At 37.6% G+C, this 60823-nt stretch overlaps 1 protein-coding gene across 1 annotated transcript; it reads right to left on the bottom strand.

The window, feature by feature from the left end:
* Positions 1 to 11881: 11881 nt before the first annotated feature.
* On the bottom strand, positions 11882 to 33529 carry HS2ST1 (heparan sulfate 2-O-sulfotransferase 1). Its single transcript, XM_010582749.1, has 7 exons — positions 33496 to 33529; positions 31308 to 31546; positions 24704 to 24789; positions 20455 to 20593; positions 16809 to 16906; positions 15443 to 15600; positions 11882 to 14387 (listed from the first exon to the last, which is right to left on the bottom strand). The coding sequence occupies exons 1-7, from the start codon at positions 33527 to 33529 to the stop codon at positions 14161 to 14163; spliced, it is 981 nt and encodes a 326-aa protein (XP_010581051.1). The 3' UTR covers positions 11882 to 14160.
* Between the last annotated feature and the right edge of the window lie 27294 nt (positions 33530 to 60823).

The following is a 60823-nucleotide window of genomic DNA, read 5'->3' as shown; positions in this document are numbered from 1 at the left end:
GGGCGGGGGTCCCGTCACCGCCCCTGGGCGTGGGCAGCCGCCCGCGGGTTGGTCCCGGTCCCAGAGCGGGGCCTCGGCGAAGAGCGGGTGAGGACGGGGCCTGGCCCCGCGCAGGCACCACGCGCCCCGGGCTCGCCGGCAGCGCGGGACTTCTGTTACTTGTCGGCCAGATCCTCCATGGGTTAGTGCCAACAAAAAATCTCCTGTGTGCCCCTGGGGAAGCCACCGGGTACTGCCATGCCTCAACTTTCCCCTTCATAAAACAGAGCCAAGTACTTTTTTTAACCGTATAATAGCACCGTAAAAATCCAATGCTGTTTCCAGTATCCTCATCTCTGAATATCCCTCCTTTTCTAACACGTTAATCTGATTTCTGTCCCCCGATGGGCTCGACTGCTGCTCCGTCACCCTTCAAATATTGCTTACAGAAAAAACCCAAAATGTCTGTGATTAAACAAACAAAGACACTGTTTACAAACCTTGCCCTGGAACATTCTCCACTGCGTCCTAAACAGCAGGGAGCACTGGTGTCTGAGGTACAGCACCCAAGTGGGGACAAACAGAAACCATCCGCACAGCCCTGGGACAGACAGCGCTCTCGCGGCCGCCGGCCCGCGACACCGTCGCTATTCGCATACATTCAACTTCACAAGAAGGAAAAGGATTAGCAGCACTTCTGGTCAAAGCAAAGGAGATAGCGTGAGTTTAAAACAGCTTTCCCGTGGCCACACAGGAAATCTGCAGCAAGACAGAGGGTACGACCGGAGACTTGTGACCGTGGTTCACGCTGGGAGCGGCAAGGGGCCACCCCTTCAGCAGTGGTGGAAGGGCACATGCACACACTTCTGAGATACGAATACGGAGCGAGATTAATGCCTTTCCTTGGCAAAACCTATCAGCAACACGGTTGCAATTGGCCTAAAAGGTGAATTAAAAGTGAACTCCCTCTCAGCATTTGCATTGGATTGCTTTGCTTTTGACTTTGTTTCTCATAAGCAGAGCATTACGTAGATCCAGGAAACTGAACTTTAAAAAAACCAAACAAACAACACCCCCCCACACACACCCAATTCTTGTATCTATTTATTAAAAAAACCCACAAAACGGGTCTTTTGCCTTCCATAGGAGTCACCTGCAACACGCAGCCACGGAGTGTCTGTCCCCTGCACATGCCGAGCGCTGGCAGCAGCCCACAGCAGTTCCAGGCAGGAACTGATTTCACTGATTTTCCAAAGGTAAGTGCATCAGCACAGATCCCTGCCTGAGTCGGAGCAAACACAGGAGACATGCAACATCTCTGCCAAGGAGGCCAAAGGAAGTGGCAGAGCCGTGGGGTGCTGCTGCGCCAGGAGGGAGGGAATTGATTGCTCAGAAGCAGGGGCAATGGCAGCATGCTCCTGATGAGCACCACAGATGTCACATGCCCTGGACAGAAAGATCCTTGTATCCCCATAAAAATGCAAAAGCTTCTTTTGAAGGGGGGGGCAAAGACATGTAGAAACACCCAAGTTCAAACAAAGTTTTATGAGGAGAGTTGGAGTGCACTCAGCCTGTAAAACAGCCGAACAGTAACGGTAGTGGCAGGCCATCGTCTGATGCGCTGCCTGGGCAAAGGTATCCAATGGTGGTGTATTGTCAGGATATGCTGCAAGTTTTATGAGAGGGATACCACTGTCAACAGGTGATTGAATAGCTTTTCACATAAGGAGCAAATGACGGACCTTGCCAGGGATCATCAAGGGGAAAGACAGAGATGGCCATTTACCTTGACATCTTTCTTCCACACGAGCCAAACTAATTGCACACGTCAAAAGGAAAAGGCAACACATGGCTTTTGTCCGCTCCCGATAACGATCAGATAGGCTCTTCCTGTCTTCTCCAGCAGCCCTTCCTCCAACATAGCATGCAGAGGAGGAAGAAAATACAGCTTTGAAGGTCAGGTAATGGCCTAATTAAAGCGGAATTCCAACTCCAACGCTTCGGCCCTGCCCTTTTAAAGAACAGTGCTGGGTCAGGCTGTCAGTTGAGGTTTAGTGCACTGGTGCTGTTAGCACACCCCTAGTAATATGCTCTTTGGCTTAACGTGGGTCATTTGACATGCAGGTTTCTAAATAATTGCAGCAAGTGCAAAGAGACACGTGTCAATTTTAAAGCTGTTATTGCCCTGTGTAGCGCACCTACCCCCAGCTCCTCTGGAGATGGGGAGAGCTTGCAGAGGTCATGAGAGCAGGTCTCACCTTCAAAAACCAAACCACGGAATGGATGATCAGGGACGGGGAGGACAGTACAATGGCCTTTGCAGCAAGTGGTTGGGCAGACTTTAAATCTCTTGCTTACCCAGAGCCCCCAAAAGACTGCAGCGATCCTGTGGGCATGGAAAGCCCTGGGGGCATCGCTCTCAAAAGCAGATGTGATGCTACAGCGCTCAACTTGCACAGGTGCACATTTATGGCACAACAGCATTTCTTTAGCGTGTAGTGGAAGGTAATAGTCCTTTTGACAGCGTTACTGCATGGCAAGGACACAGGTGTTCTTGGGCATGTTTTTAGTTGAATGTAAGCCTGAATATATAGCAAAAAATTAAAAGGTTTTTGGCATGATCTCGTGCGTTCATTCTGTATGACTAGTCCTTGCTGGGGCGGGCAAAGACGCTTTCTTTTTCAAAATGAAGCAAAAATAACCTGTCTTTACCCTGTTAAACATTAGTAGAGTTTGGATAAGAGGGATGTTGGTCTGGGAACACAAGTGGGCAGGTTCTATATAACATGATGTTTTCTACATCTCCCCAGTTCTTCCCACCAGCTGCATACTTCACCATAAGGCTATCTGAAGCATTTACTAGCCAGGACTCTGAAACAACACTGTTCTCAATGGCTACAGATGCCTAAAAGGATCAGATCACCTTCTCTGATCTTTTTCTCCTTGGTTTTTGAAGTGGTTAATGTAGCGGACAAACGAAGAAGGTAATCATGGCATTTCTCTTCTCCGATCACACAAAACCTCAGAAGCAAGAATCAGACTTAGGGAGAGAAAAGCAGGCGCAATTGCCGCACTCTAATCCCCTAACGCTGCCAGCACAGACAGCTGTTCCTGTTCTGACCCTTTTCCAAATGAGTCAAAGGAGTTAGTTCCAACTTTCTGAAAGTTGTTGTATGTTGCTTTATTTCCCACTTCAGGGGCTAGGATTCATTTTGGAGTCTCAGAGAGCAACATCTTGTACCCTGATACAGCTTCAGCCAACAACAGCAAGTTCAAGGGATTCATAACTCATGACTGGCGCTGCAAATACAGTGCTCCCCAGACACCCACACCTGTTCTTTGACCCTTCCCGGTGCCTGAAACATGATAGGCAAGTACATAATTTATTATTTTATTACATTAAAATGCTAGAGGTTAGTACACTTTAATTGGGAGCATTAGTCATGCCAAGGTGGAAAGTTACATGGGAAGAAGCTTTGCGAAGAGACAGAGGAGCCCTTGCAGGGCTCAGGAGTTGTCAGCCGAAGTCCTGGCTCGTCCACAACGTTCTTGCATAGCTGTAGGCAATTCACCTACACCAACATCCCTGCTATATTTGCAGGCAACACACTCCTGGCTTAGGAGTGCAACGAAAAGCCCAGTCTTGCTGTTTTCTCAGCAAGAATCAATATCTAAACACCTCAGCAGGCATACCCACAGGGCAAGGCCCCGTTCCTCAAAATTGTTCCTGTTTTCTGTACCCGACGGCTGGCAGCAGCGTTCTCGCTGCCAGCAGAAATAGGAATCCAGCTGGGCCATTCCCTCCCCTGCACGGGCCATCCCTGCCGAAGCAGCAGCGGCCCCACGCTGTAGCTGGGCGAGGGGCGAGCCTTCACACAGGCAGCAGGAAGGATCAGAAGATGCAGTTTCTCAGGACAGATAAATCCCACTTGTGTTTCAGTGCCTTACCTCTGATACAGGATGACAGTACCAGATTTTCTAACAAAAACATTGCAAAGGATAGGAGGGCTCTATTCAATACTATCTGGTAATAATCAGATATTATGGCAGCCACATGCCAATACTACTTACCAACACAGGCTTCCTTTTGATCTACAGCACTATTGGTTTATGTGCCAATAAAAATATTTATGTGCAATAACACTAACACAGCTCTTACACCAAGTTATCTACAAAGAACAAGCACCTATACTGCTCCCAAGTAGGAGAAGAAAGCTCGTACCTGATGGAGAGACTTTTCCCTACTGGATAGATGATGACAACGACAGATGCCTAGAGATGAGTAGAAAGACGAGTAGTGCAAGATGCAGGAATTCACCTCCTCCATCTACATTAGTCTACTTGCTTCACACGTGCAGGGTGAAACATCTGTCTCTGATGAGTAACTGTGGGGAAGTTGCTTAAACTTCTCAGTTATGCTCTATGTCATCTGATAGACTGGAAAATCATCATTCCTAAAACCAGACACCAATATTCCACAACCAGCCTCCTCCTGCTTTGCCCAGCAGCCAGTTTTGCCCATCACCTGCATATTCTTCACAGAAATTTGAGACATGAACAAATGTTGCTAATAAGATAAATCTTATTATCTGATGCATTTATAGACAGCTGATGTATCAGCAGCTGAAGCCTACAAACTGATCTGCAGAACCCGAAGAAACGCTCCTAATCTGAAGGGACGTTCGGAGAGCAGAATCCTATCTGTTTTTGAAGTGATGTGGGTGGGGTTTTGCCCCAGTTTTGGGCAGGTGGAGAACTTGGCTTTGTTTTTCATTTATGTTGCTTAAAGATTGTTTCTCAAAAATCTTTTAAGATTTTGTTGCTGGCCTGTTTTTTATGGCAGCAACAGCATATGAAAAACAGCTATTTGTTCCTTGAGGGTTCCCCCTGCCCCCACCTGATTTGGGAAGAACAACAGTATGGGGGTTTTTTGATTTATATGGAAAGAGGAAACCACCCTGGGCAAAAAGTCCACAGTCAGCAGAAGCAGCACTTTGTCTTCAAAGACTTAGACACAAGGGTTCCAAATGATTAATGTTCTTAACTCACATTTTTCTTGCAGATGTGATTACAGAAGAGAATATGAAGAGGAAATGATTTTTTAAAAAATTGTTAGAAATGTATTTTCCTAACAAGGAACAACAGAAAACAATTTTCTGGGTAGTTTTAAAAGAATAAAGTCAACAACTACAAATTCAGATGCCAAACTGTTGACGGATGATAATACCTTGGCACCAAAACTAGATATTCTCCTTTCCTAGAAAGTTATTGACACTTGCTCAACCTGACAAAAACAACCCATGAACAATTTATTAGACAACTACTTATTAACATAAATATCTAAATTCAGGCTCTACGTTTGAAAAACTGACAAATCCTGTTATCACAACACTTAGGTTACATCGCTTTTAGCTATGGATTATCACAGACTCCAAGAAATTTTGAATATCCTGTATGGTTGCAATACCCAGGTCCCCATTTCCTAGTCTTTTGCAATATTTTTGGAACTAGACAGTAAGATTTCCAGTTATCAATCATAATTGGAATTTGGATAAACAAAATGAGACTGGCATGGGGGAGAGTCTACCAACACTGCTATAGAGAAATGCACGTTCTTTTGGATTTTCAACACACCTTTTTCATGCATATGAGAAAACACAAGAAAAAGAATGATTTTATATTAGCACACATAAGCAGAACATAAAACGATGAAATAAATTTGAACAACCATCTCAATGTCTATGATAAACCAGGACATCAGGGTTTCTCCCTCCTCTCTCGGTCACAAGGTACACGACTGTCTTGGAAAACACTGTTGTTGAAGGAGCAATAAGCCTTAATATCAAGATCTTTCACTGTGGAAAGCTCTTTTAAATTTGTTTCCTAGGTACTCGAACCCACTAAACCCCAAACTGGACTGCTCAACAGACACTGAGAGGCCATTTGAGATACACAAAGCAGCTGGGTTTTGAATGTGCATTCGAGCGTCTGCCTGGGCATGCTTCGCTCCCTCTGACTACTGACAAGGTTTTCAAACTTGGCTTCCAAAGCTGTCTTTGAATCTTTTTAGCTTTGTAATTCACTCTCCATTTATCTTAGTACGATCAAGTGATGAGAACCATGACTATGTATGTGTAGACACACACGTGCACATATATATGTAAGAGGACATTCCTGGACGGGTGAGTTGAGGAGGAGGAGGTATGGAACCACAGTTACACATGAGCTGGCTGCAAAGCTTTAGTTAATAAAACCTGTTCATTGCAGCCTGATTCTCGGCTTGTAAGGCACTTGTCCTGCACAAAAGACTTAAAAAAAATATACACAAGTTAAATATCCTTGCTAGATGAAGTGACTGCCAGATATATCGGGTAAATGTATCCAAACTGTTGTATACACATTCACCGGCGTGCACAAGCCAATTCAGCACAATACACAAGCACTACCTCCAACATGCAGGACAGGGACCTCTATTGCCACCAGACTCTCAAAGGTGATCCTGAGTAAACACCAAGTTTGATAAACTCCATATTGGAGCATGATCTCATGTGTCCTACAACAATACCTGCAAGATAAGACTTGTCCTTTGGAAGGCTTGTGAAGGAATGAAACCTATTACGCTATCTCACAGAGCCAGCTGAGAAAAGGGAGAGGCTGAACACAGATGTCATACGCTCTCACACATTTTTCCATGCACTTGGGGGGAAAAAAAAAAAAGGCACTGACAAAGAATGTTTGCTGGGGTAGTGGGGGCACTGATGTTTTCCTGTTTTTCTCTGTTTTTAAGGGAAAAATTCCCCATTTGTCTTATGAAAAAAAAAACCAAAAAAACCCAAAAACCAAGAACCCAAAACCTTTGTTGAAAAGTTTTGTGGAAAAAGAATGTTTACGGCAATTTTTGCTAAAAGTAAACCTCAGGTTTCCGACCGTCTCTCTGAAGTAGCCTTTAGTATTAACAGATGTCTGGTTGGAATCTGCCCGAGCCAGTGAACTCATTCTGAATGGACACCAAAAAAAGCACACAATTTTTGCTCCACATAAGATGCTTTCTCCCAGACTTCATGGATGTGACTTCTATTGTGCAGTTACTGACTATTTTATCTTCAAGAAGCAAGGGCCTCAAATGCAGTGCAGACAAGCCTCCCAGTCAACGTAATCTGCTTTTCCAGATCTATAGCTTAGCTATAAGTAGTACTAGAGCAAAGTGCTGGAAGTAGGTATTTGGTCTGGGTGATAAATAGGAGACATTTCATTTGTCGGTGTACAGGCCTTGCTTATAATAGCAGTAGCCTTGATGGCTGCAACTTTGAATTCATTAATTCAGTCAAGGGAAGGCACTGACGATCCAAAGCAGATAATTAGGCCAAAGATAGCCATCATAGCTGTTAACTCAAGGAATTACTGCAATCTCATGTAGCGGTTTATATTTCTGCCTGCACTTTCCTCTGCATTCTTTACAAACTGTCTTCACAGATGCATATATACCCTTTCTTACTGTATTGACCGCTTTATACAATGTTTACCCATGCAGTCACTCATCATTACACACTGCAGTGAGGCAGTCTTGACAAAGCCAGCCTGTAACTGCACAAGTCTCTAGCAGTTAAGCATTCCTTTTCCCCTTGCCAATTCTCCAAGTCACGCAACATTTTAAAAGTTATTAAATTCTAAATAAAGGAGATTAAGGATGCCAAATTCTATTCTGTGCTAAAAATGGCAATCAATATTTGTCAAGACAATAACGTCTTTAGGGCCAGAAGACCATTATTCTCTAGACTAATTTTTTTTCTTTTTTTGGTAAAGAGACAGTTCATAATATTTTCCAGTAACTGCTGCTTCAAACCCAGAGTTCTGGTTGTTACAGCATTTAAATTATCATACCAAATTAGGTATGTTTCTTTCTCAAAATAGAACAGTGTTATTCCTTATTAATAATGAATTTATGTTTGAAATACAATGCTTCTTTAGTTGAAAAATACAGATGAATTCATGTCAATAGCAGGGTGAAACGACACATGTATGTATACAGCAAGGTAGTGAACTATTTCTTAAAGCATCAGAGGAATGCGATAGCTGTATACTTGAACTATAACCACAATTCCCATGAACCACCATTTTAATCTATTTTTCTCCAAGATATATATTTTTTTTTCAATAGGAAGATGGGTAGCTGCTCTTTGTGCAATTATTCTGACAGTCATATTTATTATGAGAAGTTAATGTCTGTGTGCAGCAAATCTGAGAGTGGATTCAGGACCAGCCTTGTAAATGTGCAGAAAATGGGCAGAGAATGTTTATCACAGTATTTTCCATTTTTATGAGGATGCAGTTGGTTATTATGACAAGGTGAAAGGTCTCAAAGCCTTCATTTTTAGGCCACAGGTGTTCTTTGTAGAGGTTTTTTTTAATAAAGAGTATTATTAGTCCTTTAAATTAGCTCTTATTGAAAGTTACCACATCTGTGTTATGTGGTAATGAAGCCAGGGGGAGGTCATAGCAGGGGACTTGTGCTTGAAGAAAACATCTGGACATTGCTTTGACATTCACTAGCAACTTCTTGTATTTTATTAAGAAGTAAGGAAATTATACTGAAATCAAATGCAAGATTCAAACAATAAAGAAAATGAAAATACAGGACCTGAAAAAAAATGAACAAAAAACCCCTTTCCCTTCTTTCACTCTCCTCCCATGAATTCCAACCGATGAGATTAATTACCTGTGCAAATGGCAGCATCAGTTAAAAAAAATGTTCAACCAGTATTTAATACATATCTGTAACACTACAGTCATTCTGTCCTTCACAGGAGAAGCTACTGTCATTTTAAATAAAGCATTTTTTGTATTGTAATTTTTTTTGCCTGTCATTTTGTTTACTACATCATTTCAGCAAGAGGTGCAGTGACCTTAGGAAGTCCTGTACCTTTATATAGGCAATTTTTTCCTCCACTTCCCCCTGGCTGATAAAAGCAGAGAGACTTTGTTTCCTGTGCACAATTACACCTATCACTTCCACTGATGGAAGTAGGGAAAAGTCTACTTTCAACAAAAGGGGGATTTAAAAGCCATCAAAATCCTCAAGTGGAAGTTGCTGAGTAACTGCATGATCGTTCTTAATCATCAAGGCTGACAACTAAATCTTTAGGAACTATTGCATTCAGAAACTTGGCTGGGTCAGATGACTGTTCAGCTCCATAGTGCAGGCAGCTAGGAGTGTTTATAGGGCAATGGTTACAGCATGCATCAGAAATCCTAAACAGAGTAGCGTACCCATGCTCGCTATATATTCTCGGTTTAAGTGCTTGCTTACAAATGCAAATGACATTTCTGTTCTACTCAAGTTCTTATACCATATTCATCACCGCAGTAACTGAGCGTCTTCCAGTACCACAGTAATCGGTCAGGTAATTTATTTCCTCAGGCAGGGAAGCACGTATTTATCAATGCATTGTTTTAATGCCGGTTTTCTGTTCTTACAAATCTCAGTTTTAATATTAAGAACTTTCCATTGACACTTTCAGCACAGTGTATACCCTCTGCAAATTTATTACATTTCTGGCCAGAAAGCCCAATGCAAATTCTAAAGGCCTATAAATATATTTGGTTATAGCTATATGAAATTATTACAGATGAGCTACGCTCCAGCTTGCCCCTGCCCTCCAAAATCACAATAGCTGCAAACGAAGTTCACAATACTGCATAACAATGTCTTCCAGAAAAAAAAAAACATTTAATGTGAATGTGACATGCAAATATTAAGACAGGACACCAGACTTCTTTTCTTTCCCCTTCCCACTGGGTGTTTTATTTTATAGCATTTGCATTAGGTAATCAACTGAAACACTTCAACAACAGAAAGCTGGCAGCATAGTAAGGAAAAATGGAGATTATTTCTCAAACAGCTGTGACAAAATGGTTTCAAGTTGGAATAGTATTGCACAAACGAATCAATTTACATAGGGTGAGTGGGAGCGAGCATCTTCAACATGGATTGTGAGGAAAAAAGGCACTATTTAGCTGTGTGTGTGTTAAAAAAGAAAAAAAGTAATGAAGCACAATCCATGTTTTTCAAAATTACATTCAGTACTGCTTTAGAAATGCTCACAAACCTGTCTCTTTTTACAGAAGCTACAGAAAGCTGCTGATGTAAATATCAGACAGTACAAGTGCATGAACATTTATAATTATGCTCCAGAAAAGTCTCAGGAAGAGGGCTTGTTCTATAAATACTGCTGCAAAGGTTACATAGTTGCATAGGCTTACAGCAAAGGAAGCATTCATGCAACTAAGCAGCCTTACAGTTTCCTTAAGTTTAATCTCTAGTAGTCATAAAATATGCTCCGGTTTTGAAGAGCCAAATTGGCAGTGCACTTGAATCAGGCTTTTCCACCAACTGCTTAAGGAGTACAGTTCAGAGAGCGTCATCCATTTACCTTTTTGTCATATACGCACTTAGCAACGCCAGGTAAGCTTAATGGAAAATTTTAGCAGAATTGTAACAGAAAATAAGTGAATTTTCCCTGACATAAAATAGAACTGCTCTGAGACCATAAATAAGTAAATGTTTATTCCTGGAAATTAAAAATAGTTAAGTATCTTCAGAAAAACTAAGTACCCAGAAAAGGCATTTCAAATGACCAGGATGGGCTGCTTCTTCCTCTCCTGTATTGTATAGCTATAAATTTCCATGCCTGTTTGAAAACGAAGCCATGATCAGCGTATCATTAATAGAGACTGCTTGAAAATGAACCCAGAGCAAGCGGGAACACGCACATAGGACATTCTGCACCCTAGCCTTGTGTCTGCTTATAGACGCACTAACAAAATAAGAGTGAAATTCTTGTTGCATGGCTGCGGAATTATTAGGGGAAGGAGCTAAAAAACCTGTTGCTCTCCTGTCAACACTGCCCGGTGTATCACAAGTGCTGTGCTCCAGGCATGCTGTGGTTATGGCTATGTAGTTACCAGCACAGCCGGACCTGGCACCATTATGCTAACATTAAGAGTTTCAACAGGGCTACAGTTTTGCACAAAATCTGGTTGGTAATTTTGTACAAAAAGTACAGAACAGTGTAACAAAACCTACTCTCAACCATATACATAGATAGACAGATATGAGCATTTCAGCACCTTTCAAACGAACTTAGCTCTGCAAAAAGCCAATCTCACTCCGGTGCAGACACTACAGTGACTTCAGTTAAAAGATCCATGTTCAGGAGGTTGCACAGTAAGTTTACTGATCATACAACCTGCAACCACAAAAATCCATGTATTGCTGCTTTTCATTATAGTCATTAAGGGAAAATACACAAGATAATTCTGTTTATATACTGTAAAATATTTTTAATACCAACAATTTGGATTGCTTCCATTTCTGAATAGAAGATGAAAAGACCAGGTTATTAAAAATCTGTAAAGCTCCTTTCCCTGCTCTGTCTTTTAGGAGATCCAAGTTTGATAGGTCTGAATTCAAAGGATTCTAAAAGTTCACTGTTGACTTAATGGTTGCACTAGATATAAAAGTAGACAGTCTTGATTCCTTCTGTGTTCCACAGACAACAACATTTTCAGACTATGTCTGGAATGAATACCTCTCCAATTGCAGCTAGCATTTTTAAAAAATATTCCTAAAATTCTTGTTTGTCTCAACCCTGTCAGTTCACAGCAAAGAACAGGAAGTGATACCTGATTGAACAAAATGTGTTTTCTTATATGAACCATGAAAAATATATTGCTCTTAAAAGTAAAAAAGAATTACATTGTTCTATTATTTTTGTTACTGAATACTCATAATTAAGAAATTCTAAATGCTGGAAGGAAAAAAAGAAACACAACTTTTAAAATTGCTTACAGAATAGAAGAGGTTTCTGTAGACCCTACTGAAACCAGTAGAAGTTTTGCCTATTTTTCAATACAGAAGCATTTGTCTACACACCTATTTCATTACTTAGATGAATATTTTATGTTTTCACTTGGTAAACTCTTCTGCTCTCTTAGAGGTACTCTTTTGAAAATTCTGAAGGAGACTCAAGAAGGTAAACTGATCCAAATTATTCTGAAGGAAAACAACATAGTCAAAATAATACCTAACATAAAGCTATCACGGAGTGGATAATCTTTGCTGGGATTATAAATACTATTTTTTTTCCCCCAAAGTTACTGCTTTCTTATGAAAATTTTTAGATCTCTGTTAGCTACTTCTTGTGTATGACTCCTCGGTTCCTTTCTTTAGGTAGGAAACAGGTCTTCACGTGTGAACTCACACATCCTATTCCCAAACATGTTGGCAATATTAATGACGTCAATAGACAAGAACTAGAACAGGAAATCTTATGCATGGTTCATGCTATATAAATGGTAAGCTATCAGAAGGAAATTCCCTGATTATTTGGGAAGAACAAAGCGAGATCTATTTTTAAAATTCAAAGGGAAAAATCCAAGAACACAAAGAAAATGCAAGATGTACTTGATAGTCTCTCATTATCCTCTCTGTAATTGGGCTGTTGCTTTTGGCTGCAGACATCCAGTTCACAGACCATTTTCCATTTCCTTTGTTTTCATTACAAGAACAAGCTGGTTAAAGAAACTCCACTTGGTAATTTTAAACTAAGCTTTCAGCATCATCCCTTAGGAATTTAAACCTTTACCACCATTCCTTACTTTGTCTCCTCAGTGCCTTCCCCCATTAAACCCTGTGAAAAGCACTTTAAGAAAAGGCAGGTGTAAGATGTGTAAATACTCAGATCTTTAAGAAAATTCAATAGGAAAATTCTTGTAGTTCTCCACTGCCATTTGTTATAATGCAGTGGCCCCAAACATCTGTTCTCAAATTTCAATTTACTTCATCTACCAGGTGTTTCACATTGTTAATAATGGCAACTCACAAATTTACAATAGTCACATAAGGCAGTTACATAAATACAATTATGTCAATCAAGTTCACTGCATCTTTCTCAACCAGACTACACATGACATTTTTCTTCTTTCCCTCTTACCATAATAAAAGGACGAGGACTACATTTCTGTAAAGAGAATCCCTGGACAACGTTCTGGTATTGCAGTCAGAGAGGTCACTGAAGTGCATTTCAGCAATGTCCAACAGTTTACCAGGAAGTAGATGTGATGTTTTTCACTTCACACATAACAGAACTGGTGCAAAAACCCACTTTAAACTAGTTACTTTAAACCTTTTGGTCCAAATACATAAAATAAGCAGTATTTACAGCATTTTACTCCTTTTGTAAATGCAATGCTTTAAAACACATTATAAAGCACCTTAGTAAAAATATTCTACAGGTAAAAGTATCGAAGTAGTAGGAAAACCCTAACCATACCACAGCTCACTAATGGAGTCATAATATGGATTCACCAATACCTCAGTTTACAATTATTACAAAGAATCCATGGAGAAACTTAATACTGAATTTACGATTTTTATACCACTGTGTAAGGATCAACTAGAACTGCAGACAATACCAACTTTCTTCATAGTTTTCCCAACCTCAGTCAGTGGTGGTGGGGATAGAAAATAAAACAAAAACCCCACTGCTCCGATTCTTTAACTTTTTACAATATTAACGTGGAAATGATGTTTTAACACTAATGATTAGTTGTAATTTTTTAATAAAACCACATATATAAATATGGGCAATTCCAGCAGCAGCAGCATTTCTCAGCAGAACATGATTAACCATCCCAATCAATACCATGTGACATGGTTCACAAAAACAAAGCACAGATGTCAACCAGTTATTAACACTACTCATGTTGTACACAATCAAAATTTCCATGTTGAAAGCCGGGAAAAATTATTTCCTCTTCACAGAAGTATAAATGAAAAAAAAAAAAAAGAAAATTAAAAAGAGCATCAACAGAATTTGTTTATATTTTCAACTAGAACTGCTGTATATTAATTGCTCCGAATTAAAGTGTAGATTTCTTCAGGTAAAGGATATTAACTCCCACTGAAAGTACTAGTTAGATAAAAGAAATGAAGCCTTTGCTTCTGGATTACCAACATAGTTAGCTGGTATCCAACGCCCTGGAGGTGATCCACAGCCCACTTTTCTCAGATCTATAACGAAATGTCTTGGAGGTCTACAAGCAATCTAGTTTCCATGGCTGAGGACTAAGATGACGATGTGACCAAAGATTTAGGTCCATAAATCTAACAGTATAGTGTTCTTAGTTTGATTTAGGGTAAATCTTTTCATAGAAAAAGTTTTGAGCCAGAATATACAGTTCTCCATCTTTTTCCCGAACTGCATGTGCTCTGACAAACTGAAATTGCTCCAGTGCAAATTCATAGAACTCATTCTCCATTTTCCAGATTTCAGACTGTTGTAGCTTGGCAATAGTTTCTTTTGTGGGAAGTTTTTTCTCAGTTGTTTTCCTAAGATGGGACTTCTTTCCTAAATGCAAAATGAAAGCAGTAATTTCACTTTAAAGTTCACATGATTAAAAAACATTTACAGTCCTTTTCTTTAGAGTTTTATACTCTTAGCATGTTGATAAACTGCATTAGAAGTGACAGAATTTAATCCAGGATTTATTAACATAACATGCAGGGTTGGAAAATTGCAGTCTCTCTCACTAAATGTTAATGAATTTTGCATCAGTTCTTTCAATTCTTCCTTCTTACTGTAATAAACCCAGGGAATGAACACTTCATTTAAGGAACAAGATTACTCCACATAATGTACGTGGAGTAAGATTGGTCTTTCAAAATTAATTATTTAGATGTTAATCTGGTATCAATGTTAAGAACTTTAAAAACTGCAGAGCAAGAGACTTCTTTCATGAGACAAAGATGACCAAAATGATGACAGCATTTTCCCCAAGAAGTGCTATCTGTTGCTTTATAATCAATTTGTTAATACTACATGTCTAGGCTCTATATATCAGAGCCTTTTCTCCCTCTATTTGCAGATAGAAGCCCTGCTAAGATGGACCTTTTCTTTGTCATAAGTTGGATGGCCAGCTCCCAGAAACTGAGCTACTAGCTATAGAACAAACGTCTTACTATGACCCAGGAAGATAAGCATGTACTTGGGCCTTTGCATCCCTTGGGCCTTTTTGCACAGCAAACCAGGTTGCATCAAGCACAGCTGATCTCGTCAGCAGGGCTTCTGAGGAAATGGAAATCTGCCCCTGCAAGACTTTCCAAAAACATTCTGATAAACACCTGTCACAATTTTTCAAGTGTGGAATACTTACAGAACTGCCTTTACCCCAGTCTTAAATATTTACAATTTGTGTAAGGCAGGAGGATACTTGGTCTGCCCTCAAAAATTTGAACTGATAGTCTTTTAAAGAGTTTGTCTCTTCTGTAGGAACATCAGCCAACTGAGAGGCAAACCTGGCAGAGACTCAAAACTAGTCATCCAGGTTTAAAGAATTCACATTTTAAAAAGTGACAAGAGGATGAAAAATCCATGGAATCCATGGAAATCAACCATTTAAATACCTGTACGATACAGTTCTGTGGCACCCCTGAAGAACCGGGGCAAAGCCGCCTCCAATAACATGATAAAGTCTTCAAGCTCTTCAGTAACTCCTACTAGGAAGTACTCATTAATCAGATTGTATTTGGCTTGTTCCAAAGCCCATCTGCTTCCCACATTCCTAAAATGACAGAGAACAATTGCAGCAAATTGTGATGTCAGCCAACAATCCTTGGTCCCTAGATGGAGATTACTTCATAACAGGACGTTTGTATAGGAAAGGCAAGACTCATTTGAAGTTATAACCATTCCTAACTTCATTTCCCTTTCCAGTTTCTCTCATCTGTGTTATCTAAAAATTTGACGACTCTAGTTATTTTCACTAATAATTCATCCACAAAAAAAAAAAAGTGTGTGTATAGAGTTACTGTCTCTATTAATGCAATTTTTTATGATTTACATTTTCTCAATGTCAATACTTGCTCTCCACTTTCACATTAGATACCAGAAATGGTTCTGGTAAGAACACACCTTCCCTTTTGCACCCTACAAGCATAATTCTGAACTAGAAAGTCATTGTGCTTAATGGGAAGACTTCCCTACTGAACGACAGACAGAAATTAAACTGACATTTTTTCCTCCTTTTTACAGCTCTAGACAGAGTAAAAAGACAGGTTCAGAGTTTGTTCTTTCTTTCTCTGCTTCTCCACCTGGCCCAAGTGTAGATAGGTATGACCAACAGGCACTGAAAGAGGAGCTCCCAAGTGGTGATTTACTTTGCTTATGTTTGGATGAACAGTACCTTTGACAAATAACTGCCCTTGATTTCACTCAGAATCCTTCAAATCATCTATGTCCTTTGTATTCTTTTTTTTCTTTTAGTTTGCTAAAGAGTTTTTTAAAGTCTGTGCCATTGTTATAAAATATGCTGCATTGACAGATGGACACTATTTGCTTTTGTTCAGTTTCTACTAAGTAGCATTGACTACTAGATGTCTGGTAAAGGTTTAAGAAGATAAATTTATCCTGATCTCAATTATTTTATTCTCCACAGAAACTCTAGGAGCTTGAACAAAATATGTCCGATCAGAAAGACGGATATTGTAGCCTGACATAAGAGAAAAACGTCAAGACTCCAAATCTACAAAAATTATTTCTAAAATTGAAAACATGTGTTTTCTCTCATAGCACTGCTGATACAGTATCCTAATATATTGCTTGGGTAAAAAGCATCTTCAAAAGAAAATACGTTACTAAAGTACCTGCTGCTTCACTCTGTCCAGTCCCTCACACTTTCCCCAACTGTGCTACATATTAAAAATTTGTTAAGTTTAGATTTCAGCACTGATATACTTGACTAACAACTTAAGCTACATTTATCCCCCCTACCAGCATTCGGAGCTGTGGCCACAGAAGAACGGAATTTGAAGCCAAAGTTTCTCTGGAGCACAGTCTGAACCTCCAGCTGCCACACATTCATCAAAGGTCTGGAACAAAGACAAAATTGACCTGAGCTTTAAAATCTAGCATATGTATCAAACATCTCAACCTGGTTAGTTGCTAAACGTAGCTGGGACAAAAAAACACAAGATACGATATGAAAGGGAAAAAAAGCCCAATTTTTTCAAGCCTTGCTTTCACAGTGGTATTTGGAGGACATATTCATCTCAATTAAAATAGTACTTGGACAGTCTTTTATGGTTAGAACTAATGAACAATTTGATCTTACCTCATACATTTGACATACCTTTGATATAACCTTGATAAACACTATATGTCAAAACAAGCAAAAAGTCAATAAGTGTTGGTATCATTATTTTTCCCTTACAAAAGAAGTCACTAAAGATACAGCATCAAATGCCATCAGGATTACTAGAACAGCTGGATCTTTATACCATAGAACACTGTGCATTTTATGTTGTAGATTAAACAATGTTCCATTACATTTTAAATATTATGACAAATAACTGCCATTTCAGAGGCTAATTTGGTTTTGGCAATCACAAGAAGTGAAAGCAAGTTGTTCACTGCATAACAGAATATTCCATACAACATTGCTCTATGTGGATAGACAGCTGTAGCAACACAGAGTTTCAACTGCAATAACACAGTTACAATAAGAACTCCATTAGCACTGGAAAGAATTTGTAAATATTTTACCTAGTCACCATAAAGTAAGTAGTTATGCTATTTCTAATCAAGATATAAGCCATGTATCTAGGGCAGATTTTTTAAAAATTATTTAGTAACAAATAAGTGATCACACAGACAACTTTTTAGAGTGTTTCTTCTGTACAATTACAAGTTTCTGTTCACAACAACTATGTAAAAATGCATTTGTTTAATTATTCAGTGTTAGAACAAGGACAATGTCCTTTGCTTCTGTTTTGAGGTAAAGTTTCTGAGATAATCTGAAAAAAACTACTGTTATCAGGCCAAAGCAGGGATTAACCTGTGGTGTCTTGGTCCACATTGCACTTTAAGTTTATAATAGCTTATACATGTCACATACCACAGATAAAAATGCAGCTTAACTAGGAAAACAAGACATTGGTATGCTTTCTCTAGCATAGTTCTCTAAAGAAATTCTGCACCGATCTATCATGAGTACTTTATAACATCAACATTACCTAAGATCTAAATTATTTAAATGCACCTGCTAACTTATGAATGTATATATTAAATATGAACTGGCATCTGTCAAAAGAAAGACTTCTTTGCTTATACCTGCAGGTTATTTTATAATTAATACACAAAAGTAAGTAAGTAATTTTCTAAGTAAGATGAAATAAGACAGGCCTGCTTCCCCACTTCCTCTTATATACTTACCTTGACTACCCCATCCAGAGATTTCATTATAGGAAACACTTGTCTTTACAGACTCTGTTCTTGGAGTCAAGTTAGCTATAATTGTGGAAGTACAGGTATATAGAAAGAAAATGAATGAAGAACTCTTGCATATAAATGCTGTGATATGGACTGGGAAGGGGTGAGGGTGTAAAGTACGTTGAGATTCCTTTCCACTTAATAAAGAAACAAATAACTTCCATTAGAAAGATTGCATTTTTGACCTTCCCTACTTTTCATTTGAAGAGCTCTTAGTGAATCTACTATAACACAGATTAGAATAGTGTTATAGTAGTGCAACTGGGTCAATCCATTTTTGAGCTTACTGAATTTTTTATCTAATGTATGTAAAATTGACACCATCTATATACGTACAGTTTTCTTGGATACAACATGGAAAAATAGTATTACCTGATTTAAATGAAAGAAACCCTAAAACTTGGCATAACAAATCAATTTCACTTCAAATGACCTAGAGATGCTTACAGGACAAGTTAAATCTGTATGGCAACAACTAAGTCTCAGACCTAAATAAAGTGGTATGATAGTGACAAAATGAAAAAAAGCATCTTTAATAGAAAAACATAAAATTATTAATGCAATGTATTACAAACATTATAAATAGGAATGCATTTCAACTTCTTCTAGCAAATCAGAGCTTACAGTGCAGTCTACCAAGCAGCAGCATTAGGGATTTTGGCTTAATGTTTCCCAGTGACTACCTAACAAGGCTGTTCCGATTAATTCAAAACTAAAACAACACTGTTAAATTTCACTCTTTTTAATAAATATTAAGTCCTATAAACAGCTTGGACTTGGTAGCATGCTCAGCTTTCCAACTCATTGACCTCCACCAGGAAGGAATTCCACTGGCCAAATCATGCTCCTCATGAAAAGGAACAGAGTAGGTTACAAAAGATGAGATCCTATCTCTCTTTTTAAAAGTGCCTCTATGATACCATATCACCAAATCATTTCTGTAGCCAGTTCCATGAAGACACAGTTTTTAAGCTTAATTTCAATTTGTTCTGCTTGAAGCTTTCCTCTGCCTATGCTGTAGGATGTCTGTATAAACTGAAATACAGTAGCTGAAGATGGCGCCAAATCCTAAATAACAGAGGAGCAGTTAGTTATCAGCTGGAAAGAAAAAGGGAATGGTCTGTTCCCAGTATTTAAAAAACACCATTTGGATGGGGGGGTGCACACAAATGATTAGTCACATTTATTAGTTGTTACGGTGTTTATAGACTAAGCTGTCTTCAGTGTGATTTTTGCTTAGGGTTTTTTTTTTCTTTTCAAAGTCTCTTGGTATTCACACAGTGCTACACTAAATTGTCAACATTACAGAAAAATTTCATCAGTTTAAGAAAATGTTGCCACTGAAATTTTAGAAAAGGTTTGGCTCTCTAAAGTACAACCCCCCCTTACAGCATATAAAAGCTTCCACACTGTTCGAACTATACTTTTATAAGCTATATTCATATACTTAATACCCTACTTTTCTTCCTGATTTAAGAAAAGTCCAAAGCAACATGCTCCAACAAATGTCTTACTGCAAACCATGACAGTGGATGTATAGATTCTTTCTGGAATAAATATATTATGTTCCCATTCTGAAACTGTATTAGTAATCAAGGTTTGAATATGCTAACCTCAACCACTCTTATAGCAACCTAAGACAGATGGAAGAAGTATAGAAATGTATGAGTCATACTCCAGTTTTCAGGCAGACTCTTTATACAATTCCATTGCAATATTTACATTTTTAAAAAAAAATTGCTTGCTAATTATAAAAAAAGAACCAACATCAAAGTCAAAGCATCAGCAGTTCTACAGCTTTTGGTGAAAAACGTCTCTCAGTCTTCAACAAGAAGAGATGTAGATTTTTTACATAGGAGGATAAGCTTAACTCGATACCTACAATTCTGAATACCTGAAAACAATTTTTAATTTTATTTAATTTTTCTTAACAAATTGCAACATATGGTGAATTTATAAGGTTACAAAAACATACGTAATGTTACGGTCTGGTCCAGTACAGACACAAAGGGGGGAATATATAATTTACAAAGCCACCATCGTCACCAAGGCTGATACAAGAACTATTCAGCTTTTATCAGGACTTTTTTTAAAATAGTTTTCACATTAACTTTGGTAAGAACAACATATATAATAAAGCGTACTTTACCTTTTTATCCCCCTGTTTTCGCCTCCGTAGCCCTGGTCTGTAATCATCTCCAAAGCGCAGAAAGTAATAGTAAGAAACTAGTCTTTCTATAGGATCTCTTATGACATTTATGTAAATTGGTTTCTTTTTAACACCAAATCTAAAGTAAAAGAGAAAAAAAAGTCTTTTAAAGGCCAAATCAAAGCTTCTCATCTAATACTTAAAAGCCTGTCTCTACTGATACAACTGAAATCTATATACAGAGGTGATGGTGGTGAGAGGAAGCTTAAAGATCACTTCCTCCCATCCTCATATCCAGTGCATTACGTGGATGTGAAAGTCAGTTCAATTTCAGTTTTCATAGGATTGTGATTTTAGGCTTTTTTTATTAGAGAAACAAACAAAACTGAAACATTCTCACACAATAGATACTAAAAATGTTTATACAACCATCATGACTCTAGAAATGCCTTAATTAGTCTAACAGGCACATACGTGTTTATAATAAGGACAGGGAAGTTTGATACTGATTCCTGCCCTCCTGAACTGTGCCATGCAACGCTGCAAGTGGTTTTCCCGGCAGGTCTCCAGTTGCCAGAGACGTGAACTCTAAGAGAAGGAAGACAGAGCTCAGAGCCCATCCATTACCTAGGTTGAATCCAAATGGCTATGCTTATTAAATATAAGCCTAAGACAGTACCTGTAACCATATTAACTTCTCTATCTAAAGATACAAATTTTTCCCTTAGACATTTACCCTAAGCAAATTTTGATTTACTGTGGTACAAACAGGAAGCCTGGTGAAATGAGGTGGTAAGCTCATAGGACACACGAGAAAGATTTAAACCTCCAAAACTGTTTTGTGCAAATGCTGCCTTTCAATGATCTACGTTCAAGTCAGCTTTTACGATACATTTCTCACTTTTCTTTTCTTTTCTATTTGAGACATTACTGTGGCAAATACATACGGTATCCAAACATTAAAGAGGTTATATCACAATGGAAATACAAGCGTGTAAAGTGCCCTGAAGTAAAGCTAGGAGCCAGAAAAAAATTTCTCTTTTGTTCCCATGCAAACTGGTAAAGTGTTCTGCACTGACAGAGGGCCATTCTAGCCTCCTAGCTTGGCTAAAACAGGGAGCACTGGTAGTTTTAAGACGCAGTACCTTTATTGATAAAGTGGCACTCTGTAAATTATAAAACGAGATACTGCTCATATGAGGAATCTTAAGTTAAAAAGCTGAAGAACAGAAACATAGAATAAGCAGCAGAAAAGAGGAAGTTAGAAAAAAACAATAAAAGGCATTACTTTGGCAAAGACCAGCACTACAGATACAAAAATTGTTAAAGGCTACAGAAAGAGCAATTGATTCTTCAGATGTTGCTAGCAGAGTACCAATGAATCAGACTGTAGCAGTTAAAGGCAGCATGGCTGACATCTGTCTGTATGCCAGCTCTTACTCCCCACAGTCCGCAAAATAGGAACGTGTGAATGTTTCAACCATTTTGATGCAAAGTCCAGACTTTGAAGGGCACCCTCTTTCAGGTTCACTGAAGTGCTTGAGACATGCACATGTGTCCCCTTCTACAGACTCTACTGCAAGTGCTGTAGAAGGCTATAACAAACCATTTTGATATAGTAGCAGCCTTAATCAATAATACGTATCTGTGGGTTAAATGAAGGGGTGAATGTCCTGGTTTCAGCTGGGATAGAGTTAACTGTCTTCCTAGTAGCTGGTACAGTGCTATGTTTTGAGTTCAGTATGCAAAGAATGTTGATAACACTGATGTTTTCAGTTGTTGCTCAGCAGTGTTGAGACTAGAGTCAAGGATTTTTCAGCTTCTCATGCCCAGCCAGGGCACCTGACCCAAACTGGCCAACAGTGTATTCCATACCATGGGACGTCCCATCTAGTTTAGGAACTGGGAAGCGGGGGGCAGGGATTCGCCGCTCGGGGACTGGCTGGGTGTCAGTCGGCAGGTGGTGAGCAGTTGCCCTGCGCATCATTTGTACATTCCAATCCTTTTATTACTACTGTTGTCATTTTATTAGTGTTATCATTATCATTATTAGTTTCTTCTTTTCTGTTCTATTAAACCATTCTTATCTCAACCCACGAGTTTTACTTCTTTTTCCCGATCTTCTCCCCCATCCCACTGGATGGGGGAGGAGTGAGTGAGCGGCTGCGTGGTGCTTAGTTGCTGGCTGGGGTTAAACCACAACAGTGAAAGCCCTTGAAAATGTTCGTGCTGGATTGTACAGTCATATGGATTTGCACATGACCTCGCAAAACCAGCTTCAGGTATGATAACATAAGCCACTTACTACTGTAACTTTATTAATAATGATAATAATTTGGCAGTTGCATTGTCAAAAAACTTTTTCTCCAACCATTTACTAGAGAAAGTAGGGAATAAGGGTGGATCAGAAATTAAAAAAAAAGAGGAAAAAAAATTAAACTTTTGTTACTGTGATTTCTATATGGATGGGTTATGATAATCTGTCCTCAATACTGGAAGTCATTGACTGAATCAAGTACTTCAAGCTTCAGCATAATTTAAGAGGTACTTCTGATATTTGACAACGCACCTAAGTCTGATGTCCGCGTATAAGCAGGCATAGACTTTTCTGAAATATTTTACATCTCCCCACTACAAGAATGTACCTCACAGCCTTAAAAGTGTGGGCCTTGCCAAGCACAACCAGAATATTCAAGATATTCTTTTAATAATGAAAACCCAAAGTATGAGAAAGCAAGGTGTTGTAGGAAAAAATTAAATCATCTAGGTGAAAGGATGACAAACAAACAAAAGGATAACACAGACCTGAAGGGAAGATGCAGATCAAAGAAATCTGTGAAATTGCTTAGATGCTTTCTAGATGTAAAATAATTATTTTAGTTTAAAAAGTTCTAGTATCTGAAAGTGTTTTCAGCTTTATGAAGTGAGTAATGTATAAAATAACATTCACCTTTATTGCTCCAGAAAGGGTTTATTAATGTTCAAGAGTTTATTAATGTTGCAGCATTTTAACTTTAAAAAGGCAGAAAGGAAGCTAACAAAATTTGACACATTTTATTTTATTGACTTATTTGCAATTAAGACTTCTTGCCTGTTACTTTTTGTAAAATTCAAGTTTTTACTTGGTGCCATTGGTAATTTCCAGCTACTACTGTAGCTTTTAGCATTTACTATTATATAATATACTGTACTGGGAATCTACGAAGCTCTCACTTCCCCTTCTCATTCTTTGTAATAAAAAGCTAGAATGAAAAATCAGTGTACATAGCAGAATGAATAATTAAAGCAATGACTAAACAAAAGAAATTCCTACATACAAAAACCTGATTTCATTAAATAAATGTTTTAATACACAAAACCAATACTGAGGATTGACCACCAGCAAGAGGTAAAAGTAGTGGTTACTATTGTTTGTGCAGTTGAATATGCTGAGATCTGAAAATTCCACTTTCAATTTTAAATTTCATTTTCCACATGCTGCACGTGCAGGATGAAGCACTGCCTAGTAAGCATCTTAAGCAAAACTGACTTGCCAGTTCAAGGGGAGGTTTCACAAGACTGAGCTGCTGAGGATCACTGCTTTAGATCCAGAAGCAAAAATAAGACAAGAAAAAAACACATGGAAGCTGCAATTGAGATATGATTCCTGAACCTCTGAAGTCACTGGGAAGATTTTTACCTCATTTTCTTTTAAATTAATTTTAGAAGTAGCAGGATTTAATTCCACAAGAATTATTTCAATGTTTTTTACAGCAAGTCAAATTACTATAGGCCAGAAAACTGCTTTAAAATAGAACTTTTAATATTTTGATAAAGTGTAAAGGGATACTCTGATAGAGAAGAACTACATCATTTAAGAGGCAGGTGGTATTAGCTGTTATACAAAACATATTTGAGAATAGGTATCTTAAACTTCCCAGAATGGCAAGCCAATCCTAATGCAAAACTGCCAATGTTCCAGAGACAAGCCAGGATTTTCAGTAAAACAAGCTTGTAATTTAGAGAAGGAATACTAAACCTAGCATATAAATAGTTTTGAATGAGACTCGGCTACATTTATCATGCAAAAAGACAAGAGAAAACTGTGAAAATCAAACCCAAATATTGCTCATCATAGAAATTTCAGTGTGTGAATTTTTCAAAACTGCAGTTGTCAGACTTTCATCACTAGAGGGCACTAATATTCCAGCTGGATCCAAGCAACTTAAACTACTATGCTACTCAACAGATAAATCCAAGGGTAACATACTTTGCAAAGTCCAAGTAAGATATATGTCCATGGTAAAATCCTGGTTTCATTTCCTTCCAGGAAGTCACATTCTTCACAAATCGGACCTGTAGAAGTACACAGCAGAAAGTGTTTCTGCACAGCTGGAACACATTAAGTTTCCCCATACATGGTGTTTTCTGGTTTGTAAGTAAAATCTTACAATGCATTAGAAAAAAAGTCTATTTTGAATATTATCAAAGAACTTGTGCCAGCTAAAATAGACTTTTCTGCAAGCATACAGTTGACTCATTTTAGATCATCGCTATTTAATGATCAGAAGCTAAACAAAAGCAGAATACAGCAATCAGAACGCAGTTCAAGGAAAGCTACCACAAAAACATTAGCAAGACAAGCATTTAATTTTTTGTCAGTCCATTTTATTTGTCATTTGGAAGGAATGAGGAATTCCCTCAGCAATAAGTAGAAATGCAAGTACACCTTTGATGGAATTGTCTGATCTGTATTTAGTCCCTCAAATAAAAGTGTACCAGATTTACAAGCATGTTCTTAGACCTGTTTTACTGGGACATAAGAAACAAATCTGATGGTTCATTTGCTCCCCCATCCCCAGATCCAATGTATGAGTAATCCAGAAATTTTATAAATGTATACAGTGTAAATTAGATTTATAGTTCACCATTTTTAATAGATATCTTAAGCCTAAAATGTCAGTGAACCTTCCATGTTAAAGCATGAAGTAGCTCTTAAACAAGGGCTGATAAAGCAGTTATCGGCAAACTTCACAAAAATAGGAATAGCTTTACATTTCAAAGAACAAAATAAGATACACGCCCCAAACCAGAAAGTATGATCAAATTAAGTGGGACATGCAAATCCTGATATAGCTTGGCTTTATTAAATGAACAGAATATTTTAAACATCAAAGCATTTAACTCTGAAAGTTATTTCAAAACTAGTGAATTGGATAACAAAGAAAAGATGATAAATTTGTACTGCCTGAGCTGTCTGAAAATGATATGCCATTTCTGAAGCTGAGAATTAGAAGATAGCGTTCCCTGCACATCTACAATATCTTTTCTGTTATACAGTGACATAGATAACCGTTAAGATACTGAGGTGAGACAAGAGAGTCAAAAAAGGAAAGTTTGAGAGCTCAAGACAACACACTAACATTCCATAAGGTCTAACGGATTGAAAGTATCCCGAAACATGCTATTTATCATTTATTCTGACCAACCAATTGAGGATTTTAAGAGGCAAGACTGGCCTGTTGCTGTTTCTTCAAACGTGCAAAACTCACAGTCTAGGATTTAAGAGGTTGATAATCTTTACTTCTTCAAACACTAGCTCTTGGACTCTCAGGTAAAAAAAAAAAATGCACATTACTTTTTAATAACAGGCAGCATTCATTTTTTCAGTGTACAAGTTTCACAGTCTGTGGCATTTCACAATTTAAAACATACATTGCACATGAAAATTGTGGCAAATCTAGCTGAAAAACGCTGCACAATGTTATACAATGGTGTTTCATAAACTGCATTTGCTTTCTGCCTGGTTTTGTCTGCAGCACAAACTGGTAATATATCTATGAGACTTTGAATCCAGTTGAACTACCTTTACTGCTACTGAAACAAACCATACTTTCATTGACTGTACCTCTCAAAGATTAATGACATAATATTTTCAGTGGAGAGCCTCAGCTATGAATATTTCTATTTATAGAAAGAAAGTCAAGAGACTTACCTGGGAAAGAAGCTTCCTAAATGCAAAGTATATATTATCCTCCCTTCCCTCACCCCCAGACCCCAAAATGTCATGGTTGGTTGATACAACTCTGCAAGTAAACCAGTTATGCTATCTATTGTGTGTAGTGCAGCATGCATATTAAAGCCTACATTTCAGTTACGTTTCCATGAACAAGCTTTCTGAAATCTAGCACCAGCTAGATGAAGTGCAAAATCCAAAGGGTCAGTTCTGTCTTAGATCCCCATGCCACCATCTGGCATCAAACCTTAGATGTTCCAGTAATGGTTAAAAAAATCCTGTATTGTCTTTGCCTTACAATGTTGTTGTCTGCTAAGGAAATAATTTCTATGAACATAGGATGGATGTTCTAGCCTTTTATTAACTTTAACACCAGGCAAGCTAAGAGAAGGCTAGGAAGGTTTTGTAAAACAGCTGTGACATTTACGTCTGCATAAAGATGGAGTAGCAACACGCTGTGCCTCTGAGAACTAAGTTTTTAACACCTATAGCTAGCCTGCAGGCAAAGGATTATTTCCCTACTCCCAAGCCCATCCTGAGTTTGAGGCATTTCAAAAAATCAGAATTGTTCCAGGTCACAGCCAGCCTAATGAGTCTGGATTCACACATTTTAGGGCAGAGATGAGTATTGCTTGCTGCTTCATACTGTTAAATATGATCAATTTTACCTTTCTTTTCAGGGCTTAGCAGATACTGGAGCTTTCAAGAGACTGAGCAAGCTTCTCCATCTGAACCCAACTGAATAAAATTTGAGGTTACTTGAAAAGTTCAGATAGACGTGAATGGAATTCCTGTGAAGTTGTTTCATGGTGCTTTTATATAATCAGCTACAAAGTTGCTTCACAGCCTTTAGTAAGTGAGAAATCAGCTGAGCTTCACTGAATTAAAAAGCCAGATCAAACGTACTCTGGGGGCGTAAGATGTCCTGAAAGGTAAGTTAAATACATTCAGTTTCTAGGACGATAAGAATGTAAAACAAGTCCCAGTGAGCCAGAAGGAAAAAAACCCAACAAAACAAAACAGCATACTTGGTCTGAGCAAAAAGCCCTGGGAAATCTGTGCATGCAAACCAAGGTGATGTAAGCTGTCATCTCTGTCCACTAACTGCTTCTACCAATCCCTCTTCTCTATAGTCTGAACACACTCATACATACCCTCTGCCCCCAGAAGGTGGTATGGTCATTACCTTGTGGCCTGGTATCACATCGGCTTTTGGATACCAAAAAGCCCCAGCTTTTCACATCATCATATTCTAGTTTTGTTTGTCAATTGCTGAATAACTGACTTAAAATTACAAATAACTGGGGGTATGAATATCACAAGCCCAGTCTGGTGAGGACACGTGAGGATCTTCCATTCAAACTACAAAAAAAAAGGGCTCCCAAGTAAGACTGAAGACCAACACAGTGTTCCCATTAACGGAAATCTCAGATTCAGATTTAAAAGGCCAAGCATGATGGGATGCCTGAATCAGAATCTCTCTGCAGGAAGTCACTGGTAGCTTAGCTATCCAAATTGTCATACAAGCTAATGACTTCTAGTTAGCTCTAAATCAGAGGGTCAGCAGTGCGGGAAACAGGCTAGCAGCACACCTTTGGCTGCATGCCATGAGAAACCACAAGCAAGCTCAAGGCAAGGGCAGCTGAGAAGCAATTTTGTGAGATGCTGAAAAGACAGAGTTCACCAGTTCAGCCACAATACAGCCAGGATAGCCGCCTCGCATGAACAGTTCTTCCTCAGAAGGAGAAATACAATTGGCACATGTACAGCAATGGACACTAGTACTCACTAGGCCATCTAACTCCAAGAGAAAAATTCTTAAATGTTCAGGAGCACATGACAGTACTTCCACTTCTAACAGCGTCACTGCAACCTTTTACTTGTTCCACTTCTGGAACTTCCACTGACAGCCACTGAAACCTTCACCAGCAGAGGAAATAAGTACTACTAAAGTCAGTATGAGTGTGCTGTCCTCTGAGAGGTCACTGTTATAGAATACATTTGGAAGCCAGATTATATATTTTCAGGTCGTTCTTTTGAGAAAAATGGAGAGAGAAATTGCAGGAGAAAAAAGAACATGGAACAGAAAAACAGCAAGCTGAGGGAGTGAAATGCTGGATAATTGTATCACGGCTTTTCTATGTTCACAACAGTACAGAGAACGTGTTCTCATACCCTCTTTTCTAATAATACATCAAGACTACATGCTGCAAGACAGAACAGTAATTTCGTTTTAAATGTTTTAGATGACAATTTCACCATGTAACAAAAAAGCTTAAGTTTGTGTGGCTGGTATGCCATCCAACTAGCCATAACACAGGCATACTTGTATGGACAAAAAGTATCAGTACTGAAACATGCAAGCAACAAATAAAATCCAACCAAACAACTACTCCAATTTAATGAAAGCAAGTCTTTTTGTTACAGACCACACAGGTCAGAAACGCAACATGGGCAACAAGGCACTCAGCTTGCTGCAAAGAAAAGGCCCAACCTGTGGAAAGAGGGGCAGTTCCCAGGATCCTGCTGTCAGAGAAGCTGCAAAAGAAAGGAGGCCTGCTGGGAAAAAGTTCCACTTGAAACTAAAATGGATGTGTTAGGGACTCTTATCAGATCATCTCAAATCAGATACAGATTATATATGGAGTGGATTTTAAATAGTGTTTTTTTCAGATTGCATTCAAGAAGTAAAGGTTTCACATATGGGCAGAACACTTAAAATCTGTTACAGAATTAGAGTAGTTTGGAAAAAGTACAGAAGTAGTGCACCACAGAAGGCTCACTATTTTACAAATTCATGTCAGGCCCAAGACAATCTTCACCTTCCTTAGGGAGATTTACTTTAACAAACAGTATCACTGATAAAACAATTTTGTCTCTATGATATGTTTATGTATTTTACTACCAGTGCATATACACCTAATGCACTCAAGTGAGCTGTACTGATGAAGGTGCCATGTGAATATTTCATGCAAATGCAAGCCCACAAAGAGTAAGCCTCATCAGCTACTACTCAGCACCCTTGCCATCTACAGAATTATGCATTATGACTTACAACAGCAAGTTGCTATCTCGATACACTAAAGATAAATAATTATTTCCTCTTCTTTGAACAACTATGCAATACAAAGTTTTTCATCAGTAGCATCTCCCAGTTAATGGCCATTGAAGAAGAGGAGTATCAATTGTCTAATTAAACAACATAATTTACCACCTTGGACAATAGCATAGTATCAAACGAAGGCAGGACTGCCAGTACTGTATACATGCCCAGCACTGATGGATTTTCATTTTTCAGTAGTTAATTATTACAGTGGAGATGAGGAGGAGAGTTTCTCTTAGGCAAAGCTAAGCCAGTAAAGAACAAATCTGATTTGAATGAAATTCAAACAAAAGTAGAAATTTAAGGCAAGTTTGCCTATGTTTAATTTATACCATCAAGGACTAGCTCTCCTGTCCTTCAGGACAGACCACTACAATTCAAAGAGACACTCTGACAGAAACAGAATCTGTGGCTGGAAGTGCAGCACCAAGTATGACTGACTCGAGCATGATTTTTAATTAACAGACATAGGCTTGTTAAGTCTTTTGAAAAATCACTCTGCTTAGTGCACAGGTCTTTAGTAACTGTTCTATGCAGTGGACAAGACTACAGGGATGGCTACCAGATTTACTCTTAGTAATCTCAGTAATCCCATATGACATCACCTTCATATTTAGGAAAAGATTTCACAACAGCAAAAACCCAACAGTAACACAACCTCACTATCACAACAAAGGTTCCCAGTGCTACCCCAAGTACACTCTATGTCCCCTGCACTGAGATCCCTACCTCACTCTTTCTCCCACATACAGAACTGAAAGTGGAGGGCCCATTACCATCTGCTTCCCCTCACCCCACTCCAGCAGCTGTTCTGAGCTGCTTCTGCCTGTAGGCATGCACTTCTAAAGGAGCTGGAAGCCTCAGTGCTGACATGCTGCAATGCAGAACAGCTCCTGCTTCTGCTGCATATCAGCTTAAGATGATCAGCATACATCCAGTAGTACACACCTGAGAGTTTGGAAACATTTGTTTTACAGACAGAGATGATGACATAGTGATGTTTCAGACCTTTGACCTGGGTTCCCTGCATGTGCAGTCACAAGGAGCAAAGAAATATTATTTTAAAAATGAAAACAAAATATCTACTCCCTCACCATACCCCACCCTGAGAAAAACAGAGCATTGATCCTTCATCATCTTTTAATACTCATCATCTGATGCAGTGGTAGCCACGATCATTTCTAGCCTGGAACTACACTGACTTTAGTGAGAGCTTTAAGTGGATGCAAAGTGACCCATCCTTTAGACTGCAAGCTATTTACAACCACTTCTTTCTACCGTTTTTTATCACCTGTGCGACCTGACCAGACCTAGTGCCAAAGACAGAAGTATAGCCCTGACAGCATGGCACAGTGCCTGCACTACTCAGAGAGGAAATCACATAAGACTGCATTCACTGCAGATGGAGATGACAGGCAAATACTATTATGCAGCCAAAAGGCAGACAGTTGACAATACAATAAACTTTTACAGCTATAACAACAAAGGTCATTTCTTCCCTAGCTGTGTCCCTCTTTAGCTTTGTTTTTTTCCGATAAACAGATACTTACCACCTCCAGTAGCCCAGCTGTGGATTAATTTATTATTAATAAATAATATTCTCTACAAAGAAAATATAAACACATTAGAATTCATTTATATTGGAAAATGTGACATAAAAGCCAATTCCATCAGACCATATAAGTTTGCAAGAGCAAAAAAGTTTTCTATACTTTCCCCTTGTTTAATAAAGGCATCCCAAATGCAGCAGCTTACCTGATCTTGCAGAGACATAACAGGATTATTTTTGGTTGTATTGATATGTAGAACATGATATTTGTTCTTTGCACAAAGATCATAGGCAATATTTGTGAAGGATGTGCTGGCAGTCTTAGGTACTCTGTTGTAAATAATCACCACATCATCTTCTTCATCCAGTGTCACATCTTGTCGCGGGCCATCTACTGTATGACGTTGCTCTATTTCTCTGACTTCATGTCTTGCAATAGCCCTTTCTGTTCAAGGATGACAAATACAAAATTTTGATGTAAAAATCACTAATTTGAATTTCAAACCATAGAATGCAAATAACCTGGTAAAAAGCAGTAACTCCTCAGCAATAAAGGAAACACTTGCTGTCATATATATTTCTGACACATCTGAAGCAAAACTTAATCTATAAAATGTATGAATGATAAAAGGTGAGTTAGTCTGACACAGAACATGAAGACTAGAAAACAACATGCTTAGGGAACACATACCATATTCTGTGACTCACACTAATGTTACTGAAAGCCATTGCCTCTAAAGAAAAATGTCTATAATGCACTATCAAAATGGTGATATCCCCAAGATACCCCAAATTTCTATAAAAGACCTATTTAAGAATTATAATTGAAGTAATAACTCAAGCAATTTGGAGAATATGAATTTTCTGAAAACAGTAGAAACACTAACACTAGAGATTTAGTCAATTAACTGTGTAGAGGCACTGGAATTCAGATGAAACCATTGTTTTGTTATTTCAATTGATACAAGCCCCAAGCATAAAGCATTACAATAAATGGGTTTGCAAAAATTCAATTGGATTTATTAATTTCAAGTTTGACAAGAATAGAAGCACAAAATGCTTACGAAACAGTTAACAATAAGGTGAAGAGTGATCTCCAAGTACTGAAATACATCAAATACATCAATAAGAAACAAACCTAGAAACACAAGCTATGAATAAGACATTTTTGCAAGGTGAGTACATTGCAAATAAACCATTTTTCCTTTTATGCAAAGGGCAATACTTTGAGTAATTGAACTCTGCTTCAAGTGTTAAAAGCCTATTTGGAAAATAAAACCCACAGTATTACAGCTTCCCCCCTCCCCCCTGCTGCTGAATATCAAATAGTTTGTGCTGATTCAGACACAGCTTTATTCTGTTCTAGGTAAGTATATACTTGTCCTGGTTTTGGCTGGGATAGAGTTAATTTTCTTCCTAGTAGATGGTACGATGTGTTTTGGATTTAGTGTGATAATAATGTTGATAACACACCGATGTTTTAGTTGTCGCTAAGTAGCGCTTATCCTAAATTAAGGATTTTTCAGTTTCCCATGCTCTGCCAGCAAGCAGATGCACAAGAAGCTGAGAGGGAGCACAGCCAGGACAGCGGACCTGAACTAGCCAAAGGCATATTCCATACCATAGAACATCACGCTCAGCATATAAACTGGGGGGAGTTGGCTGTGAGGGGCAGATCGCTGCTCGGGCATCGGTCAGCCGGTAGCGAGCGACTGCATTGTGCATCACTTGTCTTTTCTTGTTTGTGGGGTTTTTTCCTCTTTTTTCTTATATTCCTTTTCATTACAATTACAATTATTATTATTATATTTTATTACTATTAGTGTATTACATTTTATTTTACTTTAGTTATTAAATTGTTCTTATCTCAGCCCACGAGTTTTACTTTTTTTTTCAATTCTCCTCCCCATCCCACTGGCAGGGGGGAGGAGTGAGCGAGTGGCTGCATGGTGCTTAGTTGCTGGCCGGGGTTAAACCACAACAATAACAATACTTTAATACAATTTGTAATACAGATGTCAAAGCATCTTTTCTGATTCATTTATTGTGATATTGCCTTTAATAATGTATTCAAAGAAATCTGCGTTGGCCAACCACAAGCTGAAGTTGGTATCAGAAGAGTAACCTGTAATTCACTGTATTATGTTCTTATGCAGGGTATAGCTCTTTCTGGATGACACGCTTTTAACAGCAGCAGCTCTTGGCCCTTACTTCCCTGGCTTCCTGTAACCCAGCTCCTTCCACTCTTTTTCATTACATCTCTTTAATTATAACATAAAATAATTTTTAAAGCAGAATCATTAAGCTGTGAACACCACTAGCCTGTAATTCCACATAAATTGTCTTCAGCCACAAACTTCCATCTGTCTGAAATGCTTCAAAGCTTAAACTCACTCACTCTCTCATATGCTCGTATCTCACACCCCATAACTAAGTTACATCAGTATGAAAATGTTTGTAGAAAATGCTTATTGAGTATATCTCAATTTTCCACATGACATCTGTTGCTCCCCACTACATCAGTCACAGTTTTTGCTCCTTCCTTTCTCATTTGCTACCTCTCTCATCACTGCTGGCAAACGTCCTATTTTGGAAAGCGATGAGGCAACAGACACAGGTTTCATCTATCTGAAGATGACTACAACGAAAAGGGACCAGCACGACTACCCGTCCTGCCAGTAACAGATTAGAGGAAGCATTTGGTAGGAGACATAGTTAACCACATAGCTGCCCAAGGCTACATGGATACTGCATAGCAGCTAGAGAGACTGAAATGAAACAAATTTAATTTGTATTTTCTACACCAGAGTAGTAGATCTCAGCTAGATTTGAATCATAACTGCACAGACCTCCAGAGCTGATGAGGCTGGCTGGTGCAGAGGGAAGCTTCCCCTTTTACATGTAAGAAGTAAACATTTGTGAGAAATAGACATGATTTGCATGAAGAGTGATGAGAAGTGTTCCTCTAACGAGGCATTTGAAACCATGATGATTCAAGAATTAGTGTGATAAGTGCACTTTAAAGGCTATGCATAAGATATAAAAGATGTATGATTAGATGCAATTAGCAGAAAGGCTATTGCATACAATCACCTTCAACTTCATATGCTGAGAGGGGAAAGCAAGAACCCATGCAAGGAGGAGAACCTTCACAACTGTGAAGTACACAGACAGTCCTATTATCAAAGAATAAGGAGGCTTTATATTTCCAATTAGAATGAAAACTAATCTTTATGAAGCAGAACCGAAATCACTTTTTTAAATAACTGCAATAGTTAAAACCCAAAAGCTGAGATGAAGTGCGGGATATAAACTGCTGAAGTGCAAAGGAAGCTAAAGCTAGTGAGAAGCATCTGAAAGTGTCTAACTGGTCAGCCATCCTAATGGCCTATTTCACTGTAGTCTATTAATAACACAAGGAAAATTGCAAGTTTTGTAAATATGCATGTTTTTCCCAGTCAAGAATAGTTTGCAGTTTTCCTGTGAAGTCAGGAAGCTTTTTCGTTACATTCTGAAAAGTCAGTTTAACTCTTAAAATGGCACATGATTTGATCCGTATGAATTTTATTTATTTATTTATTTATTTGGGGAGGGGGAAGAGGTCCAGTGATGGTAACATGCAACTGAGAATCGTTTTTGGGATAACTAGTTAACCAGGAGTTAGAGAATTTGAGGAGCTGATGGGCATTTGATTAACAACTTCATTTGCTCTTCTATAAAATTTAAATAATCTTGGAAGCAAAAGTCCTGTAGTAATGGCTGAAAAATGAACATTGCTTGTATGTTTTTAGAAGTATGGTAGAAAATGCAAAGTATGCGTTAATGACTTTTTACATGTGGAAGATAGGGAGGAAGAAGATGCTAGGTATTTATTAACTATATTTTGTTTACCAAATATCTCCTTAGATGACAGCCCTGCAAATTTAACTTTGATTATGAGAACTTGTCTATGTAAGGTTGGATTGGTTTCACTGAAATCAATTTTAAAAAAATCATCAGGTTAGGTCATTTCTTTCCCATCAGAGATCCTGTGGACAAAATGATGTCCTACAGTCTCATTGCTTTTATTGCATTCTATTTAAACTTGATTTTGTAACAAAAACATCTAGGCAAAATTATTAAGAATCAAGTGTCTAAACTGGGTTAAGACTGTCCACACTAAGTTTGACGCTAATTAACTACATCAACTTAAAAAGATAAGCAGCATTTAAGTAAGTGGTACTTTGAATACAAGACAGATTTTCATAGTAATATAATACAGGATAATTTTAAGGCATAAAATATTCTGTCTCACTTTTTTATTACTGCCTGTTCAGGTTCCCTGTAATAAATAATATAATTACTCTACAGTCAGGGAAAATGCTGTTCTGTCATCTGCAGTTGTCCCACATGCAAACATTCATCAACTGCAAGGACAGTTTGCGCACAGGCAATACCATATATGATCAGCGTAATAAAGGTTGCTACAGTGTTTATTTACCAGCAGATGAATTACTTGCAGAAAGTCTTCAGTTGGCAGAAGCAGCTGTTTTGTAAACAACAGAACAAGCTTATTTTCTCACCTATTTGTCTACATGTTCTTTGAAATCCTCCTTTATCCCATTTCTGTAACTGCCAGCATCTTCCCATGACTTACATTTCTTGAGCCATCCTCTCGTAGCAATAAACCAGGAAATATCATGGCTAGCAACAAGTTGTTTTGCCAGTCAGATGCTACCAGAAAATAACATATAATGGACAAGTTATGTCTTCTCTTTCAGCAGAAGCACTAACAGCAACATTCAATCTGTATGCCACCACTGATTATGGAAAAATTCAAAATTATCTTGAAGATCACTGCCCTTTCAATCAAAGCAGTTTGCCAATAAATTTGTCAAAAAGTTATTAACAGGAAAAGTAACACTTGGAGAGAAATGGACAGACCAAGTTTGATTGCTTAAGCGTTATTTTGTTAGGATCTCAGCCAATAAAATCACCTGTGAAAATGCACCAGACCCATTCATATCTATAAAAATATTTGAAAACCCAACTGAACAATATTTACATAATTATATAAACAGATCACTGTGATCATAAGCAGTTATTTGTCTACATTCCTTGCACATTCAAACAGATAAATATCTTAGGTAAAACAAGTTTATTAGCATTTACTTCAAATCCAAGTGTTAACTGCATACAAAACACAATCTTCCCAAACAGAGTGGCATGGATTTTAACAACTTAAAGGTTAACAAAACAAAACATTTCAAATTCCTCACATTTTTCACAAAAGCACAAGACCATCCTGGGACTTCTCAACAAGAAAATCTATCAAAATCAGAAACTCTTCTTTCCCCTATAGCTTAGCACTCTTGATGAAGGATACATTTTGAGCCTCACTGGCTGTCAAATTCAAGTTAACTGAGTAGCCAGAAGAATAATTCAGCGCATACTGCTCTAGTTCCCCAAACTATGCTCTTTGTCCTCTATGTCTGTTTTCCTTCTGTATTTATCTACAGATAGTATTTAGGCTCTCTCTTCAATGTGTCTTATGCGCCTGCCATGCTTCCTTGTGAAACCTCCCACTCAGATGAGGAGAGGCTCAGTCTTAAAATAAATTTTAGCTCAGCAGCCTTCAAGTGTTGCCCACAGAAGAAAAAAACGTGGATTCAAACTTCACTCACACTGATTTGATGTGAAGGAACCGGACAGCTAGTATTGATAGCACCATCCCTGAGCAAACAGTTGCTGTGTATTCACAATACTGGATGCCACTTCAAACCAATAAGCAGGTTTCTTCCAGTTGGGAACAACATTGAAGCCAGCTGACTTGGTGTCTCAGCTTTCTTTCCACTGTGCTCCCAGGCCAATTAGGCAAGCAGCTGGTAGCCTGAGGCACTGAGCAGCTCTCAAGCTGTTTCCCTGCCCAAAAGCTGCATTAAACACATGATTGGCCTAACTACTGAACCAGGGCAGGACGGAAATCCTACTCACTATTGACTCCATTCTCCTCTGATGAAGAATGAAAACTGAACAGCAGCTTAAAAATGAACCATAATTATGTCGCAAAGTTAATGTCCTGATTCATTTTCAAATTATATACACCCACCATGTACACGTAGCCTTCATCCTTCACTGAAATGCAGCCCCCTCTGGGAGCTGTTTAGCAGCACGCTACTTACAAACCAGAGCAGTGCTGCTGTATGTGGATATCAATACTTCAGGGATGGAGAGGAGGAGAGAAAGAATCAATGGTGCTATGACTACACCCAGTTAAAACTGCAGGAAAAATATAGATCGAATTAATAAAAAAATGCCTAAAGTCTAATTTGTTCAAGGCATCAGTATTAACATACCAACTCTTTCAAAGATCTTTAAGAATAACAACAATCTATACTGCTCTAGTTTTAAGTCTTAGTAACAGCAGAACCACTACACTAGTTCTTCAGCAACTTTGTGACTCAAAGACCAACGTTTTGGGCAAGCCTTTGGTTTCTCCTACTTTATTGTCCCCTGTAAAAGCGTTCCATGAAGCCTGCTGTCTCTCTATTGCTGATTAATGAATGTTTACTCCTCTCCAAGGCAATTCTGGGTGAACCACTGGGTGGAGGGGGAGTGTCAGTAAAGTGCAGCAAACCTACCTTCCCGCTCCAGTAACTACAGTGCTCTTCAAACCAGTCCAGGGGACTTCAGATTCTCTCAAGTGTGACTGCTTACAACTATCTCTATGTGACCATCCTTTAAATTGTAATTAACTATTCTGTTTTCCATTAGCATATGTAAATATACATATTACAATCAACATCAAGAAACAAGGAAAGCAAAATGCTGGCTATATGATAGAAGTACAAACTGTTAGTCTTGCAACGTCTCTGTTTATCAGAGGTGAGTGACTTTCCACTGGCAAAACAAATACAACTTAAGTGTGAAACAATACAACACAGGCACATTTACCCCCATCGTACCATATTTTTATTAAGAAAAATAATAAAAGGATTGCTAAGAAACAAAACTGCAATATTAGTTATGATTTTGCAGTCACCAGCAAAACCTGACTCTAGTGAGAACGTTGGTATTCAAGCAGCAGATGACTGCCCTTAGACAGAGGCTATTTGGTCCTATTGTGTCCCCCCCCACGCTATTGTCAATCATTTCACATCTCCAGAAATTCTGGTTAACAAAGATACCATTCGGGGAACCACAATTCTGGAAATCACCGCTAATGCCATATGCAATAGCCATAATTTATTCTCCTTAAAAAGAGTACCTTGGACGTTTTGCTTTCTTCTTTTCTTAGAACTTATCTGTGCAGCTCAGAACAGCTTACCTAACTAAAAACATCTTAACGCTTAAGATATTTTAGCTATTTGCATTTTAGACAAAAGACTATTGGTCTCATTTGCAAATCTAGCTATCTTTAATCAGCCTATGAAATATCTACTAAAACTTCTAATTTAGTGTTTGCCTTTAAAAAGTCCTCAAATTCCAGGACAGCCTCAGCACATATGTGCTCTGAGCCCAGTTCTGACCCACAGCAAGTGAAGATCACGTGCAAAGCACATAAAGGACTGAAACAGAACACAAAATACCAGAAAAGTTATTTTAAGTTTTTTCAGTCAGGTCAAAAAAACCCATCTTTTCCTTCCCCTTCTAAAAATTCAGTTGCCTTAGTGTCAAGAGGTTCTAACGATTAATTTTAGAAATTTCATTCCAGCTTGGTTTTTTCCAGTAAGGCATGAAAGAAACAGGTATAAGAGATCTTCTGTAATAAAACCCAGTAGTTTAGTGAACAATTAAAAGTCACTAACACTGCCAAAACATTTTCTTTAATAGTGGTTAATGCATTTTCAGAACAGAAGGAAAAAGAACAGTCCACACAGAAGAGAATTGTTTTCAAACTCCAAACTTTAAACTCCAACAAATCCACATTGGAACTAGTTAAAAGCAAAAATAACCCCCCTAAAAAACCCAACAAGAACCAGCAAGGAGGCACCTCCAGCTAGGCACTGAGATCAGTAACTAAAATCTAATGCAGCAGCTGTCTGAAAATTAGAAGTAGTGATGCTGAAAAACCTGCTACAGTTTCATTAGCATTTGATACTTGTCATTTAATTTCAAGATAGCATTTTTGCCAGGGCTTTATTTTGAACACATAAGTAGAAGCATATTGATTAGTGTGTAATATTGTTAAGGGTTTGATATTAAACTAAGAAAAAAAAAATGTTTACCAAACAGTGAAATCACTATCCCACATATACATCCAAGCTGGTTTTAACGTCAGAGCCTGCACTTCTCATTTTTCTGCAAATCGTTTTTAGTTGATCAACTGATCAACTGCATTTGTAAGGAAGAGAGTATTTGAAGATTAAGCTCTGACCAAGTACTTCCCTTTTTTTATTTTAACTACAGTTTACATACAGCCTTACACATTTTTCCTTCCAGCCCTCTGTTGGGCAGAATATTTTTATGAAAGACTATGTTGTGGTCCTTTTTTGACACAAGATCAGACATACCATGCATGTACTGTAAAGTCAATCTGTGTTTTAGTTATGTAATACATAGGACCGGTAAGGGCCTACATCTCAAGTTGTCCCAGGAAGGGCAAAACTAAACAAAAACCTATGAAAAGTCACAGATCAGATGAATTGCATTTATGGATCAAAGCTTAGGTACCTCAACAAGCACGGTAACTCCCAGAAAAAATATGGCTTTTAGCTGACATTTATATGTAATAACATCCAGTAAACCAGAAAAAAAATGAGGGTTCATTCCACCAAATATGAAATTTTGAAAAATCTGTAAATGCTTGAAAAGAAAGGGTGCATACTAAAAATACATCTTCAGCTGTAACTATAGCATCATTACTATGACTCCTGAATATTGCAAATAATACTAATTACAAAGTTACATAAAAATTTACAGAAACATTTTAGGCAACATGGTATAGTAGTAAGATTTAAAAATAAGCATATGTCAAACAGCTCCATAAACTCTCCAGCTTCAGACTGAACTGTTTTGCTTGACACAAGTGTTGAATTCAAGTTAATGATTTAGCATGAGAGCAAACACAATAGACATAATTCATCTTTTTTTCCTCCCAGTCACTTGCAATTTCAGTTTTCTTTAGGACAAGAAAACCTGAATAACAGATAGCTGTAAAGAGAAGGATGTAATCACACAAGGGAAAGGTTTGTGGCTTTTCAGAACCCCCAAACTGTCAGTGGACTGTTATGAAGTACTGTGACTACGATAACAGCAATGAAAAATACTTGCAAATCACAAATTTGTTCTCTAAATAACAAACCACAGCTGAGCATGTAGGAGCAGAGCTTGCTCTTATTTATAGTGCCTTAATATCGTAATGCAGGTCTTCAGTGTTAGCAAGAAAAGTTAATGGAACTGTTTTATACGCGGATACAGTTGTCACAAGCGTTCTACTATACAAATGTGCATGTCACTCCTTCAAGCAAAATCCAATTCAAATAATGAAAGCAAGCAAGATCAATGTAGATCATCTGACTCCATTTAGTAAGGCAGCCTGGAGACTGTTTTGTTATTTTATACAGGCTTTCTCCAGACATACAATCATTTACTTTTTCTAAAAGTGTACTGGCTAGCATAAAACCAAAAAGGATCACTCAACTGTCTGTTGAAATAATTGAAAGACATGTATGTATGGACAGTGCTGTATTACAGTAAGTCACCACTTTTAATAAAGCTAATTGGTATGATATACTGTTATTTCCAACATATTACACTTATACCCCTGTTTGTCTTCACACTTCTTGGCTAAACTAGCCTAATCTGGAAAACAAACTATTGCCAGTTGGTCTAGCAGCCAAAAAAAGGAAGGTGGCAAACAGCATTGCCTTCTGATCAGAAGAGCAACTGACATGGTTAAGGTAGAAGATCCAAATATTTTATTAGGAATCTTAGGAAGTTAGAGTACCAAGAATAAGATTATGATAACTCTATGTAGTACCAACAGATACAGCATGGTATTTGCTTAATTAACATTGCCTGTGTACAGAATAAGCATTTACAGAGATAAACATGATTTCTGATCTTAATGTAGTTATTGGAGTTTGTGTAAAGTCCTTTGAAAAAAACAGAAATTAGTTTGCATGCTGAATGAGCCCCACTGTTGTTATGTCATAACAGAATTAATTTTAATTACATTTTTTAAATACTGACTAGATAAGCTCTTGATTATATTTTTTGTTTTCTTTATGAAAACCATTTATCTTGCTCTTAGCTTCATTTTAAGAACTTCAATTTAATTCTACACCCTGGTTGCTTTATATACAAATCAAAAGTATGACTTATTTTTCCCCAAAACCTGCAAATTGTTATTTGAGAGATTTGCTAGCTCGTGTAGCTTAAATATCAACATATACATAAAAAAATACTGCTTTATCTTTTCTTCCAATCTTAGGTTTGCAGACTAAAGACCTCATCTGAGATGGAGATGAAAAAGATAAGCATGAATAAACATAAGCTCTAACAACACACAGACCACTCAAAAATTACATTTCAGAAACCTCAAAGCCATTTTAAACAAATTAAAGTACGAGAAAAATTCTTTTTTAATTAAATGCTAGAACTACAACAAACACTAAATTAAATAGTTCTTAAACTACCTCTGGAAAACTCTTCTTGCTATATCTTACACCTCTTCACACCCTGGGGGTCCAAGCTCAGGCAGAACTAGGAAAACAAATACATGCAGTATCAACCTCGTTCCTTTCCGAATAAAATAATCACCTGCTTTAAAGGTAGTCCTTCCTCTCTGATTTTCAGAGGATTAAAAGGACCAGTGGCCCAGTGGACTCAAGGAGTCAGTAGATGGAATATTACAAAGGAAAGCCTGCAAGTCCTTGCAACATGCACCCTCCCCGGCTCTACCCTGGAAGTTCAGTTGGGCTTTCATGAGAGAAGCCCAGATTAAATCCCTAGGATTAGTTCAAAATCATGCATTAGAGAACACTTGTGACACAAGTAGCCAGCTAATGCAAACCTTCCACATCCATCCTCTTCATGCTAAGAAACAGTGGCAGTCATACTTAGTTCAAATATATTTGCATACCAACAACACTACTATAAAAACTCTTTGCAGCAGACACTGATTAGCAAAATAAAAATTATACAAGCAAGAGCTTTATCTAGTTTCATGTCAGTGTGATATGGAGCTCCTTGTCCTTGGTAAAAACAGAAACAGTACAGGATTGGTGAGCTGTGCAGTAAGGTGGTTTTGTACAAAAAACTTCCCACTGGTAAGAGAGCCAGCTGCTCACTGAAAGCCTCTGGGTGTTAATCCTGATTTGGGTTGGATTAAGCTTTTTAATTAAAAAGAATTGTTTTCCTACATGTATGAGAAACATTTTGTTCTTCCCCCAAATCAGTCCGGTTTTGAACAAGGAGGACTGTTTGATGAAAATTGGATCAGAACAAAAGGGCATTCCCTCACTGCGTCTTAGGTAGCTGTTGCAAACAGGTAAAAACAACTCCAGCCCCTTGCTCAGACTTTTGGTCCCACAGCAGTAAGGGATACAATAGGTTTGTATTAATCAATCTCTAGCAATGCTTCCTGACTAAAATACACCACAATTATTTATTATCAGATGTCATTACTGACATCTGACTTACTAAAAGTCAGAATTGCAGAAAGTTATGCTGGATAGTGCAATGCCACTGAAATAAAAGTAGAAAAGAACTCCTACAGATACTACCAGTAAGATCAGAGAAAAAAAGGAACGACGATTCTCTTTTGAGTATTTCAAATTCATTAAAATATTCATTTTATGAAGGCCCCTGGAACAATGGGAAAGATAATTTAGCTTTACGTATCATTTTGTTGGCAGTTGATGTAGAATTGCACAGCATATAAAAAGCTGACTGGTCTTGGGGAAAAAAAAACAACAAAAAACCAAACAGACAAAAAACCCAAACACAACAAAAACCCTAAACCAACCACCAGAAAGACCCACATATTTGGTCAGATTATCTTTTGCAGACATTAAGACTTTAAATTGTCAGATTTTATTTTATACAAGCAGAGTAAGCTGCTTCCAATAATAGTCAATAGCCTAAAATCTAGCATTAACCCATTTCTAATATGGCTGAAACCTGTAGAGCTCTGTAAGGGAATAATCCTTTTGCTGTCATTCAGAGAGAAAGTGTTTTGAACTGTCAATATTGAGCCACTTAAGGTATTTTAACTTGATGTTAAAGAATATATTACATGGTCAGCACAGGTAAGAGCAGCAATGCTAAAACTACGTTTTGAAGTAAAGATTTGTTGAAACATCATGGCCCATGTTCCCAGAGAAAGAAGGTGTGTGACGTTGAGAATTACGTGCTCTCGCCAGAGATGCAAGTTTTGGTCTCAGCTCAGCTTTCCCCAGAGAAGCTCTACGGCCATAACGCTTCCTTTCTATGCCAGTATTGAAGCTACTATAGTCATCTAAAACAAGCTTTTACTGTGTTCTTCACATCTCCATAAATGAACCCCAAATTTCCTGAGTTTTGGTTTAAGTCTCCAGTGACCACTGATGGTTTCCATGTATATAATTTAAATTTGTCACCATTAAGTCACCATCCTCAAATTCCATTAGTCTCAATTACTATTCTTGTATACATGAATAGTAAGGTTGAAAAGTTCCTTTTTATGTTAACAAGCTGTAACCATGTAAGGAGATATAAAGCATGTATGGAAAAACATGTCTTCCTTTTTGGTATATGAAGTGGAAGTTATTTCTTCAGTGTTAAATCAGAGATACTTTAATCCAAGCCATTACTCTGGAGTGAGTGGGACTGTTACGAATTTTTGTGGGAGGATATACCAATTGATACAGTTTTTTGTAAGAAATAGCTTATTTATCTGGGATACTTCAAAGCAAAAAATACCACTGGTGAATTCTGTTTCCAGGGAGATGACATATTACCTTACAGAAACATGTCACACACTGAAGTTATTCTTCAGACTGAGTAAGCAGAGGAAAACATGAAAAGGACTTCTTTGCCATGACACAGACTCTCTGGCAACATTGTTACATAAGGAATAAAGTAAAATAAAATATTAAAAAATAAAATAAAATATAAAAATTAAAAAATAAAATAAAATAAAAATAAACTTTGACTCATGATCCTCAGCAAATCTAGTTGCCATGGTTAGAGAGGGAACTACCCATGTACCAACAGAGCCCTAAAGACACCATATCATAGTAGGAATAAGTCAGACACAAGTATGGGCAGAAAAGAGGAAGGAAAAGCCAAGAGGTGATAGTCCTTTATAGAACCACATGGTTCAAGGAAAGCTCCAGGATAAGTAAATAATAGTGAGAATGTGCATACTCCCACCCTTGATCTCCTCAGTCACTGGTCTAGATCCACCCCATCAACAATTCATGTCAAGTTTTAAGGTTATCCTCATCTCTTCATGCCGTTTTCTCTTCACTGGACTTTTCTTAAAGGAACCAAGAAGCTGTGTAGGGGAAAAAGAATGAAAGCTCTCACACAACGAGTTCAGTAAATAGGTACTTAGAAATAAATAACAGACAAACTTATACTGTTTGGTAACAAATAATTTAGAAGTACAGTATGCCCATTACAGAATAGCATCTGCATACCAGTCTCCTTCAATTGCATTAGCTCATGTCTTCTTAAACCTTTCCATTTTTTGCCACATCATCTTCCTCTGAACCTTTCAGATAGCTATAGCCTCTCCTCATACACTCCTGCCACCCTGCTAATAATCATAAGTCTCTGCTCACAGTTCCCCATGAATCAAGGCTCACATTCTACTGCCTCCTTGGAAGGCTAGTGTTAACGCACTTCTCCCAAACCCTGACATCTACAAATGCTTTTTAAAGACATACACAAAAGCCACATTGCTACTGCACATTTTTCAAGTGTAAAGTCACTTGGCCTTTTGATTCAAGCTTTTTTTTTTTTTTTTTTTTGCCATGCACAATTTATCCTTCAAAAGAGGAAATACTTCAGCTGGATGTAAGTTGTAAACACATACTTCCCTTGCTCATACCAAAATAACTTCTGAAGTCTTATTACTTTTACGTTCCCAGATAAAAGTAACTTCTCTTAGTTTCTGAACAGCCGCCTCAAAATATTTTCACACCTCTTTTGACACCTAGTTCATACCACGCTATCTTCTTCTCAGGAAGGAGAGGATATCATCGGCTGACAACTTGCAGAATTAAAACTGACTCAGGGTAAAAATTCTCACTATGTTTCAAACATCACCATATCAATGAGAAAATGGGTCACTTTTCATCAAAAGAAAATTCTGTATCAAAATTGCTATAGATCAGGACTTCACATCTCTGTATGCTACTAGCCTATGGGCAACTGAGAAGATAAGAGAACTCTCAAGCAAGATAGAGTGCTGTACTGCAGTACTTTTTTTTTCCCCAGCAAAATTATGTTAAATTTAAGCAAGATTATTCTGTCCAAGTGGACTCCCTTCTATGTTCCCAAATGTGGACAAATTATCCCAATGATAATTTGGTTAAAACAGTAGCTGTTTCTTCCAGACACTATAGAAATGCCCCCCTCTGTAGTCAATGTTACAAGCCTGCAAATTTGGCAGGTAGCAGAAAATTCACTTGACTTTACACATGCCACTTAAAAAACACCTGGGCCTTCGGTAATTTTTTGTATGTCCCATAAACTGGTTTTAACCTGTTCTTCAGCTGAGGTACAATTTCTGCAATATATTCACTTCTAAAAACTATATTTACAAATGCACGCAGTAAGGTTTATTTCAAAATATAACATGTTTCCAAACAGCAGGTTCCTGTTGAACCAAAAAAGCTGAGCTGCCACAGCTCTGTTCTGCTTTTGTGTCTTCCAGCTGCTCAGAGGGGGAAAAAAGTTGTTTTAAGTGTTGTGGGGTTTTGTTTTTGGTTTTGTTTTTTTAAATCATGGCTCTCAACATCTTTGAAGCAAAGGAGTTTCACGCTGCTTCTCTCCGAGGAGGAAAACATGACTCTGCATCAGAACACAACAGACGGCTCTCCCAGTATCAGAGGAAAGATGTCGCAAGCCGCTGTGATGTGACTGGCAATGGGGTAATTGACAGAAGTTTAATGGCGCTGTCTAGCCCAACAGAGCCGTGGGAGTCAGACTAGCTGTCTCTGCACATCTGTTGTGGATATAAGCATTTGAGAACAATCCCTGCTTTCAGCCCAGATACTAACTCATTCGGTATATTCATCAAAAAAGCAGTTGAATCCAATGGCTTTGATTTTACAAAATGATAGATCCATCCTCCCTCATGACTACATACATGAGTAGTTCCAACTTCTGAACTTCAGAGGGATTACTACCTCCTCCTCCTCCGCACAGGGTCACCCTGTGCAAAGCATACAGCCACAGGAAACAAACCCTAGGAAACTAGCTTATCTGTAGACAACATTTTCGAATTGATAACAACTGAGCTGCAAACCCCACAAAAATTCACATTCGTGCCATTAAAATGCCTGCAACAAACTGTCCTGGTGAGAGGAAATCCAACGTGGATACAAAACACATTTCTTTTCAGGAAGTGAGAGCTCTTTCTAATAATTACTTAGGCTATTATAAAGCTAATTCCCACTAGAGGGAGCACAGCTCTCCCTCAGAGGCACGTTCAGCCCAATTTGGAAGACACAAACAGCATCCTGGCTCATTTAACACACAATACAGTTGTCCCTAAGTTAGTCCTAAGCTGATAAATATTAAAACCGTTTTCATGTCAATTTTACTATTCAGATTATCATTAAATGTGAAAGATGGAAACTCCCAGGCAGTAAAGATATTTAAAGGCAACTTGATTGCAAAGCTTATGAAGAAAAGCAACAATAATTTACCATTTATCATAGAATCGCAGAATAGGATTGGGTTAGAAGGGGCCTTTAAAGGTCATCTAGTCCAACCCCCCCCGCAATGATTTACAGTCAGTTGTACAAAAAATCAAGATTGACGTGTGATGAAGAGCATGAATAACACAGGTAAGTTTTTTTTATTTGCTTTCTTTTTTTCCCACCATAGGGATACATCTGGTTCCCATTACCAAGCCTTTCTTCCCAACTGTGAAGGATGGAAACTTTCATTTTAAAACATATGCTGACATACATCTTTCAAGAGCTAGTGTTTTAACACTTTTATCAATTACTCTTAATACTTGAGGAAATCACCAAAGTTGTCAAATTTAAAATGGTATCTGTTACCGTAAATGCTCTTTAATCTAGTCCTCACTAGCTGGGAAACACACCGCAGAGATCACAAAAGTTAGCTACTATGAAGCATTTCACCAACAGTTTTCTGTTTCTGCTGCCTACTTTTTCTTTCCCTTTGAATCTAAGGGTGCGTTTTATTTTCTTGTTTTACCATGGTAGTACAAATATTCAAACCCTTCTTTTACAAAATACTGGCACTAGAAAAATGAGGCACTATCTCAGTTAATTAGTGGAAATTTTTGCATCAAGGAAGCTGTCTTTAAAATTAGTTACTTTCTTCAAAATTAAATGAAGCACTCATTAAAAAAATAATTAGTATGTACAACAATCACTTGAAAGCCTATCTCCTGCTATAGGACATTTCTATTGGGCGGCAATCTGGACTGCATTATGAAACACTATTATACATGAACAGATGGAAATCATAAAATGATATTTAGCTACAGATTTCCTGTCAGAATTTTATATAAAAAGAAGGGGGAGAAATATGCTCAACATTTTCCATTAGCCAACATCAAATCACTGAAAAAAATAAGAGGAATCCATGTAATGCCTATGACACAGCAACCTATTTTTAACCCATATTTTTTCAAGTCCCTTGCATATAAGATAGGCATAAATAAGACTATGTTTTCACCTTTAAGCACACAATATAGGATCAAAACCAATAAACTACCCACCAAAGAACACACATGAAAATGCATTTCAGTTACAGTTAAAAATTAAGACTTTTCAGATTTGAATTCTTACTTTTGGCTGAACATCAGTCAAAGTCAGTGAAGCTCTACAGAGCTTCATAGATTTGACAGAAGAGCTGATTATAGGATCGTGGCCCAGAAGCATATTAAACTTTCCCATTATAAGCTGTAATGAACTGTCTTAGCTAGAATAGCAAATGCATTGTTTATTTCATTCAGATACGAAAGTTACTCAAGTTGCAAAGATCAAGGTGCACAACGTCAACTTAGTATGAAAATAAACTGCTCCCTTAGTTTAAGGGCAAAGTATTATCAGCTGTTGCAATCAACACAACTATTCTGAAATACAGTCTTGTCTTGGATTACACTTAATCAGAACCTTTTGCTTCATTGCCAGGACTTTTTTTTAAAGTAAACATTAATGCTATTAAAGCACAATACAGAGATGATTATAGAAAGGTTATAGTAAAAATCCAATGTCAGAATAACAGTTGCTGAACATGCCATCCAAGAGGAATGTGGGGGTAAGGGAGGTAAGATACAGATGTGAAGGGTGAGGCACTCCTTGAAATACTTATCATAACGTTATTAAATAGATTGTGTTCAGTTTATTGTTCAATATAAATCAGAGCTGTATTTCACAACTGCTAAATTAATGAAGCTACCTGAAAACTAGCTGATCTCCAAAATATTATTTCATCAAGACTTCAGAACACAGTAAGTACTACACAAATATTTCCTTTAGCATGTAAGTCGATAGTAGCATAAATTTTTAGTCAGTACATAGACTGAATTTGCTATTTTTTTTCTTCCTAGACTCACCAATGAAAGCTTTTAACGTTATTTTTCTAGATATTCAGCTTCTTTCATTTCACTTCTCTTTCTGCACAAGTACAATACAGGCAAAGGAACATAGACTTCCTTCTGTTTCAATGGTCTTAAAGGCAAACCAACCTTCAAGACCACTGATGACCTCCAAAAGGATTTAAATAACAGAGGGCCTTACTGTTAATTACTCCCAGCTAACAACAGCTAGTGCTTCAAGCACATCGAAGACAACATTCTTAATTCCCCGATCAATGTGTTGAATTCAGGAAGTCAAAGTACATTAAATGTGGGGAGGAAGGAAATGAATTGGAAAGAAAAAATAACGTAGAAGTTGGCTATCAATTAGAATATACTATATTATTCCACACTCCACTAAAGAGCAAACTTTGTATCCCAAATTTCTTATTTGTACAGACACATACAGTTGCATAGAAATTCAAAAAGTCTAGATTATTTTGGTGAGAACTGGGAATAGAGTCTATACAGAAAGTAAACCTGGCAGCTCACAGCTATCTCAAGCTTACCCTTGGGAAGGGCATCAGAATTCTGCAATATATGTCTGGACACAGTTAATAAGGCTAGTCCTTTATAATTAACAATGTTCTCCTTTTATTTTACATTATGCAGCTGAAGAACAACTCTCCTGCTAACCGAAACTGGAGAGGAGTCTTAGGCTTTCTTGAAAACCACCATTAAAACACAAATGTAGTTCAAGCAAGTGAAGTTAAAAACCAGCCAGAAAACCACTAAAAAAGGTGGGAAATCATCTCAGACAGCAGAAAAATATTCCCCTGTATAGTACAATGAAAGAACACCAGACACCCTTGAGGTCTAAACCAGGTGCACTGGAGGTAAAGAAATAGTGCTAGTTCCATACAAAAACCCCAGCAGTTTCAGAAGCTTTTAAAGTTTTTTAGGTAGCTTTTAATAGACTCGAATGAGAACAGTCTGAGGCCAGGAAGCAGTGAGAGGCCTGAGGATCCCATCTTCCAACCATCAGACTTATGCAATCAACTGCCTCAGCCTTTTTTCTGGGGTTCTTTATCAAAGAATAAACACAAATGCTTGTTTAGAAAGCCTCGGGAATTTGAGGGGGAATGGCCATTTGGCTTTCTTTCTCTATACAGAAGAACGATAGTCTTCATCTATCTTTTTATATGTAAGGCAGTTGAGATAACATTAGGTCTGGTCTTAATGGATTTTGTTTTAGTATCTTCCAACTCAGAGGTAATATAACATGACATACAAAAGGCTCGTGAAGCAGGCTGAAAACACTGGGGACATCGCTTTAGCTCCCCTGAAACTCCCTCCAAGCACAAACTTCTGCTCTACAGAATGTACCTATTTCTATAAAAATAATCAAGACATTTCTTTGCCCATTTATTAGAGACTGAAAAAAGAAGCAAGTATACAGAGCCACTCATCTGTTCAGAGAAAGTCTACTAGTATTCAGCAATATATCAAAGTGAGGAACCAGAGGATCTTTCAATACACTTGGTATTTGTGCTGGCAGACCAAAGTAAACAAGTTTTTTGATTGCAGGCCTGTAAACTAAAGGGGAGGAATATATCATTCAACTCCTTTCTTCTCAAAGCTCTGCCAGTGGGAAGACAAAGCATTTACTTCTTTTTGGGGAAAAAAGATCCAGTACTCAACTACAGTACCTCCTAAAAAAAAAAAACAACAAAAAACCCAAACCAAACCAAACAAACAAAACCCCAAAATAATTTCCTGCCACGAACATCAAAAACTGCTTACAAGTACACAATTATGCCACATACTTTGTAATAACGTACACAATTGTGAGTTTTCAGCTGTGATGGCCCTATTTGTGTTCTGTTCACAACTATTAGTGTCTTCTCAAACACACCTTGCCCCCCTTCACTGACTCAGTTTTAAGCACCAAGCCTCTAGCTCTTCAGCTTGCAGTGTCAGATCTCCCCAGTATTCCCTGAACAACCCTGCTTCTTACTGAGTACACTGAAGCTCCTACTCCGTCTTAAATACTCTCAAATGTTGAGAGGTCCACATCCAAGTCTCTGTTGCCTAGTTTTCATTTACAATTAAAACCAAAGCAACAGGAACAAAGAAGCTAAACACTTATGGATAGAAACATTATTCTGCTTATCTAAGAAAATCCACGCTTTATCTGTTGATGCAGAAGCAGTCCCTAGATTAAAATAATGGCAGTTGCAAGATAGCTCCCCCAGGACAAACACACCTACAGAAAATGAACAGAAATTATGCTTTTTTGAAGTTAAAAGAGTGTTTTCTTCTACTTCACATTTCACAAATTCTATCCCGCAGCCAACATTTCCTACCTTAACTTTAATTGTTAAATGTTTTATTAGATATTTATGTTTGGTAATACATGGATGCTTCCTGGCAAGATTTCACCTTCACTCTGAAGAAGCTGTGAACACTAGACAAACAAAAATCACTTGGATATGTTTATTCTTAAGCTTTCTTATATATGTCAAGATCTGGATAATCACTACACTGTGACAAATGGAACTATTGGGGGTTTTTTTAGTTGTTTTTATTTTCTGCTCTATGCTATATTTTTGGAGATTTATCTCCCAATCCAAGTTAGCCATATGTATTTTTATGCCTGTATTTTGCTTGGGAAAAAAAAAAAAAAAAGGAGAATGCAAAATTCTTATACAGAATAGAACACTGATATAGCAAGCATGCTGATGACTAATATATAGACTAGATGCTTGAAACTGGTACTTCATACTTTCCCTATTCAACTATTCCGTAAAATGAAACCAACCCTTGACTGACAAAAAATACAAAAATGTCAAATTAAAAGAATTTTTCAAGTTTCAGACATGTAATATTCTGCTGCTTATACTGGTGGTCTATAATTATGCAGCATAGATATAGCATACTTATGCAAATGAAACTTATGCTAAGGGATCAATTTCTCCATCCTTGAAGTGCAGAGACCCAGTGGAATATCTAATGACACCAAAATCAGAACTTCCTCCGAGTGGAAAAAATTTTGCCAGTAAAAAAATTAAATAGCTCTCATGTATATTTGAAAGAATGAGTTAAAGACACTAGGCTTCTGACGTCAATGTGAAAATACTCAATCACTCTTCCTTCTCTCACAAGGAGAGTCCATTGTCAATATCTGTTTTGGAAGCAGCCATTATGCATCAGCTTGCAATGCTCTTCCCAGCACTGAATGAATTTAAAGATTACTCAGGCCCTTCAAAGGTTCACAACAGTGAATTGCTAGTTCATCTCCTTTCAGAAGGAACCTGGACTATCAAAACATTGCAGTTCCTCCTCAAAACAAAATCTTCACATTACACACCATCATATTCTCATTACACAACTTCAGCTACTATGTACACTTCATAAACCAGACAAACTCTCTGTAAAATCAAAACCAGTAATTGTCTTTACAAGGCTGGTCATTAAACTTGTGCTATACTACCAGAGTGCCTGCTTCTATCAAAGCATTTGTAGTAAAGGTGATGGCAGATGTCACACGCTTTTGTTTGGCTTTCCTAAAATTCCAGATGTCAGTGCAATATTTGTCAGCTCTTTTGGACTCTCAATTCTTGTACAGAAGAGCTCAGATAGACACAGTAGAGGCTGGGAAGCACCATTCCATACCAAGAATGAGGAATGGGCCATGTATCTGCTCCTCCTCGGCCCTATCTCCATCTTAGCCTCTTACCACAAACCTTTCTCCATTGGTGGCTTAAGCCAGTATGGTAAACCATAAACAAGCGATATAACTTTCAAGGAAGATGCAGCAGAGAGCTGAGGGAAACTGAGGACAGATGCACTTTTTCAACAGCCGCATCAAAATACAGCAAAATTCATCTACCAGGACCAAAGAATGATCCTCAATTTGATCCTCTTACAATTTTAGCTTCATCTGGGAAGCACCACTAGGGATGAAGTTCTGAGAGAAAGGCATTCTGTCAAAACTGCCTGGCGCTAAGGAAAGGTCATAGTCATTCAGACAAAAAATAAACAACTTTGGGATGGCAAATGCCAGAGCACTATTTGTTTTGCATAAAGGCAATCAAGAGAAAATTTGACGTTTTCTCAGCAAATCCATGGGCTCTAATCAAACAATTCACAACAATAAAGTCACCATATATAAATGAATATTATCAAGAAAGTAAGTTGTCTTTGTTTTGCTATTACCAGTATTAGTTCCTCTTTTTTCCTGCTGTTGTCCTACAGCTGTACACACAGACATGCTATTTTTCCAAATGAAAACAAGTTGTGTGAGCTTACTGCAGAGTAAAAGGTGCAGCCTGAAGCTCTATGTTTTAACGCTGATAATGGATGATTTATCTCAGTGAAAAGCTGATAGAAAACAGTGATTTCTACCTGTGAGAACCAAGATCAGGGACAGAATTGCTTAATACGGTTTGCAGATGATTTTTATGACAATTAAACACTAGGAGACAGTTAGACTACTACATTAACTGATACCTGATTCTAGTCATATTGGAACTGCACTGAAATTTCAAGGCAGGCCCAAAAGAACCATTACGAGCACAACTGGTGCTAACAGATGAAAGATGCTGTCACAGAAGCGCTAACAACACAAGCCTGTGCTTCAAATAACTGGCTAAACACTTTCAGGAATGCAACAGATTACACAGTACATTTGTACTGCTGATCACTTCCCTCATAATCTGATTCTTACAATATGCCTGAAAGTATACAAGTCCCTGTAGCCTTGCTCTGTTCTCCACTGAAAAATAAGAAAAGCGCATTTTAGCCATTTCTGAAAGATGGGGCAGGGGGGAGGGGGGGCAATGCATAGTAGATGTATAGTATGCTTTGCTCTTTTTTAAACAAACAACAGTACTGAAGAAAGCAAAGTAGCAAAATGGTCTTTTTTTTTTTTTTTTTAGTCTCACCTCTTTTTCCTATATTCTCATCCCTCACGTTTTTCACCTTTCCATTTTACTTCCCTGTGCACTGCCACATCATCTTTTGGCCAGAAAAATCCATTCTCACAGTGGGAGCCAACACACATTTCTCTTACCTCAAAACTTGCCCCGCAGCAGAAGCTTCTTTTCCCCCTGATTCCAGAAAGGTGAATGCTAACTTTTGGACCGTCAATTAATGAAACAATGAAATACATGACACTCTTGGAATAGGAAGAAAAAAATGGACACCCTCAACCCCAAAAAAACAAAGGCAAAAAAATTTTAAAAATTACATAGGCAAAACATGTTGCCTGTGACTGCCTTTTTTCCCCCCAACTAAAATGTCACACATCATTTTTTATATACAATATTATTACCAGGAACAAAAGAAGCAAACAAATGACAACAGGCAATACCTTGTTTAAAAATAACTATTTCTAACTCTCTATTTCTGTGTTTCTCTTAACTTTAAGCTGATTAGATTTCCACTTTAACATTAGAGAAAGGAGAAAAAGAAAAGAAAAACAAGACTGCTTCCTTTAGACTCTGAGACAAAAATCTTTAAAGATGTTTATAAGCACTTGTTATTCTCTGTTTCCAAAGACGAAGCGGTACCAAACTAGCAGAAAACAATTATCACTCCATGAATAGCTAAAAATGGGAAGTGATCATCTAAATTAAAAAGGTTGAGAAAGATTAAGGAACGTTCAGATAAGATTTATGTCTAGAGAGCAAGCAGTAGGAATGAATTATAAAATACCAATCTATAAAACATCTTAGAAGAACATTTAATATAGAGCTTGTAGAAGGGATAGTTAATATTGGTTTTCACTATGACAGCAACTTGTAGTTTAAACTAGTTGTTAAATTTGTGTTAGACATGCACACACTAAAGATTAAATGTAAGTCCTGCCCTTTTCCAAATGCTAAGAACAAGTGCTTGATTAACATTATGTAAATGTATTCCTATTTTGATCATGACCAAGCAGAAAATGTTCATTAAGATGCAAACACAATATGCTGAGAAAGTGTCAGTCCACTTCTTTTGCAAATTATTCATTAGGAGTCAGGCACTACATTAACACAATTAAATTTCTACGACAATAAATACACATAGATCTGAAGCTTAATGCAGGATGAAATGATGGGAACACTCACATTTTGAGACCAACTTTAATATACTGCTACATAAAGTTTCACGACTGGTGATGGTCTGATTTACATTTTGTGAAACAGCACATTAGATGGAATTTTTTGGCTCTTCCCCAGGAGTGCTATTAATCAAAAGTTGGTAAAACATATTTCAATAAAAACTGCTGCATATTTACAATTTTTATACATTAAACAATAAAACTACTACTGCTACAGTTACAGTTTTAGTCTGATCTTTACACTGCACTGGAAAAATAGAAATCAAAATTAGGGAATAAACTTGTAAAGATTATATAGACAATGTGTTTTTTCATAGCTTTAAATGAACATTAAAAGAAGAGAACAAATGCCAGTCACTGAACGGGTGTTTCAAAGTAACAGAAAAATTAATACAGTTTCTGGTTTGAAGTTTTTTCTTGTAAAAATCTTCATGTGTGATCAGAGGAGCCATTTACCACGTCAAAGGAATCTACACATATGCTTTTGGAAGCAGCTCCACAAGGATGGCACTAAGTTTTCATGTTTGGCTGAGCCTTGTATCGACTCCATGTACAGAAGTGATTCCTACCCTGCTCCTTCCTCCAGCTACCCTTCCAGATGCCACAACTGGGAGAGTAGGTAGAGGGAATGTACCTGCCAAGAATGTTACTGCTTGCAAAACTAATTCCCATCTGACTTTCTGATACCTCACAGTGCCTGACTGCCCAACTCTGCTCCTAAAAACGTCTCTCCAAATCTACAGTGATCCCCCACCCACCCCTTTGGCGTACCACAAAGGGCTGGAATGTTGCAACAAAGCTGCTCTTTCCTCCCCGGAATCTGCTTTCATTTCTTCTCTTTCACTTCTGGTGAGAGGGAAACAACCCACCACAGTGCAATTACCAAATTTAGAAAAGAGTGCAACTATTTACTAAACGAATATTGGCCTCAAAGCTTAAATTCCTAGCAAGGAGAATGTTTTTAATGTTGAACAGGGACTGTTTCATAGAAGTAGTGAGAAAGAATAACACAGCTGATGCTAAGAAAATCTAATCGCAGTTACCTATAGCTATTTGATTCCAAGCTTGTATATTCCTAAAATGAAGGATCTTCTGTATAAAAGATTTTTAAAAGCAGAGGGGAAAAAAAGGAAATATTCCTAAAAAGAACCTAACTAGTATACAGTGGTCCTTAACTTGACCATTGCGTCTAGAGCGTTTTAGTGCAGGGTGGTGCTTTCTTCTATCTTGGGAGTTTCTGAAGGGACCATGGTGATCATATCTGCCATGAAATCTGCATGCCTCTAGAATTTATGGATTTAATCTCCCCAAACTCCTTTGAGATTGGAAGATGCATCTTTCCATTTTATAAACATTTTATAAACAAGGATGCGTAGTGCAAAGAAGCCATTTGCGCATGCGCACACTCACACACCAGAATTTAAAGCCAGACTGCATAAATCCTGGGCTCAGACCTTAATTGTAGTATCAGTTTGACTTGTCATAGTTCTCTCTAGACCTGAATGATCCGAAAGAGCAACTGGTATTTTAGGAAGGATGTCTTGAAATCTTATTCAAGTTTGCTTCCCAGAAGAAAAACTTCAGCTGCACACCAGAATGCACATTTTATTCTCTACTTCTTCACCAAAATGTTTTGTCAAATAGCCACATAGAGTTTATTTTGCTGCGGTATCATCTTATGCCCTATTTTGCTACTAATGCAGTTCTCTAATATGCACAAAATTACCTGTTCGGGCACTTGACACTGAAGTAGCTGGATTAAAAGGACATATTGTGCTAGGTTGGAATCTTGCATATTGCAGAGAGTCATGATAGCAAGGTAGCTGACACTCAGTGCAGATAATTCAATTACATTATTGCATGAAGTGCAATATCTTATCAAAATCAGTTAAGTCACTGGTGTCCTTTGAGGATAACAATAAACATCACAGAACTATCAGAAAAAAAATTCTGTCATCAAAAGTTTACCCTTCCCTACTTATTCCTCTGGTGTACTTCAAATTAGACAAAATTATACACTTGAGGAAAAAAAAACAACCAACAGGTGAGCAAGTGTTCAGTCCCTGAAGTGTCCGGTCTGACAAGAAGTGACACTTTCCAAACTAATTACCGTTTCAGAGAATTGTGCTTAGTTAAACTTAACTATGCTAATTAGGCCCCCTGAGACGAAAAGGATAGCTGGCTTTCAAAGAGTTTATTAGCATGGGACCAAGTTGCTAGTACCTGTATAAAGAGACAAAGATTGCTGCATACTTGTTAGTGAAGGGTTAGCAGGGTGGGGGGGATAAAAATCGGTGTCCCTATCAAGTACAAGGTTAATTCAACCAAGTTTTAATTTTAGTTATCAGACTTATTTTACCTAGACACCTTGTAGTTTTCCCTGAGAATAAGGCCCAAAATATCAGTGGTATGGTACTACATTGCAGTTAGATGTTTATCCATCAATTATTTGAGAATTTGTCCTCGTATTTTAGTTCCACCAACAGGGTTTCCATGTGGACAGAGTATCAGACTAAATAAAATACACAGTTGAGATTGTACACACACAAAATTCATGTACTTTGATGTATTCTTTCGGAGTGTCCCTTGAGAATTGCAAGCTTTACAGTTACTGCTCTTGCAAGGTCTGGTACCATGGGATGTTTGTTGCTCTTTATCAGTAATGATTTAGTAGAGTGGTCGAGCTGTTTGAAAGCTAGGTGAAAGAAGTTCTGGCAGATTCATTCAAGATACGTGTTCCCCCTCCCCCCCAGTAAAAGTAGTAAATGTGTAATGATTTTTTGAAGAGATTATTAATTAGGGAGTTATGTGCCTATTAGAGATGAATATTTGGGAAAAGGGCATCTTTATCTTTGATAGTAAATTTGTACACAATATTTATTTAGCTTGTTAAAAAAGGGAGCTTTTTCTCCCTAAAAGAAGTCTTTGTTAAGTGAAAGTCATGCCAAAATTGCAAAGGAGAATGTCAGTAACGTTAGCCTCAAAAATAGATGCAGTGCTACATAAGAACCTGGCTATATTCCTCAGCTTGCTTTGTGGGTGGCAGCTAGGTTTGCAGAGGTAGGTTTGCTGGCCTTTCTAAGCATCCCACTTGTTAGACTGAGCTCATTATTGTTTGTTTGGGTTTTTTTTCTCCACTTTGATACTCAATGTTAAAATTGATCTTAAAAATACTTCAATCACTTCTTTGTGCTTTTGGAGATGAAAACAATTTTTTGCATCTTGCAGTTTCTATGGCCAATATTATTATCTGTCCTTTCTATCACATATACATTGTGATTTTTTTTCTTGGAGACATTGAGTAAACTCATATTCTAAACAGTAAGCATTAGATTCATTAAAAAAAAAACTTACATACCATTGTACATTCACCCTTCACAGAATTAAAAAACTGAGTTCAGAGCTTTAATAAAAATTTTAAAACATCTCATGTTGACCACAGTTTATCATCAATCAGTACGTTTCACTTGCTGGCTAGAATAAGAAACTATCAATCCATAACCTAATCTATCCAATGAATTATACAATATTAACTAATCAAGAGTTTTAGAAAATGAAATCAGAGAAGTTTAAGGTTCTGGCAATACATGCTCTCTCTCAAACTATGTGTTTTGTCATTCAAGATACTCCAAAGCCTAGTGATAGAACTCAGTAAAACAACCCATTCCACCTGTTCCCAGCTTCCACATTCACTTCAATGCCTGAAGAGCTGTATAACTCTCATAGCTCCCTCAAACAATTACTGCTCCACTGCTTTGAAACTACATGCCCCCGAAGTGGATTTTTCTCCTAAGATCCCAGTATTTAGAGGAATGTGGAAATTTATGATAGGTTTCCCTGTTTTCGGGTTTTTCTACAATCCTGATAAGAAACATTTACAAATATGAATCAATAGTCCCACAGCAGACCCAATCAATGAGATCAAGAACTATAATACCTGAGAATTACCTTCTATACCTGGCAGTCTGCACATAACCCATTTATTGTTTAAAACAAATACAGCCTTACTGTAATGGATGCCATCAATCAGCACGCAGCCTCTATCTATGCAAATCAGCCCCAGTTGACTTCTAAATATTATAGACGTATTATTTACATTAATTTTTTTAATTAAGGATTTAGTAGTATTTATAATGCACTGTACCAACAAACCAGCACAACTAGTATAGTTGGAAATACCGCTATAAACTGTACTGAATTTTTCTGGCAGCAAAAAGAAGCTGAGCTGGTAATGTCAATGTAAAAACCAGGCCTTAATTCACCACTATTCTCAGGAGAAAATACTGTTATGACTAGTTTGCTGTACATTTTAAAGTAACAGAAGATACCCCAAGGAAAACAGCAAGCATTTTAGTGCAGCCCTATTGATGCACTGAAGAGCCTGTCAATGTCTTCTGGAATTTCATTAAAATTTATAGTAAAACAAAAGGTCTCCTCATCTCATTTTGTGCAAGAAAGATAGCCACATAATTTAACTTTATAATCCAAAACTCTATTAAGAATTTAAGTATTACTCCATACCAAATATGATCTGAATGTTCTTATTCATCTCTTTTTCCCTCATGTAAATGGAAACAAGGGTAAACATTTCCATTTATATTCTATAATACATTTTAAAAGGACTTTAATTTTTTTTCACTTTTCCTGGGCAAATCAATTGTGAATGTGTCAGCAGGAAAAGCTGACATTCTAACTCTTAAATTGAAAGGAATTCTAGATTTTATATGTCACAGAAAAAAATGAGAGAAAGTTGCAATAGGAGTCAGGGGTAATAGGCTGCTCATCTATCTGCAGCAAATATCGAGAGTATCTGTTTCATAAATACATTCAAACCCAAGCACTTAGTCACTGACCAAGCAGTTCCCTACGACACATTTCCTGTTCACCATTGCAATAAAATGGTATTTATAGCCATAAATTGGAATTGTTTCTCTCTTCCTTATTTTCTATTATGGTTTTTTTTTTCCAGAGATAACTTCAATGATTTCTTTCAAGAGTTGTTTTGTTTCCCTTGGGTCATATGCTTTTTACCAATAGATGCATCAGAGATGTTCCTGTGTTACAAAATGGGATGGGGGACTTTTTTCAAAATACTTTCCCTGGAGACCAAGGGAATCAGTTCACATGATATTAAAAACAATAGTCAGTAATGTGATATCTAAAGGAAATGCAAAGAAATAATTAAAAAAATTTAGCAAGCTTCCTCCAAGGGAAGTAAAGTGTCCTGAGGTTATAGAGACATTCCCATTACTAATATATTAAAGGTGAAGATTAAAACAAAAGCATTGACATACAAACGCAGACACTATTTGCATCAGGCTACTTCCAGAATTTTTGTATCTTTATTCTTGTAACCAAATGTTGAGGGTCATTCTTTGCTATTGGTACACTAAATCAGATGAAAACTGAGTAACACTTGATTGCAAGTACAGAGGAAAACTTGAGTTAAGTAAAGTATGCATTAGAACATCTTCAGGATCACTAGCACCAGTAATGAATAACAAAATACATTTACTACCCAGATGAACATACAGCACTCAGCAGCATACTTTTACAGGTCAATGGCTTTTCTATAGAGCTAGTGCTGAGAAATATTTCTAAAGTACCTTCTCAAATACGCTTGTCTAAGTCTATATGTCCAACTGCACAAATAAGCTGTCAGGCCATAAATAAAGCAGACTATTTGGCAAGCTATGTATTTATTTCCTCATACACTGTTTATACTGTTGCATTGCCTTTTAAAGCGCTACATCTGTAAAGGTATTTCAGGTTATGTATGTAAAGAAGTACTATTGAAAGTACCAACAGTTAAAATGGCTGTTTTCTTCTTCTAATAGCAGTCACAGTTTTCATAGACCTTATGAAGTTTTAAACCCTGAAAAAAGAGTGATGCTTGGTTTGAGGGTCTTGGGGGGGGG

Source organism: Haliaeetus leucocephalus, unplaced genomic scaffold (genome assembly GCF_000737465.1).
Source record: "Haliaeetus leucocephalus isolate CR32 unplaced genomic scaffold, Haliaeetus_leucocephalus-4.0 Scaffold848, whole genome shotgun sequence".
Taxonomy (NCBI): Eukaryota; Metazoa; Chordata; class Aves; order Accipitriformes; family Accipitridae; genus Haliaeetus; species Haliaeetus leucocephalus.
This window is presented reverse-complemented; position numbering and strand designations above follow the sequence as displayed.

Coding starts and splice junctions, on each gene's coding strand:
- HS2ST1 (XM_010582749.1), bottom strand. CDS start 33,529: ATGGGGTGTGAGATACGAGCATATGAGAGAGTGA. Junction 31,547..33,495: donor ACGAGCATATGAGAGAGTGA/GTGAGTTTAAGC, acceptor ATCCTTGAACAG/AAAGGGCTATTGCAAGACAT. Junction 24,790..31,307: donor TTATGTCTCTGCAAGATCAG/GTAAGCTGCTGC, acceptor GTACTTCTACAG/GTCCGATTTGTGAAGAATGT.